Raw genomic sequence first — 65,443 nt, forward strand, 5'->3', positions numbered from 1 at the left:
GGCCCTAAAAAAGCCAAAAACAAAACAAAACAAAACAAAACAAAACGGAGGCCAAAGAGGAATTAACTGAGCTGTTCAGGATCCCAGAATGAGTTAGCATCAGAGCAGGGACAGGAATTCAGCTCTTGCGGAGTTCAGACTAGTTCTCACACTCCTAGGACAGTACTTTGGAGCCACCAGCCAACGAGATTCTTTGAGCCACACTAGGTGAATTAGTTTCCTATTGCTGCTGTAACAGATCACCACAAACTTAGTGGCTTAAAACAACCCTTTTTTTTTTTTTTTTTGCTTTTTAGGGCCACACCTGCGGCACATGGAGGTTCCCAGGCTAGGGGTTGAATGGGAGCTATAGCCACTGGCCTACACCACAGCCACAGCCACGTGGGATGCCAGCCATGTCTGTGACTCACACCACAGCTCACAGCAACGCCAGATCCTTAACTCACCGAGCGAGGCCAGGGATGGAACCCACATCTTCTTGGATCCTAGTCGGGTTCCTTAACGGCTGAGCCAGAAAGGGAACTCCTGATAACACGTATTCTTTTATCTTATAGTCCTGGAGGTCAGAACTTCAAAGCGGGTCTCACTGGCTACAATCAAGACATGGGCTGCTCTGGATTCCTTTCTGAAAGCTCGAGGGGAAGAATCTATGTTCTTACCTTTTCCAGCCGCTTGAGGTGCCCCATATTTCGTGGCTCATGGCCCTCCTCCATCTTCAAAGCCAGCAAAGGCTGGTCCAGTCTTTCTCACACTGCATCGCCCTGACACTCCCTCTCGGCTTCCCTCTGGTGATCAGGATCACGCTGGGCTCACCCAGATCACTCAGGATACCTCCCATCTCAAGCAGCTGATCCGAAACTTTGGTTCTCTTTGCCATGCGATCCAACATATCCCCAGGTTCCAGGGATTAGGAAGTGGCCAATTTGGTGGTGGTGGTGGGGAAAGACATTATTCTGCCTACCACACTTGGTGGGCAATTGAGAATGAAGTGACCAGACTTCCCAGGGTTCCCAGAACTTTCCGGGCTTACCCAGCCATCCCAGGTAATTACAGATAGCACCCCCTTTCACTCTCAGGAGGATTCTGGTTTGAAGGATGAATTGCAGGGTTAGCCCGGTTACAGCCTCTTAGAGCAGGAAGTCCGAGCTGCCGCTTCTAGGAGGAAACACAGACACAAGGAAGAGAAGGCACTCGCCCTCCGTGTTAATGATAGAGCTGAGATTAGAATCCAGATGTGTCACCAGGAGGAGGAGGAGAGGGCCAGCTTGGTGCCCCATTCAGATTGCAATCTTGCCTTCGAGTCAAGAAAGCTTCCAGGAGGAAGCGGGGGACAGTCCCCAGGGATGACAGTAATGAACATGACGATGACAATGAATTAAATACTTCCGATGTTCCCGGTACTGCTCGGCAGTGCTGAATGTTCTGTGTGGGTCATCTCCTTTGATCTTCATGGACGTCTTGGGTCACTTTACAGACAGGGAACTGAGAGGTAGTTCAGTGACCCGCCACGAGGTCCTGGAGCTAAGTTTCAAATGCCTCTCTTTCTTATGATAAACCTGATGAATGTCTTTTTCGACTTAGAGGGCTACTGGGCTTGGGGAACGAGGAGAACGGGGAGCTTTACTCTGGAGAGATGGAGCGTGGCGCGGGGGGGGGGGGGCTGGTGGTGTATTGAGCCTGGGAATCTGCAAGGGGGAGAACACGAGGATGAGGGGGCTCAAACAGTTCTGTTTCGTTGCCCTGAAGATTAAAGTTAGGATCATGGCAGGAGGCGTTTATCTATTTTGTTTAAAAGGTTTCCTTATTTTTCCACATCTGCTCCATGTAGAGCATGTGGAAAATACCAAAAGCAAAAAGAAGATAATAGCAAGCGAGATCATTGCACATGCTCAAAGAACGACACTTAAGATTTTGGCAAATTTCCCTATGGGTTTTTTTTAAGCTGTATTTTCACACATGAAAAAGTGTAAGAAAAATATTGTCAGCCTGCACGTGCCCACATTCACCCATGCCTCCGGCTTGAGAAATAAGCTCCTAGGTACATAATCGAAGTCGGGTGCACCTGTTTCCCATTGTATTCCTTCCCTCCCTCCCCTCCAGGAGGTCCTTCCAGCATTTTCTCTATGCTTACTTACTGCTTTTACTTAGTTGACATCACTGTGCTTTTACAGTTTTGTACGGGAAGAGCTCAGGAGAAACTTCCGAAACCCTTCCTCAGTCAGCGGTTCCATTTTTCTTTTTTTTTTTCTTTTTCTTGTGGAAAATAAAAAGTGGCTTTGGGCTGGCTCCGCCTCCGCACTTCCAGCTCTTGGTAACCAGTGACGTCACGCCACCCTTGGTGGTTCCTGCCCCAGGTGTGCAGCTGAGGTTCTGCCAGGCCCCGCCCCCGCCCCACCTGTCTGACCTCCGTGCTCTTCTTCTCCTTCTGGGTCTCGACCCTCCGGCTCCTCCCCTCTCAGCCTCACCGCCTTCTCCCATCAGCCGCTTCCCTCCTTGTCGTCCCATCCCAGCTCCCGTCGCGGGCACCTCGGCTGCTGGGACGCTCAGCCAGGCCACACCCCTGCCCACATGGACAGAGCGGCTCTGCTTCCTGCCCAAGCCCCTCCCCAAAGTCCATCTCTAAGGCCCCTTCCCAAAGTCCATCCCTAAAGCCCCTTCCCAAAGTCCACCCCCAAGCCCCTCCGCAAAGTCCATCCCTAAGGCCTCTCCGCAAAGCCGAGGTCTGGAATTCCTCCATTCCGACTAACTCCTTGGTTGTCGGGACTGGAAGGTAGAAGCAAACTCGGAGACCACCCAGCACCCCCTTGGCCCCCGTTTTACAGCTGAGGAAATAGGCTGAGAGGGGAGAACTGATCTGCTCAGCCTCACTCCGAAGAGCGGAGGACGGAGGAGAACCAGACTCCGGTTCCGGTTGCCCCTTGTTCCAGGGCCCTGGAGCCCCTTCCCCTGGGCAGCAGCCCCCGGGGCTGGCCCGCCCCCAAAGCCTGCTTCCAGAGCAGCAGTGCGTTGTGTGTTGGTCACTGCCACTGTCCCGTCGGCCTGGGGAAGAGGGTCCGAGCCGGCGAGGTCTCAGATCATCCGAAGCCCCGCCTCTCTGGCGAAAGGAAGTGGAGTTCAGGATGTGCTTTGCCAGGGAAACACACACAATTTGTGGCGTTCAGTCACCGGATTCCCACTGTCTGCCCGAACCAGCGTTGGGATGGGGAGAAAAAAACCGGCCCCAGAGAGACCTGGCCTCTCCTCTTACCTTCACGTGTCCTTTCTTTCTTGTTTTCTGAGACACAGATGGTGTTGCTGGGGATGAGCAGGCCTGCTCGGGTGCAGCGAGGGGGGAGACCAGTCTGCCTGATGGCTCTGAGGTCAATTTGATCTTGACCCAAAAGGCTCCTGTTGGACTTAGGGAGTCAGGACACAGGATGCAGGCCTCGCCCCATCATTTACTACTTGTGTGACCTTGGGACAAGCCACTAAACTTCTCTGAGCCTTCATGTCCTCATCTGTAAGAAGGGACAACAGTAGCATTTAATGTGCAGGTTAAAAAGATGGTGCAACACGAGTTCCCAGCGAAGAGCCTGGCACACACATTCGCCCACGGTTAAGTGGCACCTTGTGACGCCTCCAGAGATCCTGGGCTCACCCTGGGTGCTGCCACCAAGATCCTGAGCTGCACCCAATTCCTTAGACCTTGCTAAGCACGCCCCACTGAGGGCTTGACCCCATGGAGGTCAAGGCAAGAGACGTTTGTTCTAACTTGTCAAACGCAGGGCCCTCCGTCTTTCTGAGGAGCAGCTGCGTGCACGCGCAGGAGCTGTGATTCTTCCTGGTGAGGGTCAGATGTGCCAGGATCTGAGCAGGTGTCCCAGGAGGGAACACCTGAAGACGCGGCGCTGGGAGGTAGTGGGAGAACGCCACACGTTCCGCAGGGGCGATCACTCAGGATGCTGCTCTGGACGCGCCTCCTGCTGCATCCAGACTCCTCTCAACAAGAACCACAGGCGGCCAGGGACACTGCAGACCACAGCCTCAGAGGCAGCTCCTCCTGGGCAGAGCCTGGCTTCACCGCCCCTAACAATATGACGTTAGGACAACCTCCCCACGGGCCTCCCCGAATCCTATGCTCTGATCTGCAGTCAGAGGAAATGCCAGCCTCCTGATGGGGTTGGTCTAGTCCATGAAACATCGTGTATAACGCATCCTGGCAGAGCTGGCGAGAATAGATGCTGCCCCAAAATGATGGTGATTCTGTTCTGTGTGAATCCCAACCTTCCACACAGACTGTGAGCCCTGGGAGGGTCTTTCCTTGTCCTGGGGTCTTTTTCTCTTGCGCCCCCTCAGACCCCAATGGTGCCAGGCATCCAGGGTTTTTTTCCTGTACCCATTAACCCAACGACTGAAGAATCTGCTAACCTGAGGGGCGGAAGTAGGCGAGGGTTTGCCATGTGGTGTTTTCACACGGGTGAGTTCATAAAAGATGAATCACGTGTAACTGGAGGCTGAGGCTCCGTGTGGTTTCCAATTTGTGATCTCATTGTATTCGCACAACCCCCGCCCCCTGCCAACATCGTGTCTTGTGGGAGGGTATGGAGAAACTGGGATGGGTCGCCCCCATTTCCAGATGGGAAAATTGAGCTTGGGAGAGGCGAAGTGATTTATCTGGGCCACTGGCAGTTAATGCCATGGCTGGGGCTTCTCCTCGCCAGAAGGCTTTCGCAGGACTCCAGCAGTAAGTCTGGGCTGCACAGGTTGCAAGGAACGGAGACCCGCTGATTATTGTGGGGATGGTGAGGGAGCCCAGGAATTCTTTCCGGCTGCACCTGTGGCCTGTGGAAGTTCCTGGGGCCAGGGATCGAACCTGCTCCACAGCAGCCATCTGAGCCACTGCAGTGACACCACCGGATCTTTAACCCCTGCATGACAAGGAAATTCCCAGGAATGGCCTTTTTGATGTTGGTATCTACATTGCAGCTTTGTTGGCCGGGGAGCATCTCCAGCGCCCTCCAAAGGCCGAGCCTCAGCTCCCTCCTTAGCCTCTCCTGGCCCCACGACCGGGCCTCCTTCTCTTTTCTGCCTGGTCTCTGGGCCTCCCATTTAAACCCCCTAAAAGACAGAATCTGTTAGCTAGACAAGCATTTTGGTGGCAAGGAGCACAGGCTCCCTGAAGCCATCTTAGGAATCCTTTTCTGGGTGGGGGTGGTGGTAGGGGGAATGCATGGGCTAGAGCCAGGCAACACTCGGACACCCAGGCAGACCTCTGCCGGCTCCATCCTCCTCCACGCTCCCTGCCGCTACCCTAGCCAGCCTAGTCCAGACCCTGAGAGGGTGCATCCACACAGGCCGAGCTACTGACCATGGGTGGTTGATTGCCTCACCGGTGACCCCTCCCAGACTCGACCTCAGGGCCCAGGGAATCTGTGAGCAGATGCTCCCCCCACTTCTGGATGGATCGCCGACCTTCCCTTGGCAGAACGTGCCCAGAAACGCTTCCTCCAAAGGGCGTGGAGCAGCTGTTTCACCAGAAGAAAATGTTGGATAAGCGGGCTATGAGCATCCCTCGGTGCCTTCAGAGTGGCTCTGCCTCCACGGATGCTGGGGCACTTCTCAGGGCCAGGGTCCCCAGGCCAGGGCACCTCACAGAGCACTAGGCTCTCTGAGGTCCAGCCTAGAGATGGTTTTGTTTTTTTGTCTTTTTAGGGCTGCACCTGCAGCATATGGAGGTTCCCAGGCTAGGGGTCTAATCGGAGCTGTAACTGCCAGCCTGCACCACAGCCACAGCAATACCAGATCTGAGCCGCATCTGTGACCTACACCACAGATCATGGCAACGCAGGAACCTTAACCCACTGATCAAGGCCAGGGATTGAACCTGCATCCTCATGGATGCTAGTCAGGTTCGTTAACCACTGAGCCACGATGGAAACTCCCTGTTCCCTCGCCCCCCCATCTGCAGTGTGGCTAGGTTAGAAGAGGCATACAACTCAAATCAGCAATTTCTGTTTCCGGAGTGGCCATTTTCACCAGCAGGGGCTATGTAGGTGGCAGGCTCACTGAGGCAGGGGACACAGCTCTATTGCACATGGATCTCTGAGTGTGAACAGAGTTTAACAACCACTGACTCCCTGGGTTCACAGTCAGAGCCCTGTCAGCCCACCAGGTGTGTGATAGCAGGGGACTCAAGGCAAGTGTTGTGATGTTCTGGAAAGTTCCAGGTGGCAGGTGGGGAGGTGTTGCTGTGATGAGGTGCCTCTGCGGGTGTGAATGTGCAGGCCCCAGACAGGCCCACCTGGAATGAGCCCACTGCAAAGCAGAATTCACTGTGGCATCAAAAGCAGAAGGAGTGGAAGCAGCCCCCCACCCCAGATGAGCCTGGGGCTCTAGAGGCCCCAAGGGGGTAGTGGCCAGGGGCGGAGAGGGGCCCAGCACGGTCAGGCCTTCTCATTGCTGACCGCCACTAATTAGCCCTTCCTGCTTGGACCCTAAGGGGGGCCTGAGTGAGAGGCAGGAAGTTACAGCTCTGGCTGTACCTGCTCATTCCAGGAAAGGGCGTTTGCACCTGATCTGATGGATTCATGGGCGGCTTAGGGACAGTGGGGAGAAGCTAGCTGGTAGGCAGCGGCCAGGCTTTGCCATGACTCTGCAAGGGCTGGGATCTACCCACGTGTCCAGGAGATGCCACTGAGTCCAACCAGGAGAGAGGCACTGAGGACGTCCACTGAGACATCTGGTGTTTCTGGCCCTGGGACGTCCCGGTGCCCTCACAGCTTGTCCCAGCATCCCTAGAACAGGGACACCCAGAACAGGAGGCTTCCAGAAGCAAGTGGAATCAGGCTGTTCCTGCTGATTTAGACAGAACCCGAAGTCTCCTGAGCCGACACGGGGAGACGCCGGTCCCACCTGTACAGGATGGCCTCGGGACAAGTTATTAACCATCCTGAGCCTCAGTTTCCTTACCTGTCACCTGGGAAACATGATATGTACGGTCTTCTGAGTTCACGTGAACACACCTTGAACACAGGAGAGCACTGTGCACGCCTGAGCAGACCCAGCCATTAGGCCGTGACGGACTCAGCAGAAGCAGGGGCCTGCCCATCCAGCTCACCTTCGTGACCCCAGCATCTGGCATGCGACAGGTGCTCCATAAATCTTTTCTAAAGAAACCAACAATGGGAAAGGAGTGTCTTGAGACTCATTAATAGTGATGGTCATGCCATCGGCCAACAGAAGGGGAGGGAGGCCAAAGGGCCTGCTGGAAAGGGCAACAGGCCAGCAGACGCAGTCCTGCCACGGCTTGCGGGGGAACCTGGGCCAAGTCGTTCCAACGTGGGCCTCAGTTTCCTCATTTGTTCAGCAAAGGGGCTGGACAAGAGGAGAGCTCAGGCTGCTTCTCAGCTCTGAAGGCCCGAGGACCCTCATTCGGATCCATGACCCCCCCTCTCCCGGCCCTGCGCCCCCATGTGTTCTTTTTTCATCTTGGTATTTTTTTTACTCTGATTGGGCTGTTTTCTTTTGCAGGAGTTTAAACACTGCTTTGGTCTCTGTACACATGGTCCCAACCCCTCCTCCCTGACCCCCACCCCGACTCCGGGAGCCCCCTGCGGGCAGCGCTGCCTCCTCCAAGCCCCTTAGAGGCAAGACTCTTCTGCCAGCTCACACGCCTCCCTTCCCCTCATCGCTCCCTTGGGTGGGACCCAGGGCTGTGGCCGCCCTCAGGACGGGTGCGGGGGGTGGGGAGCAGAGTGACACGCTTGCTGACAGACCGAGGCGGCGCACTGAGGGGAGCGGGCCAGCAGCCGCAAAGGTGCAGCCTGTGCCAGGTGGGCCTTGCCAACTGGAGCTATTTTTAGAAGCCGTGTTTGCAAATTTTGTGTTAATGGTGTCTCTGTCCAAGTTCTGGCTCCCAGGGCTCCCGGAGGGAGAGAGTCTTCGAGACAGGCTTCAGCCCTCTCCTTCTTCTTCTCATCAGTGCGCTGCTCACAGGTGCCTGGGCTCAGCCAGGTCTGGGCTCCCCTGCCCCACCCCACCCCAGCCAACCATCTGCAGATTAAGGGCCAGTGGGTGGTGGACGTGGGAGGAAGGAGATGGAGAGGCGGCCAGCTCAGGTTCTTAGAGGCCCAGTCTCAGAGGGGCAGGTCCCCCGCCAAAGGACCCTCCATCAGGGCTCATGTCACTGGATGGAAACTCAGGTGCCCGGTCTGTCACCCCCACCCCCGCCCAGGTGGTGAACTCAGGCCTCCACCAGGCTCTGTATCTCCCTGCTGGTGCCCTGCCAGCAATTCCCTGAGCCTCTTCCGCCCCAGGCTGAGCTCTGATTCCAAGGCACCAGACAAAATGCCACTCCATCCACGTGTCTTCCCAGGGTCAGTTCATGAAGGGAGGGGACGGGGGGGGGGGCAGAGAGGTGGGCCCGCCCTTCGGTCCCATCCTCAGGGCCCCTAATCAGGCAGTGAAGGCAATGACCTTGTCCACCTCATTACCACGGTGGTTGGAGGGGAGAGCGTGGCCCGCGGGGAGCTGCCCCAGCCAGGGAGGGGGTGGGACATGACCAAAGGAGAAGGGGTGGGTGCAGAGAAGGTACTCCCTGCTTAGGGCTGACAGTTGAAGGAGGAGTGGCAGGCGGATCAAGCTCTCATCACAGGAGGCCCTGGTGTAAACGCCAGACACCAGCCTCAGCATCAGGGATGCTGCCTCCTGAGGGGCCAGGGGATCCTTCCAGACACAGGGGCTCCCAAGGCGGGAGGCGCCCAGCTTTCCCTGGTCCCCACCCACCCGTACAGACCGCACCCCTGCGGGCACACGCACTACCCCACCCCACCGCCCAGTACAACCCAGGTGGGAAGGTGCCTCCCCTGCAGGGCAGCAGCACTGATCCACAGCCAGGGGATCCTTGAGGCCAGGCCTGGAAGGGACCTCAGATAAACCACACTACGCTGGGGAGCTCACTCTGAGAGGCAGCTTAGCAGGGAGGGGGCAGGTTCTGACCAGGAACATTCTTCCCACCGAAACCCACCTTTCGTGACTCCCTGTTGGCTCTCCATCTGCGGGGAGGCAGCCTCCTGCAGCTCCTGGAGTTCACCGTCTTGGATTCCAGGCCTGACTCTTTGCTCTAGAACTCTGTGACCCTGGGCCAGGCCCTCGACCTCCCCGGGCTCTATCTGTGAAATGGGGCCATTCCGAGAGGGAAGCAATAAAGCCACGTGGGCAAAGCTCAGGGCCTGGGGTACAGGAAGCGCCCCAGAGCCTTCATTCTTAGGGACACCACGAGGGTACCATCCGCGCCAAGCCATCCACGGGGACACTGAGGCCCGCAGCGGGAAGGGCCCGGCCGGGCGGGGGCGGGGGCGGGCGGTCGTGGCCTCAGGGGCCCTCTCCCGGCTCCGGCCCCCCTCGCCGCCAGGGCAGCGCTCGGCGGCGGCCGCGCTTTACGAGCAAAAACAAACACGTCCCACAAGCGGCCCCTGTGCGGCGCGGCCCCGCGCCCGCCAGCGCCGCCGCCGCCGCCGGGTCAAAGCCGGCTTTGTGCCCGCCCCGCCGCCCCCGCGGCCCCGGCGGTTTTAATTAGTGTCTGGGTCTGCGCCGCGAGATGCGAATCAAAGCCCCGTTCTTCCCGCGTCCCCGCCCCCCGCCGGCCCCGGGCTCCGCGAACCCCTGCCGGCCGCCGCGGGAAGTGGAGCCTTCCCGGGCGCCGGCCCGAGTTCGAATCTCGCCTTGGACGGCGGAGGCCCCGGGGGCGGGGGCCCGGCGCTCGGAGCCCCAGGCTGCTCCGTGATAAAAGCCTTCGCCTGGGCGGCCGGCCCTTCCCGGGCTGCTGGGAGGGTGTCCCCAGGGAAAGACAAGGGCGACCCCCGGGCCAGGAGGCAGCGGCTGGGGTAAGTTGAGGTGCTCCCCAGGGGAAGAGCCCGAGCCGAGGGAACAGGGTCGCTGGTGTGTCCCCTCCCCCACAGGTGGGCCGGGGATCCAGACCTTTATCTTTGTGCAAAGGGTTTGAGCTGAGGCGTTAGGTCAGACGGGGTCTGCCGAGCTGTAGACGAGGTCCTGGAGGGTTGGGGCGGGAGGCCGCGCTTGCAAGGAGGTCTGGTACCCGCAGGGACAGACACCAGAGGAATGGGGAGCAGGGCACCTTGAGAGGGAAGGCCGGTCGTGGGCAGCGGTCTACTCCCTTGGGTTTTGACCCTTCAGCCCTTGAGGGTTTCTTAAGGGGTTAGCCCGGACCTTCCAGTCCACCTGGGATGCTTCTTTAAACTGCCAAAGCGGGAGTTCCCGTCGTGGCGCAGCAGAAACGACTCCGACTAGGAACTATGAGGTTGCAAGTTCGATCCCTGGCCTGGCTCAGAGGGTTAAGGATCCGGCAGTTGCCATGAGCTGTGGTGTAGGTCGCAGATGCAGCTCAGATCCCACGTGGCTGTGGCTGTGGGGTAGGCTGGCAGCTGTAGCTCCCATTCGCCTCCATATGCCGCAGGTGCGGCCCTAAAAGCAATCATCAATCAGTCAATCAATAAAATGCCAAAGCCTGGCCCTACTCACACCCGCTGAATCAGTTCCAATTGCCTTGGGTCCCCAAATCCACATTTCACACAATCGCTGTGTTGATTCTGGTGCTTGAGTGTGGGGTGTGCAGAGGATGAGGGAGCCATATGGTCTTTAGGGGAAAAAAGTAAGCATTTTGCTCCCCATTCCCCCAGCACCGTGACTGAAGGGGGACATTCGGCTCCCCCACAGAGCCGCACTTCCCCTCATAGAGCATCATGGCCGTCAAAGGACATCAGTGTTCTTGCCCCTAAAATGGGCACAGCCTCACGCATCCACCCTCCCTTTTGGGGCTTCGGGAGAACCAAAGGGGCCCTTTAGTGGGAAGGGCTATTAGGGGCAAGAAAACTCTAAACAATCCCCTTTCCCACACCCTGCCATTAGCCCCTCGAGGCATGTTTGTGCATGGCTGCCGGGGCGGCTCGGTACCCTTCTGTGAATCCCAACAGCGATTCCCAACTGCCTTCAAGATAGAATTCTGAGTCCTCAGCCTAATGTTCTAAACTGGGTCTTGGCCATCTCCAGCCTCCTTTCTCACAGGCCCTCATCTTGGTCTGAAACAACCCCCATCCCCACTCCCTCCGAACACCTGTGCTCTCCCGCTGCCTTGCCTTTGTCTCCGCTGGACACGCACTTCCTCCTCCTCCTTCTCCCACCGCCCCCATGATCAAAGAGCCACATTCTGTCGTTTTCTTTGTAACCCTTTGGAAGGGCCACCTCCCACATTCCTCCCTTCCTCCTCTGTTCCTGCGCCGCCCCAGCACCCTCTAGTCCTCTATTAAAGCACCAGCTCATCTACCCTGCTTTAGATCTTGGATTTGGGAGTCTGATTCTCTTAGTTTGTTGCCATGACTCTACCACTGTGCGACCTTGGGCAAGTCTCTTAACCTCTCTGAGCTTCTGTTTCCTCCTTGTGATTATTGAAGGGACTCGGTGACATGAGGAAATGGGAAAGTACCTGGGGCGTCACTGCTGTGTCATGGTTGAGACTGCACGCTCTGAAGTAGAGTGCATGGATTTGAAACCGCATTCCACCTCCACTGATGGGCAGTATGACTTTTTTTAGTACAATTCCTAAAGAAAAAAAAAATGCCCTCTTTGCTCCAATTTCCCCAACTATACAATTTGGATAATATTAGTGTGGCAGCAAACCCCAGGATGGCCCCTATGATTTTTGCACCCTGTATAATCCCTCTCTTTGTGAAGAGAACTTGTGATTTGCTTCTGGCCAGTGGAGAATGGCAGAGGTGAAGGGATTTTGCCGATGTGATAAAGGTCCCAAATCAGTTGATTTTTGGGTGAGTCAAAAGGAAGATTATCCTGCCTGGGCCTGATGTCATTACATAAAATATCCTAAGATAGGAGCCAGACCCTCCCTGGATCGGAGATGCTCTTCCTGACTTTTGAGAAGTAAGTTGTTTGGTTGTGGGCGGGCCGTGGAAGATGGCCTGGCACTGAGTCGCCCCTGGCTGACAGCCAGCAGGAACACAGGGACCTCAGTCCTCCAGCCACAAGGACCTGAGTTTTGCCAGTACCTTGAGATGCTTAGTAGTGAACCTTTCCCCAGTCGAGTCTCTGATGAGTCCACAGAGCACAGAACCCACCTAAGCTGTGTTCAGGCTTCTGACCTATATAAACTGTGAGATAATAAATGTATTTTTAAGAATAATTGATGTGCAGTATTATGTTAGTTTCGGGGTACACCATAGTGATCCAACAGTCAAATACATCACAAAATGGTCACGATGACAAGTCCAGTAACCATCTGCCACCATACAAAATTACTGCAGTGTTATTGACTATATTGCGTATGCTGTAGATTATGGAGTATTATTGACTATATTGCGTGTGCTACAACTTATTTATAACTGGAAGGTTGTATCTCTTGATCCCTCTCACCTAATTTTCATCTATTTTGCCCAACACCCTGCCCGTAATAAATGTATTTTAAGCTGCTGGGTTCATGGTGGTTTGTTACTCAGCCTAGGAAACTGATACAAATAGTATCCACTTTATAGGCTCTGATAAAGATTAAATGAGGTCACTAAGGTAAAGCCTGAGCCAGGTGCCAGGTTCGTGGGAGATGCTCAGTAAATGGGTGTGATTAGCTGCCATTGTTGTGTTGAGACTATAGCACTTTACAATGTTAAGTTTTTACTTTTATTTTTTATTATTATTTTTTTTGTCTTTTTGCCATTTCTTGGGCCGCTCCTGCGGCGTATGGAGTTTCCCAGGCTAGGGGTCTAATCGGAGCTGTAGCCACCGGCCTACACCAGAGCCACAGCAATGCGGGATCCGAGCTGCATCTGCAACCTACACCACAGCTCACGGCAACGCCAGATCGTTAACCCACTGAGCAAGGGCAAGGATCGAACCCGCAACCTCATGGTTCCTAGTCGGATTCATTAACCACTGCACCAGGAGGGGAACTCCGAATGTTAAGTTTTTAATCATCAGCTTATCGGTGTGTTTAAAAAAAAAAAAAAAAAAAAAAAAAAGGAGGAACATTTGCAAACAGGAAAGCTGTGTTTGAGCAAACTTGCTATGAGACCTTCGCCTTGCTGGGTTATGTTGTTAGGATGCTGTTTAGGCTGCATGTGCAGAAACCTGACCGATGGTGGCTGGCTTAGGTTGGAATTTCTAGAAGCAGAACTTGAGAGTACCGTCATGTAAACGTGATGTATTAGGAATTATTTCCAAGACAATCCAGAAGTAGGAAAGTCCAGAAGCGGGACCAGGAGAACCAGTGTGAGATCAAGCCAAGTCCCACAAGGGGAATTTTGGCTCCATCCTGCAGAGAAGCTCTAGCAATAGAACAGATCACTCCTCAGAGCTGCGCAGGTCAGGGCAGGGCGGCTGGAGGACTGACCCCTTCATACTCCTCTGTCACTGGGTAAGGGGCCCTGCAAGTGGGGGGGGTGTACATTTCCAGGCCATTCTGCCTTTCCACACTCACAGGCAAAGTGGGCTCCGGCAGCCCGAGGGCAGTCTTTCGTCCAGGGGAAGCTGGCTGTTGGGAGTTTGAAGCACCCTGGGAGCCAGCGTGTATGAGCGAGTCATTGGCAGTGCTGCTAACAGGGGCCTAAGCTATAAGGACATCTGTTGTTTTCTTAACAAAAAGATGCAGATGATCCCCAGCTTGGCGCAGTGAGGGTCACTGATGTCATTGTGGATTCAGTTCCCTACAGCCTTCTTCAGTATTGCTGGCTTTCCTAAACCCTGGCCTCATGGTCACAAGATAGCTGCTGCAGCTCCATGTCTCATGTCTGTAACTAATGGCATTTGAAACAGGAAGCAAAGGGAGGGCAGCAGCAAAAAGAGACTTTCTTCTCATGTGACTCCCTACCATGTGGAGGAAGATCTCCCCACGTACTCCCCCGCCGGACCCCACCAGTGGTGGGGTCATGTGCCCAGCCCCAGACCAGTGCTGGCAAAGCAGAGTTGGGTTGCCAAGGCTGACTTAGGTCAGTGCTGGTTCACTCCGGATGTGGAGCACCCATCCAAGTGGGGTTCTTTTAGCAAAGAGAACATCACATTCCCTTATTTGCAAAAGGGGAATATTGAGACCTGCCTCTGAGATTCATGGCGAGGATGAAGTGAGCTGATTTGAGCTGCTGTGTGTATTCACGTTGTTTCTTCTGTGGCACTGTGAGCTCATGTGGGTAGAGGCCATGCCTAACTCGCCCTCTCTCCCCTTGATTCTACCCTCTAAATGGTGCTCTAAATGGTCAGCTCTCCCATCTCTGGTGCCACACCCTCGTCCCAACTGCCACCCTCTGTCTCACCATAGCCGTGATGAATTCCTCATGGATGGCTTTGCTTCCATGCTTGGCTCCCTCCAAAGCTTTTTCTCCTATAGAAGCTTGAGGAATCTTTGTAAAACACAAATCTGATTGAGTCACCCCCTTGCTGAAAACAATTCCAGGCTCGGAAAAAAAAAAAAAAGAAAGAAAAGAAATAGGGGTGATATTCAGAATACTTAGTGATTTGAAATGGGCTCTGAGCAATCCGAATAGGCACCAGCCTTGACAGCCATGCCATGGTGTCCCCCCAAGCACCATCCCTGTCCTGAGGGTCCTGGAAGAGCTGGCCTCTGCTCACCTATCTAGGCTTTTCTCTGGAGACGGGTCCCCCTGCCCCTGCTGCCTACGTCACTCGCCTCCACTGTCCAGTCCGACTCTCTTGCCAGGCTGGTCTGCTTGAATCTCCCAGGTGTGCCACTCTCACTTGTCCCCAGGCCTCTGAACATGCTGTTTCTGAGGCTGGAATGTGATCTCCCCACTTTCTCTGGCTACATCCATCCTTCAAGTTTCTCTTGAGGGTCCCCCCAAGATGCTTGTGAGCGTGGAAGGCAGAAAAGCCTGGCAATTTACACCCACCCACTTTTACATAGATATAAAAATATATATCCTCACACCACTGTGCTCACAGCCCCCTCATGGTTTCTTCTATCAAAGTGCTTGTCACTGTCAGTTGACCCCCCCCCTTTTTTTTGTCTTTTTGCCATTTCTTGGGCCACACCCGCGGCATTCGGAGGTTCGCCCGGGCTAGGGGTCCAATCAGAGCTGTAGCCACCGGCCTACGCCAGAGCCACAGCAACGCTGGATCTGAGTCGTGTCTGCCACCTACACTACAGCTCACAGCAACAGCGGATCCTTAACCCGCTGAGTAAGGCGAGGGATGGAACCCGCATCCTCGTGGTTCCTAGTCAGATTCATTTCTGCTGAGCCACAACAGGAACTCCAGTTGTCATTTTTCTATCTCTCTCTCCCTCGCCAGACTGGGGTCTTTTTGAGGGTACAGAGGGGCAGAGAGGATGGTTACACCCCTGGTGCTGGTAGTAATGGGTGGGGACAGTGGTGGGGACAGTGGTGGTGGAGGGCAGGATGACCCTTGGACCCAGGCAAGGGGGCTCCCCATCCTGGACCACACCCCCTATAGCTGCACTCTGACCCCCTTTCAGCTGCACCCCTGCATATAACACAGAGTCTGCGGGATCCAAAGGATATGAGCCCCCCCCCTTTAGCCCAGGAAACCAGGATCCTAGAATTCTCTGCTCAAACAGCTTGCATCTTCTTCCAGAAATGTTCAGTCCTCTTCCCAGGTCTGCTCTCTAAGCCTGATGGGTCTTCTGTCCAGGGACAGGGGAGAGTCGAGAGAGAGTTGGAGGGGATTTGAAATATTTTTATTGACATACGGTTGATGTGCAATATTCTGTTTCTTTCAGGTGTTCCACATAAGGATCTAACATGTGCAGACATTATGACATGGTTACCCTGGTAAGTCTAGCAACCGTTTGTCCCCATGTAAAGTTATCATGATATGGTTGACTGTCTTCCTGATGCTGCATATTACATCCCTGTGGCTTATTTCTTATATAACCAGAGGTTTGTTCCTCTTTATCCCCTACACCTATTTTGCCTGTCCTCCCCCAGCTTCCCTCGCTTCTGGCAACCACCTACTTGTTCCCTGTATCTATGAGTCTGTTTTTTGTTTTGTTTGTTTTATTTTTTAGAATCCACATATAAGGGAGATCATGCCGTATTTGTCTCTCTCTGTCTGACTTATTTCACGTAGTGTAATACACTCTAGGTCCATCCCTGTCGCAAATGGCAAGTTTCATTCTTTTTCATGGCTGAGTAATATTTCATTGAGTATGTGTATCTTATTTATTCTGTTGATGGACACTTGGTTTCTTCCACATCTTGACTGTTCAAAATAATGCTGCAGTGAACATTGATATGCATATATCTTTTCTAATTAGTATTTTTATTTTCTTTGGATAAATGCCCAGGAGTAGAATTAGTGGTTCATATGGTAGTTCTAGTTTTAATTTTTTGAGGAATCTCCATAATGTTTTGCATGGTGGCTGCATGAATTTACAATCCTACCATCAGTGTACAAGGGTTCCCTTTTCTCCACATCCTCACCCACACTCGTTCTTCGTTGTCTTTTTGATGGTAGCCCTTGTGACAGATGTGCGGTGATATATTGTGGTTTTGATTTGCGTTTCTCTGACCGTTCATGCTGTTGAAGTGTGTGTCTGTGGGCCATCTGTATGTGTTCTGTGGAAAAAATGACTATTCCCAGTTCCTCTGCCCATTTTTTAATTGGGTTGTTTGTTTTTTTGATGTGAAGATGCATGAGATCTTTGTATATTTTGGATATTAACACCTTATCTGATATATCGTTTGCAGATATCTTCTTCCATTTATTTATGCTGCCTTTTCATTTTGTTGACAGATTCCTTTGCTCTGCCACAAGCTTTTGAGTTTGACATAGTCCCATTTGTTTATTTTTGCTTTTGTTCCCCTCAACCAGGGAGACATATCCAAAAAAAAAAAAAAAAAAAAAACGCATTGCTAAGACTGATGTAAAAGAGCATACTGCCTGTGTTTTCTACGAGTTTTGTGATTTGGGGTCTTACATTTAAGTCTTTAAACCATTTTGAATTTATTCTTGTATATGGTGTGAAAAGTAGTGTGGTTTGACTCTGTAGTGTGTAGCTGGCCAGCTTTCCCAACACCATTTATTGAAGAGGCTGTCTTTTTTTTTTTTTTTTTTTTTTTTTTTTTTTTTTTTTTTGGTCTTTTTGTTTTTTTAGGGCCTCACCTGCGGCATATGGAGATTCCCAGGCTAGGGGTCTAATCAGAGCTACAGCTGCCGGCCTACACCACAGCCACAAGCCAGATCGACCGCTCACCACAGCTCACAGCAATGCTGGATCCTTAACCCACTGAGCGAGGCCCAGGATTGAGCCCACAACCTCATGGTTCTAGTTGGATTTGTTTCCACTGTGCCACGACGGGAACTCCTGAAGAGGCTGTCATTTCCCCATTGTGTATTTTTGCCTCCTTTGTTGTGGATTAATTGCCCATATAAGTGTGTGTTCATTTTTCAGCTCTCTAGTCTCTTCCATTGATCTGTGTGTTTGTTTTTGGGCCAGCACCATACCTTTGTGATTATCGTAGCTTTGCAGTATAGTTTGAAATCAGGAAGCATGATACTGCTAGACTGGTTCTTCTTTCTCAAGATTGTTTTAGCTTTTGGGGGTCTTTTGCGTTGCCATACAGACTTTAGAGTTTCTGTAAAACAAGTATTATTTCATGCTGGCAAACGCTGTGGCTTCAGAACTTGGACGGGACACGTGGTAATGCTGAGTCTCTGCTCCATAAGGACTGGAGTCTCAGCTGGGAAGACTGGTAACCGGGGATTGGAATCAACTGGAGGGCTCTTTATCTGTATGTCTGATGGTTGATGCTGGTAGTTGGTTGGGAGGTCAGTTGGGGCTCCACACACTGGAGCATCTGTGTGGGGTCTCTCCTTGTGCCCCGGATTTCTTCACAGCATGGTGGCCTCAGACCAGTTGGACTTCTTATTTCAAGCAAGTATCTTAGGAGCAAGCAGAACAGAAGCCCCACGGCCTTTTCTGGCCTAGTCTTGAAAGTCACCCGGCATAATCTATTGGTTGCAAATGAATCACAGCCCACCAGACTTAAGGCAGGAGACATGGGCCTACTTCTCAATAAGAGGAGTATAAAAGTAGTTGTGGGAGTTCCTGTTGTAGTTCAGTGGTAATGAACCTGATAGTATCCATGAAGACGCGAGTTCAGTCCCTGGCCTCGCTCAGTGGATTAAGCATTCAGCAGTGCCGTGAGCTGTGGCGTAGGTTTCGGATGCAGCTTGGATCTGGGTTGCTGTGACTGTGGCAGAGGCCGGCCAGCAGCTGTAGCTCCGATTGGACCCCTAGCCAGGGAACTTCCATATGCCACAGGTGTGGCCCTGAAAAAAAAAAGCAAAAAGCAAAGTAGCTGTGGACATGTTTTAAAACCACAAAGACAGGCAGACGAGGGTTCCATACCTAGTTTGTGTGTGTGTGAGGCCCCTGGAAGTTCAGGACGCAGCTGGAATGAGAAGAGAGTTGGGCCAAGAACTGGAAGCCAGGGGTTGGTCTCCCTGTTTTCCATGTCCTGGCAAAGAATTCGGAGAAGTCAGAAAATTTTAAATTTGAACTTGGACTTCCAGGTCATTAAGAAAGTATGTTTGTCAAGGTAGGAAGGTAGAACGTATCTATTCAATCATTAGTTTGATTTACAACGTTTAAATATTTAGGATGTGATAAGTAGACTCCATCTGTATTCCTAGCTGGGCCCCGAAAACATGGGCGGGGAGCAGTAGTGGGGGTGGCAGTGGTGGTGATGGTGGTGAAAACAGCAGTGGGATCATTCAGGGGCTCAGCATTTATTGAGCACCTGCCCTGGGTCAGCAGTCAACCCCATCACACTCCACCATCGTCTTTAGCCTCGTTGCCTCCTTCCTTTCCTCGTTGCCTTCTTCAGTAAGTGTGTGTTACTGGGGCCATGCTAGAGGCTGGGAATGCAAAGCTGACCCCCTTCCGGTCTCTGGCTCGAGAAGCTTACTGTCCAGTGGGAGAAAGTCTCAGTAACAGATCATTTCAGTACAAAAGGATGAATTCAATTACAGAAGAGCATCCAAAGCTGAGGCAACAGGGGGGACCAGGGAGGGCTATCTCAGGCGCACTTGAGGTCTAAGCTAGACTACTCTAGGCAGAGAATAGGGAAACGCATAAGAGAATAGTCTAAGCTGGGAGAATAGGGAAAATAGAGAATAGGGAAAAGCATGTTCAAAAGTGGGAACAGCATGTTTAAGGTGTGGAAAAGAGGAAACTGATCTAAGAAATGGTCCGAAGGTATAGTATTGGCAGCCTGGGCACAGGGATCCCTTTTGCGCTGTCCCTTCTCTTATTTAGGGGGACTGCTCCCCCAATCCAATCATACGATTCTAGTACCTCCTTCCTCATCACCCAAGATGGACCAGTCTGCATCCTTCCCTAGAACTGTTCTATTGGAATTGGAAGGGAAGAGCCTTTGTATCCTATCTGATCGAGAGCTCTGAAGGCGCTGAGCAGGGCACACTGTGTTGTCTGCACCTCGAAAGGGTTCTTTGGGTAGAAAGTGTTGCTGTTCAGGGGCAACATCCTGATGGGGTCAGGACACGTGACCCATGTTCATCCCAGCTTGATCAGGTGGGGCAGCAAACTGGACCCTGGGATGCTGTTGGGAGGAAAGGTGGGGGATTTACCGCCGTGGAGGCAGCAGGAGCCATCTGAAGGGCCAGGAGACGGAGTTTCGATGTTATTCGGAGGGCAGAGGGATGCTGGGGCTTAATGGAGGGGAGGCGGTAAGATTTGAGTTTTTGAAAGATCATTATAGGTTGATAGGCAAGACTTGCTAAGTGGAGAGGAGGGGCTGGCGGCAGCTGGCGAGAGGACAGATCTCAGCTTCATCCAGACATCATGGGGCAGAGGGAGGGGGCAGACTTTGGAGTCAGACCCTGTGGGTTCCAGTCACAGCCCCAACTCTTCCTTGAAGTTGACTCTGGGCAAGTTATGTGGGCTCTGTTTCGTGCTGGAGACAGATCGAGGTGGGGAGAGACATGAGATGTGTCTCATGTGGTCATTCAAACAGCCTTGAGCTGCAGGCCAGAGAGCCAGGTCCTAGTTCTCCTTACAGAGGTCTGAGAGAACCCTTGTGTGCAGAAACCCCGTCTGACCTCGGCCAACCTCCTAAGGCGCTTCCTGTGCTTCTTCTGTGAACTGATGCTGCAGGAGGAGAAGGCAGACAGTGGGAGTCTTCCAGGGACCAGGGCGAAGGGAAGGAGGGTGGCTGGGCCTGCCCTTGAGAGAGATACCATTGTGCCCGGTGGGGCCCCAGCCTTCCCTCACCCCCAGGCCAGCCCCAAACCACAGGCCACGTCCTGTTTCTCAGAAATACTGCCATTTCCCAGAGTCCAGGGTTCGTGGGGGGACAGGAGGGAGGTGGCTTCACCGCTGCTGGAGCAGGAGGAGGAGGAAGAGGAGGAGGAAGAGGAGGGGGAGGAGAAGGAGGGAGCCTCTCCTGGAAACCTGGAAGCCAGACTTGGCCTCACGATAGGACGATCAAGTTTGGGAGCCAGGAAGCTACCTGGGCAGGTAAGGTGGCGCAGAGGCTGTGCCCGTCCCAGCCCAGGACCTGAGCCCGCCAGCGCTCTGGGCTCCATCAGGGCCCAGAATCCCAGACCTCAGCTGGAATCCGCCCCTCTGTTTAGCAGTGTGTGACCCTGATGAGGTCACTTCCTTTCGTCGAGCCTTAGTGTCCTCAGCTCCGTGATGTGGTTGACCGTCCCCACCTCGTGGGTTGTCCTCGAGATCAGGGAGACAATGGACTTGACCGTGCGTGTGAGAGGGGATGTCTCTGCTTCATCCAGAGCCTGGACTGTGACACCAAACAGGAGAGTGGATCCCACGGGACACCCTGCTCAGTTTTGGGGGGCTCATCACAGACAGAGCTGGGCAGCCCCAGGAGACGACTCCCCCCGTCCCCCCACTCATGGGGAGACCAGCCAACCAATTAGTGGCCAAGGAACAGAGGGTTTTGACTTGCCCCAAACCTTCTCTCCCTCCATCCTCACTCCTGTTTCTTCTCCTTTTGCCTCTCCTGTGAGACCTCATCACCCAAGACTTGCTTAAATCTCTCCTGCTGGAGAAACCGCCTTTGTCCAGCTCATGTCCACTCCAGCCCCTGCCCGCCTCTCGCCTCTCCTGTACCCCCCAGGTTCTTCAAAGGCTCATATGCTCCTCAGCCCCCATATCCCGCTCCTGCCCTGCTGCTGCCCTGACATGGCCCAAGGCCATGGTCATCGGAGGCCCCCTTCCCCCACGGAGGATGCTTTCCAGGCTTCATGTGTTGGATGCTCAGTTGGTCACTCTCCTGGCTTCTTGCTCACCTCCACGTGGTTTCTCTGCTGATGCCCCAAGGTTCTATCTCTTTTCACCCTACAGTCTCTCCCAGGCCAACGTCTCCAGGCTTTAGTACCACCTGCAGGCCAACAGCTCCCCAATCCCCTCCTCTGGCCCAGCCTTCTCTCCAGACCATAATATTATACCCAAAGGGCTGGGGTCCTCCCCTGAGACTCGGCTCAGCTGAAACTCCTGGGCTCACCTCTCAGATACTACACGAGGCACCAGCTGCCCTGGGACGGCCCCCTTCTTCAGCTTGCGGGTGTTATCAGCTCCGCCTCCCCTCCCATCCCCGCCCCCCTCTCCTGCGCAGGCGCTGTCATCCCTTCCCCACATCCCACAAGCGCCCCCTACCTGGTCTCCGCCTCGCCCCTCCGCACGCCCCCCTTCACCCAGCAGCCAGGGCCAGCTTTTAAACCACAGATCTGACCAAACTACCGGACGCCTTCCAGGGCTCTCCGCTGCCCTCAGGATGATGCCAAAGCCTCTTGGCCCGGTACCAGCCTCACCTCCCTCTGCTCTTTGCCTCACATTTTATTATCCAGCAACAGGGAGCTGTCTGTGGTTTTCCCTGTAAGAAGATGCTGTTTTCCATCTTCCATGCGGCTGTCTCCTCCTGTGCCACCTCCCCTCCAACGCTTTCTTCTAACTCCTGCTCATCCTTCAGAGCCAGCTGAGGGTTCTCCACGGGGGCAGGGGCTGCGCTCCCCCAGCCCTGCTGTCACAGCTCGTGCACTCATGGTGTTGGGACGCCTCAAGACTTTGGCTCCCTAAGGACAGGCAGGGGCATCTCGGCTCCTCACACCGTGTCCGTCATCTAGTGGAGCCCAGTGGAGCCCGGAAGGTGTTTTGCGAACAGATACGGGGAAGGAGAAGACAGCTCTGAGTCCCATAGATCCCTGGGAGAGCTGCTTCGAGATTCCCGAGGCAAGCCTTGTGTTGACACACTCAGAAAAGTCTAGGCCAAAGTCAGGAGGTGCTGCAGTGCGGAATGTGCCTTACGGTGGGGAAAGATCTGGGCTGAACTTCGCAGACCTCACAAGTCCATCAGAGAAACCAGGAAGGGGATTGGCCCACAACCCCAGGAAAGGAATAAGGGGAGGTCATTCCCTGATGGCCAGCCCCGCCTCCTGTGGAGGTGATGGGGGGGGCTGGGCAGGGGGGGGGGGGGGGGGCAGGGGGGGGGGCTGGCAGGGGGGGGGGGGGCTGGGCAGGGGTGGGGGGTTGGGGTGGCAGGGAAGCTCCACTGAGGAGGAGGGCTGGGCTGAAGGATGACCCGTTACACATGGGTGTGGCTGATTCCTGTGCTTTGAGCATCCCGACGTCCAAGTGAACCATGCTGAGCAAGCTGGAATGATGAGTCTGGGAGGGAGAGGCGGAGGCCAGGAGGGGCTGGAGGTCTTTTGACACGGAGGATGAGGAGGAGAGTCTTAAACCAGGCCCCTGGGAGACTCTTAAACCAGGCCCCTGAGAGCTGGCAGGGGGAGTCTGGGGAGGGCGCTGCCAATGCCCACTCAGCGAAGGGGGCATTGGGAGACCGCTTCGTCAACTTTCCAGACCTCAGACGCCCGGGGACCAGACTAGGGCTCAGAGCAGGGCCCTCTAAGTGGCTGCAGGTGGCAGAATCCAGCCAACAGGCCACGTGACACCATCTCTCCATGGTGTGCCACCAGCCTTGGCACTCAGATTGCCGAGGGGACTGTGGGATGACGGAGGCCGACGTACTGGGGAGAGCGCACGGGTGCGAGAGTCGGTAGGTCTGAGTTCTGGCCCTGGCTTCATCACGCCTCACGGCGAGGCTGTGGGAAGACACTGGCCGATTCTGAACCTCTGTTTTCTCCTCTAAAATGGGGGGAATGCCCACACCATTCACCTTAAGTAGACTCGTGGGGCATTAAAATGCCTTTGCAATGGCAGGGAATTGTACATGTGGGCAGGATAAATTATTGTTGTTGTCTCTACTTGTGACTGTTAGGCCTTCTTCCCGGGCAGGGCAGAAGGCCTAACAAGGTTGGCAGGGGTTGGCAATCTGACTGCCGAGTCTTGGAAATCCTCTGAGGTGAGAATATTTGGGTTTATAACATTGGTCACGGTGGAACGCGGAGGAGTGTTAGCTTGGAGCGAGAGCCCTGGCATCCAGTTCCCAACCGGCTACCACCCTGCTCTGTGGCTTCAGGCAAATTACTGCTCCTCCCCAAACTCAGCGTCTTCATTGCAAAGTGGAGCCGACAGTCACAAGGCTCCCTGGAATATCTGCAGGGATTCGAGGCTCCCCACGCCCCCTCTGCTGGCTCCCGAGACCGTCCCCTGGCTGGGCTCAGTGCCATAGAGCCATGGCACGGGGGCTGCCCACAAAGGCAAGAGGCGCTGTGGCTGGAGGCGGGGGACAGCAGCAGCCCAGGGCGGGGGAGAGGCCACGACGGCAGATGAGGGCCTGGGTCAGAGGCCGGGGACCCAGCCCCGGCTCTGGTCCCACCTCAGCACAAGGACAGGGGCCAGGCTCTGTCCCCTGCTGCCTCCGTTTCCAGCCCTGAAGGTGGGAGTGACCAGGCCCGCCTCGCAGTCCCTGTGAGAACACGTGGAGGCCGGATGCGGACTCAGCAGGCAGAGTCGAGGGGTAATGCAACTACACTTATTTATTAATATATAACAACAAAAATGACAAAGCTCATATCTGCAGCTGTTCAGGTCTTTGTTATAAGGTCTTGGTCTCTTTGTCTGGACTGGCCGTGACCTTCAGCTCCGGGGTCTGGGCTAGGAAGACGTTCCAGTGACCTGTATGCACAAAAGAGGAAGAGGTGTGTGCATGTAGGGGGGTGTATGTGCTGTGTGTGTGTGTGTGTACACTTGGGCACAACAGAGGAGAGTGACTGGCGTGGGGAAAACTTGGGACAAGGTTTGTGCAGCCCGGGTTTGCAGCCGCAGGGAGGAAAGAGGTGAGGACCCCAACATACCCCCACATCCCAGAAGGTTCTGGCACGGACCCCACCTTCGTCCAGCCAGCGTTTGGGGGCTGGGCTGGCTTCCTGACACCTGGCGGTGACCCTCCCGCCTGTGACTCCCTCTCCCCACCTGCAGACACCTGCGTGCTGCTTTCTCAGTGTGGCACGGAGCACAGGGAGGGCGTTGGAAGGAGCGTGGTTAGAGGTTTCAGTGGGAGAGGTTCCAGCAGGAAGGGATAGGCAGCACCAGGATTTAGGGGCTCGGACCTCCCCCTTCCACAGCCCTGCCCCCCTCGCCCCCAAGACCGAGTCCAGCTGGCTCTGCTTCACCTCCCCGCTCCCAGGCTCCCGAGCGCCTGAGTTGGGAAATCTCTGGCCCAGACGCCCACTGGATTCCTGTGCCGGGAACTGACGTCCGTGCCGACAGCCCCCCTCCCGGCACCAGCGGCCTGGAACTCCCAGGAGGCCCCAGCCTCTAGCCCCGCTCTCTTCCCAGGCCCCCGTCCTCAGCCCGGGGTCCCACCTTCGTGGGTGCCAGTGAGCAGCCGGAAGTTCTGTGCCTCCTTCTGGAAGTCTTGCTTCCTGACTTTCTTGATCTGAATCAAGTGGAAGATTCCTGAGGGCAGAGACGAGGGTGTGAGCAGGAGAGGCGGGGGTGGGGGGGTATGGTCCGCGAACCGGGGGCCTTAGGCCTGGGACAGACCCGGCCCCCTCCCTCCCTCCCCTCCCCCACTCCGATCAGCTACCAAAGCCTGTGGACTCAAATTGCCACGTATTTTGAACCTGCCCGCCCCTCCCCACTGGCACCCTCCCCCTGGGGACCCCATCACGTCTTGCCTGGGTCCCTACACCAACCTCCTGACCCCTTTAGCTCCCTCTCATCTGTGATCCCGACTCCACGTGGGCCTTTGAGAACAGGCACGTGACCCTTCATTCTCCTTCTGTGACCCTGCTCCTGACACCACCCTGCTCTCACGCCAGTCACTTGTCCACAGCAAGAAGGGGAAGGAGGTACAGCAGGATGAAGGATGGAAGAAAAGCCGGGCCCGTAGGGATGGGGCAAGCTTTTCTCTGGATGTGTGATAAAAATCAGTAGTGATTTGCTTCAGACACCAAAGCACAGCAGGTGTCAGGATCGCAGGCGCCCCCCTTCAGCGCAAGGCTCAGTTCACCCCACGGCTCTGAGTGGCCTTGCCTGTGCTCTGGCCCTAACCAGCCCCTGAGGACTGTATGCCCCACCCCCCACCAGAACACCATCGGCTCTGGCCACCAGGTCAGCCCGACTCGTGCTCCCTGTCTCAGCTGGGAGGTCTTCCCAAATACTTAGAATGTCCTCCAGAGGGTCCCTGTTTCTGTTTTCTATGTTTTGTGCTGTCATTGCGTCTGTTCTTGCCTCCCCATCAGACCGGCACACGTGGAGGGCTTCCTTTCCGGTGTCCCTGAGCCTGGCCCCCACTGGACACGCTGAATGAAGGAATGAGTGAATCCCTGGGTGAATGGGGGGGGGGTGAATGAGCAACTATGTGCACCCGGTCTAGGCCAGGCCCTGACGGGGATGAGGTATTAGCTGGATCTCCTGATGTCTGCATCCCTGGGGAGCTGGCCAGGGGCACCGCACATGACCCTGAGGCCCTGAATACATGGGCTGTGAGGTCGCACCAGCTGTTACCACGGGGTCCGTGGCCAGAAAGAACAGAAGGGACAGCAAGGCCTCAGCTCGGCCAGCACTGCACTTAAGAAAAGCAAGAACTGGGCTTCCTTATGGGAATCTGAGTGGGATCCCACCGAGGGGAACAGACAGCACAGGTCCTGGCACGGAGGTCCAGACAGCTGGGGATGCCCAGCACTGCTTGCAGGCCCCCGGCCCCGATGCCAAGGACCAGAATAGGAGAGGGACGCACTCCATCACACACAGGAGAGGGCGACAGGCCCTTGTGCCCCAGGCCGGCCACTGCACAAATCCCTACATACAACCTGGAGAGGTGACGGGGGTAAGGGCAGTTCCCCACGTGGTGGCCAAAAAGCACGATGGAAAGTTCTGGGTTCTTGGGCCTGGAATCCAGAGCTTGTCTGAGGCTCATGGTTGTGCCTCTTGCTCTTTGAAAGGTGTGCCAGGCCTGAGTGGTTGGGCTCTGTGTGTCCTGGGCAGAGGGGACAGGGGTGGGTGAGGTCCAAGAGACAGGACAGGCTCGGCATACGGCAAAGAGCCCTCCCTGGCAGGAGTTGTTCCCAGAATGGTCAGTGAACCGTCTGGACGACTGCAGGTGGGGTGGGGGGTGCCGTCGGGCTAGAGACCGCCGGGGAGGCTGCGGGGGGCTTCCTTCCTGGGCACGGGTAGGAATCGAGACCCACATGGTCACTTCTACTCTGAAATTCTAGAATCGATAAAGCCCTTTATCCTACGCCGACTCTCTGCCCAGAGTCTGGGGCCGGGGGTGGCCCCATCGTGGGGCGGCCTCGCTTAGCCCAGCTTCCCGCAGCCACCTGCTCACCGTCTCCAGGCCAGTTCTCTTCCGCTCCCGGGCCCCAGGTGCTCTGTCCACTTGTCTGGGGTGAGGAAACAAAGGTTTCCCACTGACAGTTGGACCTTGGAGAGTTTTTGACTCCCGCAGTCCGAGATACAGAGATAACGGGGAGGCTGATGAAGCATTTCAGCCACTTCGGGGCTCAGGAGGCGGTGGGTGGGGAGGCATTTGCTAGTGACAGGATGGCAGGGCCTGGCTTTGTCAGGTGGAAGGGCCCTCCCCATCTGGTCCCTTTTGCTGGGCCCGTGGTGATGAGATTTGGCCTTGAGCTGTGACGCCTCCCTCTCCGCCGTCCCGGACCTTCCTCAGGCCCCTTCCTTAAAAACAGGTCACCTTTGTGGAGGCGGCTCTGGGGCCAGTGAGACCTGGGTTTGAATCATTGCTTCACTGCTTACACTGTGTGACTTTTGAGCAAGTCATTTTACCTCTCGGACTCAGTTTGTTTATCTGCAAAATGGGGCATCCACACATACCCCCCCGCCCCGGGTTCCTACGTGGGTGAGTGGAAGCACACGATACACAGCGCCTGCTACACACCAGTCACAGGGCACCAGGCATATAAGCTCCGGCTCTAGAGCCAGAGCTGGAGGCTGTCGCCCCAGCCTTGCCCTTCTAAATCCTGCCCAGCCCAGGCCCGTCCTCCACCAAGCCCTCCCTAATGAGCTCCTGCTGCGTCCAGGGCACAGAGCCCTGCGGCCCCAAGGCCAGAGGCTGAGCCTGTTGCTCTCTGTGCCCCTAGGGAAGGAGCAGGCAGCAGGAACATGCAGCCCCACCTGAGCAGGGACTGACAGAGTCTCAAGGCTCAAAATAATCATGAGAGTTTCTGAACCTCCTCCTTGGCCACGGGCAGAATCCCTCGCAGCAGGAAGCCCTAAGGGTGAGAAGGCGCTCCTCTCATTGACTGAAACCTGCTTCTCTGCATTTCTAGCTGACGATGAGGTGGGTGAGAACAAGGCTCATATTTTTAGCACCTGCTGGAGGGGCGGTCCCTACATTCCTGAATTTCATCCTCCAAAACCCATCTGCCCGCCCCACACCCCCTTAACAGAAGAGAAATCTGAGGCCCAGAGAAGTCAAGTGATTGCCCAGGGGTCACATAGCGAAGAAATGGCAGAGCCGGGATTCAAACCCGGGTCTGTCTGATGCCAAAGTCCCTGCTTGTTGTTCTGACCCTTGCGGTCACTCAGAACACAACCGCTCCCTGTGCCGGGGGCAGCCCTGCAGAGCCAGGAAGCCAGCGGTCCTGTCCCCCTGAGTCTCCTCTTCTCCAAGCTGAACAGCTCCGCTGTCTTCGTCCATTCCTCCTACGACAGGGGGCAGAGCAGAGCCGGGAAAGAGCCGCATCTGACGTCACAAGACCTGGGCTCTAGCCCCCGTCCTCCACTTACTGGCTGTGTGGCCTTGGGCCAGGCACTTCACCTCTCTGAGCCTCAGTTTCCTCATCTGTAAAATGGGGATAATAATACCTAACTCTCAGGATCGTTGAGGATCAAATGAGATCATGAATGCGAAAGCCCTCTGTAAGCTCCAGAGTGCTTCCCACATTGGCTGTTACTAGCATTTCAGCATTTTAATTATCATCCCCGCTTCCACTGCCCCCCCCATGCCCACCCACCTCCCCTCCCCGCTGCCAGCCAAACACCTCGGTAGAGAAAAGTGACCTTCGAACGAATTCCCATTTAAAGGGCTTAATGTGTTTTACTCTCCCTGGGGGACTTTCTGTTTTACAAGAAAACCCTCAGCCATCCCCTCATCGGTGAAAACTCTGACCTTCTGTTGGTGGCAGGAGCAGCCTGTTGGATAGGGTGCGTTTCTCATAGGAGGTGAAACATATTCGGATGTGGACTTACCTTGGAGGGATAGAGTCCACCATCTAGAAAAGGCTGAGTAAGACTCGCCTTGAGGCCTTGGGGACCCCGCGAGGGCCCTCCTGCCTGAAAAGACCTCTCCTCCCAGGCTGCTGAAATTCTGCCAGTAGGCAGGCAGCTCTTTCCTTTCTCAGGGCTGGGGTTGCGCCGACCGGCTCCTCGCAAAGTGTAACAACCCCTCTCCCCCAGGAGAGGGAGCCCTTCAAGGCCCTGGCATCTCAGAGTGGGGGAGCTGATGAGAGCTGTCAGAATCACCTCCCTCTCTCTCTCGGAGTCTGGGACTCAAAGCTGGAAGGTGGCCCGAGGCAGGTCTTCCTGGGCCAGAGACCCTTCAGCGAAAATCCCCTAATGCCTTAGGGGCCTGGGGCAGAGGAAGGGGCACAGGCCGGAGTGAGAGTGGGCCACTGCTCACCTTTTACCAGCTTCCAGAGGTAGATCTCCACCTGCTCGGAGGCTTCACGCTCCAGGGCAAAGCGACGCAGGTTGTCCGGGCTCGGGGACACCGACGTGTGGACGAGGACTCGGCCTGGCGCCTTCGGACACCTGGTGGTGCTGACCTCACTGGGGCCAGGGTCGGCCTTGTCCTCTGGGAGAGACAGGGAGCTGGTGAATGCTCTGTCTCCCCACCCCTGGTAGGCCAGGAAGGGGGGCCACTGGTCTGACATCCCCCTCACATCTCTAGGGTCCTGGGGAAGGTTCTGTTGTCCCTGGGAAGAGGAGGAGGTCTCTGGGGAAGAGAGAGGGGGGCCTCTCCCCCATTCACCTCCCATTGATATTAGCATGTCAGGAAAACGTCTTACCTTCCACCTCCTCCAGGCAGCCCACCTGGAACAGCTTAGCCCACCCTATTTCCTCCTGCGCAGAGCTCGTCAAACCCTTCTTGCTTATGCCTCTCACTCATGCCCTCAATCCCACGCTGCCTTGCATTGTCCTGTAATCGTTTCGCTTGGGTACGTTTTTTCTTTATAAAATAAACCCATAGGGGAGTTCCCGTTGTGGCACAGCAGAAGTGAATCTGACCAGGATCCATGAGGATGTAGGTTCGATCCCTGGCCTCGCTCATTGGGTTAGGGATCCAGCATTACCGTGAGCTGTGGCGGGGTTTGCAGACTTGGCTCGGATCTGATGTTGCTGTGGCTATGGTGTAGGCCAGCGGCTACAGCTCTGATTCGACCCCTAGCCTGGGAACCTCCATATGCCACGGGCACGGCCCTAAAAAGCGAAAGCTAAAACTAAAAAATAAAAATAAAACAAACCCACAGGGTAAAGGGCAGGGATCAGGGCCTCCAAGTCTTTTGAGTCACTGGCACCGACAAACACAGACTCTCAGTGAACACCCATGAAAGGTGTGGGGTGTTGCTGATGCAGTGCTGATGACTGATGACGGGTGTGAGACGGGAGAGGTGGTGGCGAGCGTGACTAGTGGTGGTGGTCGGGATGCTCGGGTGGGCATGGGGGTGGCGATGATGAGGGGATGATCATAAGGTTTGGGTACCAAACCGGATCCGATCCTAAAGCCCCGACATGCTGGAATTCCAAGGACATTGCCCAGAACTTTCCATGTGCCAATATCCCCTGACTGTTTTCCAGGGACTGAAGGACCAAGTCCCAACGCATCTCCCGCCTTCTAGACTCTCAGTGGTTGGGAAGCCCTTTGAGACGGCCGGTTAAGGGCCGCAAGGCTACCGTCCCATGATCTGCAAGGGGCAGTGGAGTGGGGTCTGGGGATGGAAGCCAAGAGCAGGTGCGTTTGTAAGGGAGCCCAGCGGCGAGCCGCAGCCATTCCCAGAGAGAACTCAGACTGAACCCCCGTCCCGTCACGCCTCCTCCCTAACCCCGTCCCTACTGTGTATGACTATAAGTAATCGTTATTCTTTCTGTCTGGGTTTCGGCTCGCAATTCATAAAGCATTTTCATCAGCCCTATGTGTAGGGCTCAGAAAGGTAAATAACCTATCTTGGCCTAAAACAGGCACTCAGGCAGGTGAATCAGGAAGCGGGCTCATGCAAACGCCCGGCTCCTGACCCTGAATCCTGGGGCAGATGGTGACTGCGTGATCTTAACCACGCAGCTCTCTCATCTGCAGGATGACTGAGCTCTGAGAATTATTTATTTTTGTCTTTTGTCTTTTTTTTGTTGTTGTTGTTGTTGCTATTTCTTGGGCCGCTCCTGTGGCATATGGAGGTTCCCAGGCTAGGGGCTGAATCGGAGCTGTAGCCACCGGCCTACGCCAGAGCCACAGCAACGCGGGATCCGAGCCACGTCTGCAACCTACACCACAGCTCACGGCAACGCCGGATCGTTAACCCACTGAGCAAGGGCAGGGACCGAACCCGCAACCTCATGGTTCCTCGTCGGATTCATTAACCACTGCGCCATGACGGGAACTCCCTGAGCTCTGAGAATTAAATGCACCGTGTGGAACCAGAGCACAGAACAGCCCTGGGCACCTCGGAGGCACTCGGTTTGTGTTGCCTTCCTCTTTTTCTTCTCCGTCCCCTCCTTTCAGTCTGGCCACAACCCTGCCGTCCTTCTGGGCTCAAGGGGATGGGCCCAGCCCCTCAGAGCAGCTACTGTTGATAGTCACAGGCTGTTCTTCTCAATGAGATGCTCTGATGTTTTCTTCTGCACATGTTGATCCTAGAGCCACATGACATCGTTGAAAGAATTCAGCCGGCAAGTCTGGAAGCCTGACTTCCTAAAAGCTTCTCAAAGCTCAGCCCACCCTCTTTCTTCCCAACCATAGTTTTTAAAACTTTTTTTTTTTTTTTTTTGCTTTTTAGGGCCGTACTCGTGGCACATGGAGGTTCCCAGGCTAGGGGTCCAATCGGAGCTGTAGCCACTGGCCTACACCACAGCCACAGCCATGCAGGATCTGAGCCGCGTCTGTGACCTACACCACAGCTCACAGCAATTCCGGATCCTTAACCCACTGAGCGAGGCCAGGGATCAAACCCTCAACCTCAGGGTTCCTAGTCGGATTGGTTTCCGCTGAGCCACGATGGGAACTCTGCTTTTAAAGCCTTCTCGCTAATGCCCTTGAACCCACGCTGTCCTGCCTTGCCTGTAACCGCTCTCTTGGGTGTATTTTCTCCCTAAAATAGACCCATAAGGTCAAGGGAAGGGATCAGGCCCCCCGGTCTTTGGGGTCACTCACACCAGCAAGCACAGGCTCTCAATAAACACACACGGAATGGGAGGTTTCAGAGGGGTCGAGGTGATAATGGCAGCAATGATGAATGTGACACGGGAGAGGTTCTAGAAGCCTGAGCTGTAGTTCCAGCTCCCCTGCTCCTTTGCTGTGTGACTTCGGAAAAGTCCCCTCCCCTCTCTGGCTCTCAGCTTTCCCATGTGTTGATAAGGACTGAAGGAAGATGACAGGGGTCAAGGGCATTGTCTGTGGAAGAAGACAGACCAGGGTTCAAATCCCATCTCTGTCACTTACAGCTTCAGGACCTGGGACAAGGTATTTATTTTCCTATCCTGTGAAATGGACACAAAGATGCCTGTCCTGTCCACTGTGGTGAAGATTACTCAGACTCACGCAAAATACCTTCCTGGCCATTCCTCTTCAAAGTCCTAACAACCTAGATTTCGTGACTTCCCAGAACCCAGGACATTATTTGACTCTGCAAGTGTCTGAGAGCCTCCGAATCTGTAGCCTTAGGTGGTTCCATGAGTCTAATGTTTTACCAGTTGGGCATTTCCCGTTGCTGCGCTTCTCACGTCCTGTGCATCTGAAAACCCTCATCCTGTGAAACCCTCTGAGTCTGTGCCCCGACCCTGTGAGACATGTCCCAAGTGCCTGCGCCCTGGGGAGAGAGACCCAGGGCTGACTCCACCAGCGCCTTCCCGCCCCCAGGCGTTCCTTGTACCTGGACAAATCTTGCAGCACTTCCCAGCCACTTTCTCGGGGCGATGGCAGGGGTACTCGGTGGGGCAGGTCACACGCTGGCAGTCCTGGCGGCCGTCCTGACAGGTGCACAGGATGCAGGGCAGGGGTCCGAAGGAGCGGAAGGCTGGGTGCCACACCTCCCCATGGGAGTATGTCTTCCCGCCGTGCACACAGGCTGGGCCAGGGAGGGCGGGAAGGGAGGAGGCTGAGTGCCTTGGACTCGGGCCAGAGTCCAGTAATGGGGGGGCGGTTAAGACCTCGGGGCACCCCTGTGCCACCTGTCTAGCCCTCCACACAGCCTGCAAAGTGGAGTCAGGGAATAACCCAGCCCCCTGTCCCTGGCACCCCACATCTCAGCACTCAGGGCCCAGTAAGTTCTTGCTGAAGATGGAGCGTCTTCACCTGCCCTTCACGGGCACCTCTGATGGGGCAGGTGGGGGATGGCCTGACGTAGGAGACTCATGATCAAGGGCTGTCACCACCTGGCCATGCCAGCTCTGGCAGGTCCCTTCCCCTTTCTCAGCCTGGTGTCCAGTCTGTACAGAGGGGCTGGACGGAGGCATCTGCAGCTCCTCCCGCTGCCCCAGTTAGGGGTGCCCTGCTCTGAGGCCTCCTTCCTTCCCCTCTGCTGCCATAATCGTCTGCTTGGCCCCCTTCTCTGCTCCATCCCGATGGTCCCTGCAGCCCAGCTCCACAACCTCCTTCTTGCATCAAAAATTCCCCCAGCACATCCCGAGAGTGTAATTGACACACGTGTCTGTCTCCCCCGTGAGCCTATGAGCCCCTTGAGGACAGGGGCCGTGTCCATCTCCCTGTCCTGCGCCCCTAAATTCCCAGCAAAGACATGACAGGTGCTCCAAAAAAAATACCATTACGTGACCTGTAGTCCTGGTTCCAGGACTGCTGTCTCTGACTCAATACTCTGAACCTCGGTGTCCTCACCTGTCAAGTGGGGGTTTAGACCTGCCGTTCCGCGGGTCTACACGAGTTGGGGTTGGGGAACCTCTGGGTGGGGGTGCAGGGATGATGGGAGACGGGAGCAGTCAGGGCCCCACTTCCCACCTCCGGGGTCGGCGGAGGTTCCAATCCCCACCTTTCTTATGCTTCTCCTTCAGGACAATCTTGACCGTTGTGCTGCCGGCCTCCTTTGGCCGGAAGTGGCGAGGGATGAAGCCCAGAGGGGCGCTGGGGCCAGTGGGGGTTGGGGTGCCCAGGCCCGTCTTCCTCCCGCCGTCCCCGGAACACGGATCCTGGGAGTGTCTCTGCAAAGGGCGGGAAGGACGGAGACCGCTGACGGGCCGCTGCCCGTGGAGGGGCAGCTGGACAGAGGCTGCAGCCAGAGGCCAGGCAAGCGGGGACACAGGGTCTGGGTGGAAAGACGGACTGAATGGCGTCAAAGATGTTCCCAGACCATGGATCTTTGAACATTCTCAGAGGATGGCAGTTTGGAAATCCAGGCTCCACTGCCGGCAGGGCCAGAGCCACGGGGCTCAGGGGGTCAGGAGGGGCTGGCATCTTGATCTGGGGGTGTAAGTGATCGGGGGCCTGGAGAACTTAATAGTTAAGAAATGGAAGGTGAGAATGTCGTGAGGATGAGAGCCAGGAAATTCTTCTTTGTCTGAGAAGATTTAGGTGATGGAACGGGGATGAGCTTTGAAGATCCCTCCCGGCTCCAGAATCCCACAGGGCAGGTGGACCAGAGCAGGGCCTGGCCAGCGATGATGGGCGGGGGGGCCCCCTTTCCTGAGCCCCTGGAGTCCAACATCCCGAGACCCCGCCCTTGCCGATCAGGTCTTGGGAGGGCGGGCGGTGAGAGCAAAGGCTGGGTGCGAGGGCAGCCCTGCCCAGAAATTGGAGATTTGGGGGCTCAGGCTGTGGGAGAGGAGTGGGTGGGCCGAGGGCGAGGGGCAGAGCTTATCACCCACCCGCTGACCCTGAGTCACTCATGTTCCTTCTGCAGCCCCTTCCTGGCCGCAGGTCTCTAAGTCAGTCCTTTGCTGGCTGGACAGGAGCTCCCAGACTGAAAACTGTGTCCCAGGCCCCAGCACAGGCACCTAGACGGCTCCCAGGAAATGCTTGTCACGTGGAAAAGAGGCAAAAAGCCTGGAAGCAGTGCCGGGACCCCATATGGTGCCTTGGCCGCGTTATCCAGCAAGTCAGTAGGTAGCTGTTCAGGGCCTGGAACTGAGCCTGTGGGTTTCACTTGGCTGCCTCTTGCGGGGGAGGATGGGCGGGAAGGGGGGTGACATGGTCGAAGTCCCACGAGAGAAGGTGCAGCCTGGGAAGCGGGGATGGGCGGGCAGAGGAGACGGGGGCGCCTCAGTTCAGAGACGCAGCCCGGATGGCGGCCTGGGGTGTGAATCAGTGTGTGAGCTCCCTCTCCCACCTCTTTCCTCTCCACCCAGAGAGAGAGCCGGGCAGCTTAGCCTGCCTCCACTCTAGACCAAGACTGAGAGGGGCCAAGTCAGAGGCGGCAGTAGAGATAACCAGACACCTGGCACCTCAGGAGCTGGCTGCAGGAGGTTGGCTCCAGTCAGGGCCACTGTCTCGGGGGATGCTCCCTGCTGGTGTCCTGAATAAGGACAGATATAGATTCTGGCTGGAACAGTCTGAGAGTCTCCCAGGAGGGGAATCAGGACGCTCGGGCCCTGCTCCAGCCCTGTGTGGCGCGTTTCCTCAGACCCCTCCTGCCCCAGCAGCCAAGGTGGGAGCCGAGATGGAAGCCCAAGGACGGGGCCTGGAGCGTGGTGCGGGCTGATGAGGCCAGCCCAGGGGACAAGCGAGGAATGAGGACAGTAACTGGTGGCGCCTGCGCCACGGCCGGGGAGATTTAGGCCCTGAAACCAGCCCCCTCCCCGCCTCTCCCCACCCTCCCTGTAAAGCTGTGCACTTACCGCCCCAGGGTGAGGCTCCGTGGTGTCTTCTTCCGAGGATTTCTCACCTGACCCGTCTGGAAAGCCCAGAGGAAATTCGGGTCGCCTCTGGCTCTCAGCCTTGCCAGCCAGAGCCCCGCATGCCCCGCCTCTGGGTCCCTGCACGCCTCTGGCTCTGGGTCCCTGCACACCCCCGCCTCTAAGCTCTGCCCTTTCAAGGCCTAGTGCTACTTCTGCAGCTCGTTCACACCAGGCGGACCCTTTGCCCGGTGGGGACTTACCCCCACGTCTCATTACAGCCTCTCCTCACCCTGGCATTGATAAGACCCTGCCATTGAGCCACTGCCTCAGTCCCCACACTGGCCTCCTGGTCGCCCTGAAGCCTGAGCTGCTCATGGGCCAGAGCCTCTTGCTCAGGGCTCGTCCTGAATGGCCCAAGGGCTCCGAGCCCCACCCCCACCCCCCGCCTGCTTGGCAGCCTCTCTGCCCAGCCACACCTGAAGCAACAGACTTGGTCTACACTCTGCAGCCCCAGCACTGCTCTCCAGCCCTCCGCCCCTCCAGCTGCAACAGCCGAGGAGTCCTCCATCCCCCCCCGCCGGGCACACCAGCACACGAAACCCTCTGAGCCTCTCGGCCCCCTACAGCCCGGAGTGCAGTTCTCCCCCGCTCACCCTTGCCTCACATGTAGTCTGGCTGCCACCGAGCATTCCGGGTCCAAGGACCCAGAACACTGGAATTAGACATCACCAAGGCCAAGTGCTCAGTGCACACACGGCACAGCCGAGGCCCAGAGACGGGACGGATTCTGCAGGAATTAGCTGGAAGAACAGGACTAAACTGGGATCGCCCGGCTCCTTGTCCAAGGCCAACATCTGGGGAAGCTTCTACAGGGGAGTGTTCCCCTCCCCGAGTCCTTCCTCCTCCAGGAAGCATTCCTGGACTACAGGGAGCGGTCAGACCATCTGTGCACTTCATTCTGCCCAAGCTGCTTGCCCTGCACTAGCCTCTCTCTGTTCTATGCAGAAATGCTGCCTGGTTCTGCTTGACACAGGGGCTCTGGCAGGTGAACCCAGGCCTGTGCCCAGCTCCACCATGAAGAAGACGGGAGGAGACAGGGTCCTTGCCTGTGCAGATCCCCTCTCCTGGGCCTCATCTGAGCCTCTCAGTCTCATCTGATTGCAGGGGCTTTGTGCCCTTGTCGCAGGCCCTGCAGCAGCTGCCCCTCCTCAGGGCTCCAGCCGACTTTGCTCAGACTCTACCTGCCAGCAGCACCCTCCCTCCCTGTCTCTGCCCACTCCTTACCCTGCTCCCTGGCCAGCCTGGCAGCACAGGGGAGCAGGAAGGAATTACCCTCCTTGGGGTGACACTTTGACCAGGGGGAGTTGGTGGGTGGCAGACAAATTCTTCCTCTTCCTCTGTCACCTCCAGACTTTTCTTTGTCTTTTAGGGCCACCCCTGCAGCATATGGAGGTTCCCAGGCCACAGGTGGAATCCGAGCTACAGCCACCAGCCTACACCGCAGCCACAGCCACAGGAACATGGGATCTGAGCTGTGTCTGTGACCTACACCACAGCTCACAGTAACGCCAGATCCTTAACCTGCTGAGCGAGGCCAGGGATCGAACCCAGTCCTCACCAATACTAGTCCAGTTCGCTAACCACTGAGCCACACAGGGAACTCCACCTCCAGAGTTTTCTGAGAAGCAGAAGACCACTCAGAGTGCTGGGTCACCCTCGATGTTAAGCAAAGGCCGGCCCCCCACACCTCCTTATGTCACTCTCCCTCCCCGCCTCCTGCTCTCTGAGGTCACAATACAAAATCATGTGCATTCTCCTCTGGCACATACCCAGCTCTGGTGGGGGCGGGGAGGGGGGCGCAGCTAAGGAAGGAGGGTTTTGTGGTACCCCAACATTCCCCACCAACAGTCCATGGCTAGGTCCCTGAGGAGGGGTGGGTGGGCACCGCCAGACCAGGGACAGACTCACCTTTGCAGACCTGGCAGCAGGAGGCGGGCAGTGGGAGGGGGGCGGGGCAGCCTGGTTCCGGGCAGGTCATGAGGCCGCAGTAGATCTGGCCCTCCTGGCAGACAGAGGGGGCGGAGCTGGGACAGGAGCTCTGATGAGGACAAGCCTTGGGGGTGGGAGACACCCCCACCCCATCATCGCTGGGGGCAAATGGCCTTGAGCTCTCCTCCGAGGTGGGGAGCCAGGGGGGGAACCAGCACTCCAGGCCCTGGGGTAAGAGTCAGTCATCCTTCAGCTTCTAAAGCTTTTTCTTTCTTTCTTTTTAGGGCCGCACCCGTGGCATATGGAGGTTCCCAGGTTAAGGGGTCCAATCAGAGCTACAGAGGCCAGCCTACACCACAGCCACAGCCATGTAGGATCTGAGCCATGTCTGTGACCTACACCACAGCTCACGGCAATGCTGGATCCTTAACCCACTGAGGGAGGCCAGGGATCAAACCCACAACCTCATGGTTCCTAGTCAGGTTTGTTCTGCTGCGCCATGACGGGAACTCCTCTGAAGCTCTTTTTTAGACCCAGTCTCTCCCTAGGCTCTCCCAGCAACCCAGGGAGGTGGGATTCTCCCGTCCTGCGATGGGGAGGGACTGTCGAGGGGCCTGGACCCTCTGGAGTCAGAGACCCAGCCGGGCAGAATGGACTAGAGCCCAGGCCTCAGGCTTTTCCAGCTGCCATCAATGTCCTTCTCCCCTGTCCTGGAACAGCAGAGGGAGGGGGTGCGTGGGGAGCCTCTGGGGCTCACCGTCCTCGTATTGGAAACCCTAGGTCCTCAGCTTCAGGACCCAGCCTGGACAGGCGAGACTGCGGGGGAGGGGCCTTCCGGGAGGCAGGAGGCCCGATGATCTTGGGTGAGTCACCTCTCTTCTCTGGGCCTCCCTTTCCTCCTCTGTGAAATGGGGACAGTCCCATCGGGGTGGCGGGGATCGAGTGAGGACATGGTGGTGAAAACCCTTGTCGAAGTCACAGAGTCACAAAGGGTGCCCGGAGGGAGCGATGTTCCTTTGAGTCCTTTGGCTCTTCCTCTTGCAGGGGGTCTCAGAATAAGGATTCTGATCCTTCAGACCAGTCCCATGTGAACAGGGCTGAGGAGAAAGGAGACCCAAGGATCCAGGGAGAGGGGACGCAGGATCGTCCCCTTCCTCCCCCGGCCCCCTGCCCATCCGGGTGCTCATCCCTTCATAAGAAGCCACACCATGCAGGTAAGGACACGGGGGGTTTGGGATCATGTGACGCTGGGTCTGAATTCTGGCTTTGCTGTGTGACCTTAGGCAAATCACTCAATCACTCTGAGCCGCGGGTTTCTTATCTAAAAATGTGACTAGTGATAGGCTTCTCATAGGGCCACGGGGATGCTCTATTTAAACAGGTGTTTTCTAGTGGCTCCCTCACTGCGAGAGGCCCAGGCCCTACAAAAATAATCATTCTTGGGGTTGATTTCTAAGTGATCACCCCTTGGTATTGTTAAGCTGTTTTGCTCCGCAGCCCAGACACCTTAAGTTCAGACTCTCAGAGTGATGGGCTCCTCTCGCTGAACAGATGAGAGGCGGGCTGAGAGAGGTGACTCCGAAGTTCACACAGGGAGCCGTGGCAGAGCTGGCGCCGAAACGTGGGTGTCCGGCCCCGAGGGTAAGCCTCGTACCCTCTCATCACTGCTGAATCCGATTATTCGTTTAAACGGGGAAGACCCTGAAAATCACTTGGTCAGACTCCCTACGCCCTCGAGGAACTGAGGCCCAGAGAAGTGTGATGATCAGGTGGGAGGGAAATCAGGACAGCAGGAGTTTCTCCCGCCAACACCCACAAGCGCTAAGCCCAAGGGCGAGGATGACATGCCGAAGGCCACCTGCAGACATGCGGCAGGGCCCTGCCTAGAATCCCCCGGGGAGCGGGGGAAGACCTTCCAGCACTGGCCGTGCTTGGCCTCAGCCTCTGTCCCCTGAGAACACCTCTGGATCAGCCCCGCCTGTCCTCAGGTCCAACCCTGACAACAGCAGGGGGAGTTGAAGCAGCTTCCGACTCAGTTGCATTTGCTACAAAGAGTCAGGCCCTGTCTCTGTGCCCCAGGAGAGATGCCTGATCATTCACTCACTCACTCATTCATTCAACAATCATTACAGCCATCTATGTGCCAGGCCCTGAGCTGGGGGCAGCAGAGGACACCGAAATGAACTGAGAATCTCCCCGCCACTCAAGGCGTACAGACTCTACCGGGGGAAACAGATACGGCAAGTGTCAGTGTGAGGGGACAGGCAGCCCAGGAGGGTCCAGAAGCCCAGGGGAATGCAGGACGCTCCGAATCCCAGAGCCCATTCCCGCTCGCTGTTCTTTGACCGGGAGGAATCCCAACCCACCCCCACCCCTGGCCACACTGCCAGCCTGTGCTAAAGGCAGTAGAAGGTCTTACGGTGCAGCTGCAGAGGACGCACTGGTTGGGCAGGCGGGAAGGGAGCAGCTCATGGGCACTGAAGATCTCGCCTTGTTGGTACATGGTCCCGTTGTGCTGGCAGGACCTTGGGGGCGCCCGAAGCCCAGAAGGGGTGTGAGGCTCTGCAGGTGGAGGAGAAGAGAATGAGGTGTCCCGTGGATCTAAGAGCTTTGCCAGAATTAACCGGGCTGCTTTCCTGAAAATGATGGATATTATCCCATGTTATTTAAACTGAGCTCTGGCCTCAGCCTTCCCAGCCAGACCCCCTATCAGGGAACCAAGAGGTCTCACTGACACCTACATCTGACCATGTCACACACACACACACACACACCCCCACCCCGGCCCCAGGCCTTTCAGCCCATCGGTGGCTGAGCTGGCCCTGACTGGATCAAGAAAGCAAAGCCAGAAGTCTCAGCTCCGCCGAATCCCACTCGGTAGGGACCTGCATTAGTTCATTCAACATTCAGTGAGCGTCTGTGGAGCACCTTGGAGGGCCAGGCAGTGTCCTAGGCACTGGGGATACAGTGCACAAAACAGGGTTCCAGGTGGAGACACATGCTGGTGGAGTCCGCTGGCATGATGTGAACTGTCCTTGTGCTTGGTGTGAACTCCTGTCACTCCTGGGCCACCAGAGCCCCCTCCCCATCACCTGCCAGGTGGCCAGTCCTCACCCTGTGAGCCTCTGGTCCAGGGGGAACCCACTCATTCTGTCAGGACACCTTGGCTAAGCACCTGCCCTGCATCAGGCCCCACACTTCATGTTGGGATGGAGTGCGGACTAGACCCAGCCCCTCCCATCAGGAAAGTGACAATCTAACTGGTTAGAGAGGCCGTGACAAGCTGTGACACTGGTATGGTCTGGGCCAGGGCAATGGATGCATAGAAGCTGTGGCAGCACAGAGCATGTACCCCTAACTCGGCTGGGGTGAGGGGACCAGCAAAAGCTTCTGGAAGAGTCTGATGGCTGAGCTGAGTCTTGAGGGAGATGCAGACCAGGCTGGCAAAGGGGCAGGGCCCAGAAAGAGAGATGGAGTGAGGAGCGTTGGGGGTGGGGCTGGGCCAAGGCGCAGTCAGCAGGGAGCGGAAAGGACGCCTGGGGTCAGCCCAGTGGGGAGGAAGCCTGATGTCCCCTCACTGGGTAGGATGGAGGGCACAGACCCTGATGCCCTAGGGAACCCAGAGCCAGGGAACTCGATGACCCAGGCTGGAGCCCTGTCACCTCCCCCCCCGGGGTCCCCCTTGGAAAGCAAGCCCCTCTCCATACAAGCCTGCACAGGTCCCCGGTGTGCCCGGAGAGCCATGGTTCCGGCGTCTGGAGCCTCTGTCCCTTATCACCCTCGCGATGCTTCTCATCGTGGATTCTCCTCTAGACATCTCCCGCCCTCTCTGTTGGCCTGCCCCTTGTCTGCTACTTACTTCTGCCCGTTTCTTCTCAGACCACCTCCCCGCTCCTCTCTTACCTCTGCTTCCTAGAATCCCAGTCTCAGTAGAACCTTGAAACCATGGACATTTAGCGTCGGGACACACAGAGTCCCTGAGCCGCAGCGCCGGCAGGAATCTCAGCGGACAGGCGCTCTGGCGCCCTCAGCAGTGATCCTGGGCTCACCCTGCAGGCCTCCCAGCCTCCTGGGGCACCTCCACTTACGCAGGCCACATCCCCTCCCCGGAGAGATGGGACCCGGGTGTGCCACCCACAGGCCGAGCACGCCGTTCCCTTCAGCTTTTTTCCTTCCTTTTCTTTTTTCTTTCCTTCCTTCCTCCCTCCCTCCTTCCCTTCCTTCCTTCCTTTTTTTATTTTTTTTATTTTGTCTTTTTAGGGCTGCACCTGTGGCATACAGAGGTTCCTGGGCTAGGGATCCAATCGGAGCTGTCACCGCCAGCCTGCACCACGGCCACAGCAATGCCAGATCCGAGCTGCCTCTGCGACCTACACCCTAGCTCATGGCAACACCGGATCCTTAACCCGCTGAGCGAGGTCAGGGATCAAACCTGTGTCCTCATGGATACTCGTTGGTTCTTTACTGCTGAGCCACCACCGGAACCCCCTCCTTCAGCTGTTTCCCGCGTCCCCCACCCCTCCCCCTGGCAGGCACAGCTTCTTAAGAATGAGCAGTTTGTTGCAACCCCCAGCCTTCCGTGGATTGTGTTTCTCCCTGAACACCTTGCGATCTCAACCGCTCTGGTGGCTAGAGCCCGCCCCCCCATGCCAGGGCCACCTCCCGCTGGAGGCCTGTGTCAGGAGTGGGAGAAGGAAGGGTCAGGGGGCACGTGGGAGGCTGGCACAAGGGCAGGAGCGAGGCTACTTACCCACACACCGGGGACAGCACTGCTGCGGCTCCGTCACAGGCTGGGAGCAGTGGACAGGCGGGCAGTGGAGGCGGTAGCAACTTACGTGGGCACTCTGAAGGGGACAGAGGGGTCAGTCTTTCCTCCCACTGTCCCCTCCCCAGGTCCCTCCCAACCACAAGGCACTGCACTCGTTTTAAGCCTGCAATGGGATAAAAAGTGTTAAACTCCGCGTGTCTGGCCTCTCCCCTCCTGTGCCCACTCGTGTGGCTCACTCGTTTGTGTCCTTCCCCCACCATGGAGGAGGGCACAGGGTGCCTGGATTCGCACAGGTGTGTGTCCCTTCCGGGGCTTTGAGACATGCGAGTAAAAGACTTGAGTTATTTGGACGTCGATCTTAACTCGGGGGTTTTGTTCTTTTACCTCTGGACCTGAGCCTCATGGCTGCGGCGTGTGACACATGAGGACAGGGGACAGGGACGGGGGCACAGCTAGAAACAGGGTGTGGAGAAGACTCGGGGCTTTGTGATGTTCTCCCTAAGTCTCTCGGAGGTTTGGGGGACCCCGCGCAAAGCCTTGGAATTGGCCCCAGAGAAGGAGGGGCCTGAAATGCCTCGGCTTTTTCAAGTGCAGCGAATGAGAGAAGCATTGACAGAGAGGCGAGGGGACGCAGAGCAGCTGGACAGAAAGGCCACCGCTGGGGGTTTTCCAGCCCGTTGGGCAGCTTGTCGGCCTGTCCCCCACGCCCCATGCCTTCCTCTCCTCCCTGTGTTGTGACAAATCATTACGTCTGTCTCTGCTATTGAACCGTGAATCCCCAAGAACAAGAGCAGGCCTCCCTGTACGCATCTCTGAATTGTCAGTCCAGGGCCTTGTTCCGGGCGAGCACCTGCTCAAGTGGGAAGGAACCCGTGAGTCAATGAACGAGGCCAGGACGGGAGGGAGAGACGGTCTCTGTTAGACAGACGGAGCCGGTTCTCTTTAAACTCTGGTGTAGGCGAGTGTGTTTCCAGCCCCCTGGCCCACCTGAGGCCCTGACAGCACTTCTCCCAAGGCAGCTTCCTGCCCCAGCGAGAACCCTGGACCAGGCGCTCGTTCCTCTGGGGTCCCTGCTTCCCCAGATGGCCAGAGGGGATCGCAAGGACTAATTAGAGCTAAGGGGCCTCCTAGAATCCACAGAATTGGTCGGAGCTCCAAAAGGGGCCTCCTAGAGGCCTGCTATACAGGGGCGCTTCATAAATGTCCAGAGGGTGAACTGAGCCCCTGAAACGAGAAACGAGGGTGGAGTGTGGGGAACTGTGTGGTCTGAAGAGTTAGAATCTCTCTCTTGATTCTGGCCTTGAAGGAACCAAGGGATGGAGATGACGAGAGACAGGCATTGGGGACTAAGGTGTAGACAGCGGGGGTGCAAAAGGGCAGGGGGGAGAGGGAGGCCTTGCCGCCAGAGGTGGCTCTCAGGAGTCCTAACCACCACTCACTGAGTGGCTACTAGCTAGGGACTTTATGTTGTATAGAAATGGGATTATCTCAGGAGTTCCCGTCGTAGTGCAGTGGAAACGAATCTGACTAGGAACCATGAGGTTGCGGGTTCGATCCCTGGCCTTGCCCAGTGGGTTGGGGATCCGGCATTGCCGTGAGCTGTGATGTAGGTCGCCAACTCAGCTCGGATCCTGCACTGCTATGTCTGTGATGTTGGCCAGCAACTGTCGCTCGAATTCGACTCCTAGCCTGGGAACTTCCATATGCTGTAGGCATGGCCCTAAAAAGCAAAAAAAGAAAGGAAAAAGAAATGTGTTATCTCACTTTATCCTCTCAACAACCGTAGAGGCAGGTGTTATTATCCACAGTTTCAAAAAGGAGCTTCTGAGAGGTTACACTGCCCAAGATCGCACAACAAGCCAGCACTGTCTAGGGTCCGTGCCCTCGCCAAGATGCTCAGCCGCCTCTGGTGGGTGGCACAGGGCTCATTCATTCACTTAGCATGACTACCGGGTGCCATGTCTTCTTCTGAGCACTCATGACATGGCAGGAAGCCAGAGACAAGGGTTCTGCTCTCACCGAGCTGCCTTCCTAGCAGAGGGGGGGAGACAGACTATGAAAAATAAACAAGTAGGAACAAGATCATGTCAGATGTTAAATTTATAATAGGAATAAACCCAGGCAACGGGATTGCGTTAACGAGGTTGGACTATTTTAGAAACAGCTGTAGAGAGAGCCTCATAAGGACGTAACTTTATGTTATGAACTGAAAGATGAGAAGGAGCCATTCCTGGGAGGAGGTGGGGGAAGCACATTCCGGGTGGAGGAACAACAAGTCGGAATGAGCTTGACGCGTTGGCGCAGGTAGGAAGTGGAGTGAGAGCACGAGGCAGAGGGCAGGTCCCATAGGGCCCATGGCAGGCGATGGGAATTTTACTGTAGGTGCAAAGGAAAGCTATCGGAGGGTTTTAAGAGGCTTTAAGAAGGACATGATTCGTTTTATTCAGAAATGATCGTTTGGCTGCTGTGGGGGGTGGATTAGCTGCAGACCCAGGGAGACCCTGTGGGATGCTCGCACCGCAGCCCAGGTGAGAGCGGGAGGCGGCTTAGATCAGGGGAGCAGTGATGACGGAGAGAAGGAAGGGATTCGGGGTGTGTCTCCGGGGGTTGGCTGAGGACACCGTGTATGTGTGAATCCCGGGGAGGGAGAAGTGAATTAGCTCCCCTGGGTTACAGAGCTTGGGCTTTGTCAACTGGACCGCATGATATGTCTGGAATTTTCTGTTATGGTTGCCCTCCTGTTTTTTGGCTCTATTTCATAAAGTTCTTTTTGAAAAGCCTGATTGGCCTCAGATGTGCTAAGGAAAACCAGGGGGATGCAGAGATGGGGGCTCGTGCCCCCGCTGGCGTCAGCTTCCACCTGGGTCCAATGTGGTAGAAGCAGTGGGGACTCAGAGGGAAGGACCCCGGGAGGAGTGAGACCCCGGTTCAGAGTCAGGAGAGAGGCCGGCCCGTCTCCACCTCCTGTATTTCCTCAGAAGCAGCTCTCTGCTCCTGCCCCGAGGAGTGTTTTAATAAGAGAGGCTCCCCCAGGCCTTCCGCATTCTGCTCTTGGCTTTGTGCAGGAAAAGACAGGAGCTAAGGGGATGGCTCCAGCTGGGAGCCAGTTTCCCTCCCTGGAGCTAGTGCCTCCTCCTCTGGGAGCTAGTACCCCCTCCCCTGGGAGCGGGTACTAGTTCCCGTTCCCTGGAGCTAGTACCCTCTCCTGGGAGCTAGTATTAGTGCCCCCCAGGAGCTAGACCCCCCCTGGGAGACAGTACCCCCTCCCTGCACCTCGTACTAGTACCTCCTCCCTGGGCTAGTACCCCTCCCCTGGATCTAGTACTAGTACCTTTCCCCTGGAGCTAGTACCCCTCCCCTGGAGCTGGTACTCTTTCCCCTGGAGCTTGTACTGGCACCCCTCTCCTGGGAGCTAGTATTAGTGCCCCCCGGGAGCTAGTACTAGTACCCTCTCCCCTGGGAGCTAGAACCCCCTCTCCAGGGAGCTAGAGCCCCCTCCCCCTAGCACCAGCACTGGACAGAGAGAGAGCTGGGTCCCCAGCAGCTGAGCCAGGGCCAGGGAGGTTCAGACCTCCTGAATCAATCCCTCCTTCCCCATCCTCCAACCCATACCTGGCCTGGGAATTCTGGACCACATGGGGGCCTCATCTGTTTTACCCAGTTGATGGTATAAGGCCCTGTGGAGGGTGCTGGGCGGGGGTGGGCTGGGAGGAAACAGAGCTGAGCAGAAAGATCTGGCCTCAGCCCGAGTACGTTCCAGCCTCTGCAAGGCCTGGAATTGGCATGAGTGAACACCCAGGAAGACTTGCTCCCAAGGCTCATCTGTGAGGGGCAGTAGCTGACAGACACAGAACCATGTCACCTGGCCAAGAAGGATGAGACAGGGACGGAGACACAAATGTGGCTTCCCAGAAGAAGAAAATACTTCCAAGTGAGGAATCCAGTAAGACTACTGGTGGAGGTGGGATTTGGGCCAAGCGGCAAAGAATAAATATTTGGACCAGTGGTGCTGGGAGAATGCAGGGTGGCCAGAGAGGTGGCTGGAGGAAAGAAGGATGGGAGGTCAGGTCAGGAGGGCGCTGCATGGGTGCCAGGAGGCTGACACCAGCAGGAAAGAAAGCCGCATGAGAGATGCAAGGCCCGGATCCTCATCCCAGCCCAGCCACTGACTCACCGTGTGATTAGCTCTGGGAGGCACGCAGCGGGCACCTGCGCCCATGTATGAGATACTCGGTAGTGAAGTGCTGTGGCCCTGAGCCTGACAGAGCATGGTTTTAAGGGGCCTGGTTCCAGGGGCCCCTTGGCCCCTAGAGTCAGCCTGGCCTCCCTCCCACTGGGGTGCCTTCTCTGGAGGACTCTTGGACACACCCGTCGCAGGTAGTCAGGCAGCCAGAGGAACCTACCTCGGAGCAGGTACAGCGCAGGCAGTACATCAGGCCCTGGGGCTCCAGGTAGGGGTGCCAGCTCTCGCCAGGGGAGTATCTCTTCCCGTGGAAAAGGCAGAACATGTCTGGGCCTGGCAAACCAACCAGTGCTTTGTCAGTCCCAGGAGGCTCCAGCCCAAGGTCCCTGCCTCATCCCTTCTTTCTGGCTCTAGGAAGGATGTCATCTGGACCATGCAGACGAAAGGGAATCCATGGGACATACTCTCCTAGTCAGCGGTCCAGAATGTCTGAGTTTGAATACCAGCTTGACCACGCACTTGCTGTGTGACCTTGGGCATGTCGCTGTCCCTCTCTGAACTTCTCTCACAGAGTGTTTAAGGACTCAAGAAGTAGAAATGCTTTTCAGATCTTAATTGTGGCATAAATGTTAGTTATTATGATTAGATGAATAATCTGAGGCCCAGAGAAGCTAAACCACACCTCTAAGGACACACAGCAAGTCAGTCATCAAGCAGAGATGACAGCCCAAGTCCCCTGACTCACAGCGCAGTGTTCCTTCCGCCCTCATAATCACACGCGCTTCCTTTTCCTTTGTCCCATTTTGCTCATTTATTTACTGTGTCTATGCATCCTCCCCTCTCTTGCCCTCTGCTGCTCCCCTGCCTACACACACACACACACACACACACACACACACACACACACGGCCCTGTGACCTGCCTTTTGAAAAAAAGCGACGAGCAGCTTTCTCACTTTCATACTGTGCTGCGTCCCTGTCACTCAGTGAGCTCTGATGGAAAGTGCTGGAATTGGGAACACAAAGAGCTGCCTAGTGAAAGGTTGCCAGAAAGCTGACTTTTCAATAGCCTTAAAAATAGTCGTTGGTTCTATGCACATCGATTGCTTGTCTGCGTTATCAGTTGTCAATGCGCAGATGAACGCGTCTAAGAACAACTGAAAGAGTCTGTGGCTCAGATACCTCCCCTGCCATTTGGCTTTCCTGAAACCTCCACCCTCTCCTCCCTCAGCCAGTCAGTCTGCCCATCTTTCCAGCTCTCTCTGGGATACTCCTCACCTCTCACCAGCTCTGCGTCTAGCCCTGGGTCAGGGATTCGGGTCAGGCAGGTGGCTCCCTGCCCTGTCCCTCTGCCGCTGGCTCTGAACCTGCCAACTTCCTCCTGGTGATTTTTACAAGGTACCTGGTGATTTTTACAACCCAGAAGAGGTACTATCATTCCCACCAAAAAAACTCTCCATTATCCAAAGAATAACCTAGGCTCTTTTAGGGGGGACTCTGGGAGGCTCAGCACAAGCTAAATGTCCATGAAGCCTTGTTGAATTCGATGAGATTGAAATTTGGAGAAAGGAACCAACATTTATTGATGACATTCACTTTGCATAAATTACTTGTCTTATTAACACCAATGTTTTGAGAATTAAATTGGATAGCACTTGGAAAGTGCTTACTTAGCCCAGTGCCCGACACTGGGCGGGAAGCTATTATGATGATAATGGCAGTAACAATGACCTTGCGAGAGGACCAGCATCATCTGGTCCAGACTCTAGAGGATAAGGGCAGTTTTGCAGGCATCATTCACTGGCATTGTTACCATAATTATGCGAAAACTAGATGAGAAACCTGAGGATCCCAGAGACCAAGTGACTTGCCTGAGGCCACCCATCTATTGATTTGAACCCAGGACCCCAGGCTCCCAAGTTGAGATACCTTCAGTTCACCTGCCCCGCTACAACTTTTTGCCCAAACCCAGGCTCTAGAGTCTTCTCTCAGTCCACTGGCCACCATCCCCTTTTCCCTATTTTTTTCCTCTTCCCTGTTGATCTCAAATCTAGAGGTTGCCTTTTTTTTTTTTTTTTTTTGCTTTTTAGGGCCACACCTGCAGCAAATGCAGGTTTCCAGGCTAGGGGTCCAATCGGAGCTACAGCTGCCAGCCTACACCACAGCCACGGCAATGCCAGATCCAAGCCGAGTCTGCGACCTACACACAGCTCATGGCAATGCTGGATCCTTAACCCACTGAGCGAGGCCAGGGATCGAACCCACAACCTCATGGTTCTTAGTTGAATTGTTTCCGCTGTGCCACGATGGGAGCGCCTAGAAGTTGCCTTTCATGCCTCCTCTGGCCCACTTTCTAGAGTCTCACACTTTCTGAATCATTCTCTTAGACGTTTAAACTCACAGAATGGCAGAGCAGCGAGAGCAGCACAGGAGCTGGGGCAGCTGACCCACGAGGCAGGAATTCCCTGTCTGTGTTGTGGGTGGGCGGCAGCCCCTTGGCACACACCTCTGGGGGACAAGAGCTAAGGGCCATTCCCGGGCTTTAGAAAGTTTCTTTTGTGAGAAGCTGAAACCAGCCTCCCCCTGGCTCCCTGCTCTGCTTCTGCTCTGCCTCTTGGACCTCGAAATACGGAGCTCCAAGGCCACGGTCATGATGCCCTCATGTCTGTGCTTCGACAGCCGCTGGGGACCGTGCTCAGTTCTCTCCTCAGCCCCTCCCCAGCCCCAAAGTAGAGGGGGGATCAGACAGCGGATCCCATTCCCAGCAAGGCCCCGGCTGGCCCGTATCAAATGAGCTGTGTTTATCTCTCAGCCTCCGCTGGCAGAGAGGGCGGGACACAGGCCCAGCTGGGGTGCCTGTCAGAGCCAGCCCAACTCTCCAAGGACTGAATAATGTCTTTCTTCCCCAGTGCCCTCCCCCGACCAGGGAAGGGAGCCATTGCCACACTGCTGTGGCCTTAGGTCTCAGCCTCGTGGCTGAAGAAACCCGTCCCACCTTCCTGCAGCTTCGTAGCTCGGCCCCTGTGCCAGCTGGCACCCCTGCCCCTCCCCGCCTGCTCAGAGCTGAAGACAGAAGGTCCACACGCGGACCTGGCAATGGCTGGGAATGTGGGGGGCCTGGCAAGCCATCCCTCAACTCCAGGAGTCACACCCCCCAAGCCCAGCATGCCCCCCAAGGTGAGAGGCACAAGGAAAGGTGCCATTGCTCGGAGCGCTCTCTTCTTCTCGGGAGGTGAGTGCCCCGGGGCCAGGCCAAACCAGGCAGCAGGAGGACCTGCCAAGACCGCAGGCTGCCTCCATCCCCGCGGTCCTGGCACTCGCCCCCGTCCTTGCTCACGTGGCTGGTGGAAGGAACTCTAGCTCCTTATGCTACAAATTCACTGTACGAGGTGGAGGAAGTCTCTTCCCTTCTCTGAGCCTCAATTTCCCATCTACAAAATACGGGGCAGGGGTGAATTTTGATCTTCAAAGATTTTTTGTAGAGATGGTTTATGAATCCTTGATTTCACCAGTCTGTGACTCCAAGGTTCTAGGTTTCCAAGATTCAAGATTTGAGAATTCCAGGCTTCTAGGAGCCTATAATTCATTAGAATATGAAGCTTCTAGAATTACACAATGTTATGGTTCTAAGATTTGACCCTTTCAAGTTTCCATGATTTAGGATGTGCTGAAGGTCCCAGACGCCTTAGGCTCTTTTTTCTTTTTTGTCTTTTCGAGGGATTCCAGCTTTTTTACGTTTCCCCTTTTACACAAAACAAAGTAGAAGAAAACAAAACAAAATAGAAGAAATAGGATTGAAACGGCAAACGTAGTTAACTGGTAGAACACACAAAACAAAAAAAAATCCAGATAGGAAGACAAGCTTATTTCCAATGAGGAAACATGTAAATTAAGGTAGTTTGTAGTTTTCATACACCACATTAAAAAAGAAAAGTCACACATATGTGGCATGGGTGCCACTGTTTAGGGCAGTACTGAAGGGGAGAACACACCACTTATTTAGGGACAGATACACCCCAAAGTCCAGGGTTCAAAGTCCGGGGTCCTGGGTTCAATCCATAGATGGGTGGCCTCAGGCAAGTCACTTGCTCTCTGGGATCCTCAGGTCTTAGAGCATCAGTGCAATAAATTCACAAACTATGTTAATCAGAGTTTGAGAAATGCTCTCAAATTCTTAGGGCTCCAAGGAGCTCCATGGTGGGCTGGGCTGGGGTGCAGGCAGCCAGGGTGGCCGATCCTAAGTGACACAGAGAAGGAGGCCACGTTTGTTTCTCATGTCCCCTCCGTTCCCGGCCACTGCCTATGTCTCTGGGGCCTCCCATTCGGCCCTGGCCTTATCCTGCCCTGCTTCTTCTCTCCACCCACCACCATGGCTTATCCACCCATCATCTCTCTCTCTGTCCAGGTCAGGGGCCAACGGTGCCTTCTCTCAGGGAACTTTAGGAGGTAAATGTCCCAGGCAGGGATGTCTAACCCAGGAAAAGAAGTCGGTGGAGGAAGTTTTTGCTTGAGGACAACTGGCCCTGTTCCCGGCTTTAAGGAGGCAGAGAAGAGCTAAAATGGGACAGATCTCAGATCGCTCACAACCTCCCCCTTGGTGGATGTGTCCAAATAGTTTCCAAACCTGGCTTTGGAGTCAGATAGACCAGGGGTCCACTTGGATTTGCCTTTCGTCTGCCGCCTGCATTTAGACAAGCTATTTAAACACTCCAGGCCTCAGTTTCCTTATCTGTTCAGTGGGATTAGTCATAATCTCTACCTTTGGGGTTCCTGCAGAATTAGATCGAATAGTATCTGTAAGATGCCTCATGCCTGCCATATATTAGATACTGAATCAAATGGTAGGTTCAAAACGAACAGGCCAAGAGCAGATCGGAGTGCCAACCCCAATCTTGCCTAACAGTCTGTTTCTCACGGAACTCCTTTGACTCCCAGAACTCTGTGGGCAGCCCCCAGGCACCTCTTAGGGCAAAAACATCATGGTACCTGCCATTAAGGTCCAATCTCCCAGGCCTCAGAGTTCCCGTTGTGGCTAGTATCCATGAGGATGCGGGCTGGATCCCTGGCCTCACTCAGCAGGTTGGTGGGGATCCGGCGTTGCGTGAGCTGTGGTGTAGGTCACAGACGTGGCTCAGATCTGCCATTGCTGTGGCTGTGATATAGGCAGCTGTAGCTCCGATGAGCCCCCTAACCTGGGAACTTCCATATGCCGCGGGTATGGCCCAAAAAGCAAAAAATAAAAATAATAAAATAAAATAAGAAGACATAAATAAATCTCCCAGGTCTCAACATTACCAACCCTGTTTTGTGTGGTTCCCCAGGCCCACTCACAAGCCAGATTCCCTCAACGCCCCCTCTGCCTACACACATCTCGGGCTGGGGGACAGAGATGGAAGCGGTCAGAAAGGCTGGAGGAGAGAATGGGAGGGCAGGGGTGAGGGGCCAGAGATCAGGGCAGAGAAAGAGGCATTGGCTCCTAAAGGGCCCTGAGAGCCCACGGGCAAAGGGGGGCCACAGAAAGGCTTTAAACTGGGGTATGCCTGTGGTCAGGTTTGCATTTTATTGTTTTGTTTATTTTATTTTATCTTTTTAGGGTTGCACCCTTGCCATATGGAAGTTCCCAGGCTAGGAGCAGAATCAGAGCTACAGCTGCTGGCCTACACCACAGCCATAGCAACGCCAGATTCTTGGCATATGAAGGTTCCCAGGCTAGGGGTCCATTTGGAGCTACAGCTGCCGGCCTACACCACAGCCACAGCAATGTCAGATCCAAGCCGAGCCTGCGACCTACACCACAGCTCACGGCAATGCTGGATCTTTAACCCATGGAGTGAGGCCAGGGATCGAACCGCATCCTCATGGATGCTAGTCAGATTCGCTTCCACTGAGCCACAATGGGAACTTCGTAGATCTGCATTTTAAAATCACTGCTGTGGCCACGGGAATGGAGAATGGATTGGAGAGGAAGCCTGGAGGTGGAGAGATTAGGGAAGGCTGTTACGGTCGTTTGTTTTGAGATAGTGCTAGCTAGCCTCAGCTAAGGTGGAAGCTCTGCTGGTGGATAAAAGTACAGACCTGGGGCACACGTGGCAGGTACGGTGGGTAGGCTTTCAGGTGGACTGGATGTGGGCTGTGAGGATGAAAGGCCGTCAAGGATGGATTGAGGTTTTGGGCCTGAGTAACAGGTGTTTGTAGGGTTCTGGGCACAATAGGCAGCAAACATTATTATTATTAGTTTTGACCTATTGTTATCATGAGCGACATTAGTTCCTGCTATTCGTTCATTGAGCGTTTTGTATATCAAGTCCTACATGTCCACGGGCCTGATAAGACACAGTCCCTACCCTCCAGGAGCTTACAGCCTAATAATGAAGAAGGCAGACATAACACCTACAGCAGACAAGTGACAAGGGGTCTTCAGGGAAGGCTTCCCTGAGAAGCTGCCTGAGCTGGATCTTGAAGGAGTTAAGGTAGAGACGGGGGAGTTCCCGTCACGGCACAGCGGAAACGAATCTGACTAGGAACCATGAGGTTGCGGGTTTGATCCCTGGCCTCGCTCCGTGGGTTAAGGATCCGGCATTGCCGTGAGCTGTGGTGTAGGTTGCAGGTGCGCCTCGGATCCGGTGTTGCTGTGGCTGTGGTGCAGGCTGGCAGCTGTCGCTCTGATTCGACCCCTAGCCTGGGAACCTTCATATGCCTTGGGTGCAGTCCTAAAAAAAAAAGAGAGAGAGAGAGAAAAAAAAACGTAGAGATGGGCAGAGCAGGAGCTGCATCCAAAGGGAAGGGGAGGGGTGACCGTGGTCACCCAGGCCACTGAGGGTACCTGGAGCATGCTGGGTGCTGGCACCTCTTCCTGCAGGAAGCACCCACTTGGAGAGGTCATAGCCAAAGCTCTATGCCTAGCTTGATACTGACTTAAAGTGATTGGGCTTTGCTAAATTCAGGGGAGCAATCATTTATCAGACAGACTCTGGTACCTGCTACAATCTTACCATATCACCCCAGCCTGTCACACGCAGGCTCCCACCTGGTTTTCCAGCAACTCCCTGCACCAACCCTTTGTTCAGCCTCATCTCCTCTTGCTCAATTTCTCGCCTCCGCCCCCACCTACACGGATGCTCCCTCATGCTTCTGCGCCTTTGCACCTGCTCTTCCTCCGCTTGGAAGGTGGTTGCCTATCTCCAGTGTTTGCCCAACCCACCCCTCGTCCCTCCAAAGCCTGTTTAGATGCCACCCTGTGAAACCACTCCGACCTTCCAGGCCAGGGCCAGTCCTTCCCTGGCCTCCCACAGAACTGAGTTCAGCCTTCTGTCCCAACTGTCATCACCCGGGCTTAGAAGTACTTATTGAATGGCTTCCTCTTCCTTAGGAAACTGTGAGCTCCTTGAAAGCAAGGACTGGATCCATTCATTCTTGCATCTCCAGTGCTCTGTGCAGAGCCTACAAAGAGTTGGCACTTGATCAATGAATGCATGATGAAAGCATGGAGTTCAAGGCGGGTCTGGAAGAGGAGGCGATTGACTCAGGTAAGGACCCTCTTGCTTCACTGCGGGGTAGGAGAGCCAAGTTCCTCTCTGCACTTTGACCTTGCCACCTAACAGGAATTAGCTTTTGACTTCCCCTTTTCAGCTCCCTTCCTCTGACCTCCCAAACTGCCCACCAAACTGAACACTGTGTAGCAAAAGGCCAAGAGCCTGGGCAGGTATGTGGATGAGTGATTCCGTGATTTTCACGGGGAAGTGAAAAAAAAAATCCCCAACTCTCCCATCCCAGGGCATCTCACAGTCTGCTTGAAACCCGCATGCTATGATAAAGGTCTCTTGGGGTCAGTTGGGGGGGTAGTATGGCTGGGGATTCTTCCAATAGGAGGCAGAAAAGACACACAGAAAGACGCTTCGGGGCTGCAGGAGGGGCAGGAGAAGGCCATGAAAGTGGCACTAGGCGGAGCTCAGACTGGAACTGTGGCTGGCCTGTCCCCAGCCTGTGAGAACTCGGGACACCCGAGCGAGCCGGCCTGTGCGGGAATGTGAGAAGGTTTATATCCTTTCCCTCGCGCCCACACAGTCATACTTTATTTATTTACGATTCCCCTTTCACACAAACAAACTGACTCCCCTCCGAGACATAAGCTCTGCTCTGGGCACCAGCACTCAATGGGGGAGGCCTCCCAAAGGAATCAGAAGTAAAAACCTCGGCTTCTCAGTGGCTGAGCTCTGCAACCCAGGGAAAGGGCCCTCACGTCTCTGAACCTGAATTCTTAGGGGGCACATGACAGATGTTCAGGGGAAAATAAGGACCTCAAAGGAAAGAGCCATCAAACCAAGAAAGGCAGCTCTGTGGCCTGGCGAGGGTCAGGGGGGCAGAGAAGAGACGGTTTATATTCCATTCTGCCTTGGACATGTACGCTTTAAAGAGTCACAGAATCTTAGAAAGTTAGGGACTTAATGATAATGTCTAATCTGCTATTTTATACATGTGGACACTGAACACTGAATCTCAGAGAGGGATTGGGACTTCAGACCTGGGTAGGGGGCGCTGTTTATAGGAACACCCATCCCCTAAGGGTCAGAACCAGAATAAATGGCTTTAAATTGCAAACGAAAGGATTCAGGCGAGACACAAGGAAGAATCCTGACTGCGAGAATGGGTCACAGAGGCAGCGTGTGGAACAGCCTCCTCTGGGGATGGGCTCTCGCCCAGAGGCAGGGGGATGCCAGCAGTGATCTCTGCATTGCACCTCCCAGCGGCACTGCTTGCACACCAGTCCTTTTCTTTGGGAGTCCAGAGAATTCGAGGTCCTTCTCCCAGAGCCTGGCGCCATGGCCAGCGGCTGGGGGAACTTGAGAGGCCCGTCCTGGAACAGGTGCAACAGCTGGAGCAACTGCACAGCTGCTGCCAGGCTCCTGCTCAGCAGCGGACAAGCCAGTGAGTGAGACAGAGACCTCTACTGGTGGGAGAGAGGAGGTGCAGAACCTCCTAGACAGACCCAGAGAGAGGCCTGACTGGAGCCAGATGTCAGGCCTTCCCTCAGGTGCCCCCTTCACCCCCGTGTACATCTGTACAGGTGGATCGGGATGCGACTAAGCTGAACAGCAGGGAAAGCTCCCCACCGGCAGGTCTCCCTCCGTGCCCACTGTCCCAGGCCCTCTAGGCCCGTTCTGTTAATTTCTGTCTGAGGGTCTGTCTGTCTATCCACTCCTCCCTGGCAGGGCAGGAATACCCGGCTGCAGATCCACTCTCCTGCAAGTCCCTTTGCAAAGGTCCGCGTGGACTCTGGACTAAGTACCAGCATCTTTGGATCTTAGAGGCTTAGAATCGTGGGATATCAAGCTGGAAAGGTTCTCAGTGATAATCTCTTTGACTCCAACCATCTTGCCTTACAGCTGGGAACTCAGGGGCAGAGAAAGGTGACCTGCCTTAGAATTGGTGACAGAGCCAGGGCTGGGGCCCTGACCTTCCTGTTCCACATTTTCCCTCATTGTTCCACGGAGCCCTCTTCCCGTGCCATCTCTGCTTCTGGGGTCTGGGATTTTGTCACCTGGGTACCTGGGAACGAAAACTCTGATTCCCATATTGTACATAACCCTGGGAAGTAGGAAGGGCCAATGTGTGTACCTGGTAGCTGACTCTCTCCTGAAGTCAGGATTGGATGGCGAGAAAGACCAGAAAGCGGAAGCCTGCTGGTCACCTTAAAGTGGGGGACAGTGTGTGATAATTAGTAAGGAAAGAGTCCAAAGAAGAGGCGCTTCCACAGGAGAAAGATGCCCTGGAGAGACGGGTTCTCGGGCGCAAGGGCTGGGTACCCAAAGCAACTGACATGCATACATGCAGCTCAGCCTGGGACTGGGGTCAGTACTGGGCAGTGACCAGGCCAGAGACCTGGCTAAGGGCTCTACCCAGGAGTGGACTCGAGGTTCGGTCTATGGTAACACTGGGGGATTAGGGCTCAGCCTGTGGCTGGAGTTAAGACTCAGTTTGGGCTGGGATCAAGGCTCCATCTGTGGCTGGAAGTACCGCCAAGGACAGAATAACCTTTGTGTGAATAACTTTGTACTTCAAGTGAGGAGCAAGCTGCCACACATGTTCACAGGCCCTTGGCATTCTGCAGGACGGCGCCACCTCAAGAGTCAGATGCCATGTGGGTTTGAGAATTTCCAACCACTGGCCCCACTTCTGAAAGCACCAAAGATGTCACTAGGAGATTTCTTACCTACAAACGGGCCTGAGACCTGACAAACTAAATTTACTCAGCTAGGATGAGGCCCTTCGTAGGAGACTTAAGATTTTGGTGACTAATGATAGCATTGTTTCCAGATGCATAGACGGTCAGCGCTACCCAAAATGAGGCTCAGAGAAGGAAAGTGACGTGTCCTAATTCCCATAACTCTGAAGGGACAAGTCAGGGCCTCGGATCCAGGTCTCCCTTCTTCTCTTTAATACATTTGCTATGAGACCTTGGGCAAGTCACTCTCCCTTTCTGGGCTTCAGGTTAACTGTAAGGTTTGGAACACTGAGGGGTAGGAGCAGATGCTTTTCAAAGGTCCTTCCAGCTCTGACATCCCAGAGTCTTCCCCCACCTCTGACTAGCAGCCCACCTCACCTTCACAATTCTGCTCTGAGGTTTTTCTTGCATGTCACTGGGGAACTAGGCTCCAGACAAGGGGACAGGGAATACTGGCAGCGCCTAGTGAGAAATATGGCCCGAAGGCTGGTGGAGGCGCAGAGGAGGGGAGAAGAGAGTGGACCAGGCTGTGGGGAGTGTTTGCTGGAAGAGGTATGACCTAAGCGAGGCTGCAGAGGGCTGACAGGCAAGCCAGAGTGGTGCGGGCAGGACATGAGCAATCTGCAGAAAGATGTGATTCTTGATCATCTTTCTAAGATGCACCCAGGGCAGTGATACCTGGAGGAAAGCCTCGGGGCTTGAGAGCACCGCGCCAAGTGGAAGGGAGGCAGGCATGGAAGGTATCCTGTGCTGAGTCTCTTTTAAGAAACAACAGGAAGGTGTTAGGAGGAAACCTCCAGGGCTCCAGGAGGGGGAGGAGACATCGAATGAGTAGTAGGCATTGTGCTGGGCATGCTGGCACAGTTACCTCCCTTAATCCTCCCAAGAAACCTTCGGGCTCCGAGTGAGCATGTGTCTTAGACAGATGCAGAAACTGAGGCTCAGAGAAGTTGTCACTTATGAAAAATCACACAGCTGCTCATGGGCAGAGCCAAGCTTGAACCAACACTGGGCTCTTTTCAGGGCTTGTGACTAAGGACTTCTGTGAGTCTCAGGCTGCCGGCTGCCCAGAGATGACCGGGCACGCAGCCTGCCCTCATGAGCGGAGACAAGCATAAAACAAAATCCAGCACTGCCGGCTCCAGAAAGTCATGTGCAAATGAAGGCAGAGACGGGGAAGCTAAGCTGTGCAGAAGAAAGAGCTCTAGGCTGGGTAGCTGGGGTCTTGATCCCAGGCTGCACCCCGTGTAACCCGGAGCGGATCACCGCCCCTCCCGGGCTTCAGTTTCTTTATCAGGTATGTCAGGGTTTGACCTAAGCCCCTTCCTTCTTTTAAGGAGACTCTCTGGCTTTGTTTTCCATCCTCAGAGCATTCCAAGAACTCGGCAGAGGATGGCGAGGAGGTCCACCAGCCTGTTGTGGAAACAGTGAGGAAACTGAGGTCCGAGGGATTTTATAAATGATTTGAGATGATACTGTATCCAAGTGGAAAAGCATGAATTAGGGAAGGTGTTTTTCAAGAATCTATCATGGACCAGCTAGTTGTGGGTGCTGGTTGCTTTCCACATTTTCTCAAATTCAATCCTCACCACAGTCCCGGGATTTTTCACTCCCATTTTATAGACTGGGAAACTGAGGCTCAGAGATGTGCCCACCACGCCTACCTCCTCTCAGCTGGTATGCAATAGATCTGGGATACTGAAGACCCTGGTCTAGCTGGCTGTGCCCTGCTGCCTCCCAGAGTCTCACAGCTCCAAACCGGGGTTCCTTCCAGATGCTGTGGGGCAGGGGGGGGGGGAACCATAGGATCTGGAATTGCCGCGTTCTGGCTGTGGATGTCTCATTGGCTTGGTAAACTAAACTTGAGCAAGTTTCTTCTCTCAGTCTAAGTTTTCTCCTCTGTAAAATGCACATGATAATACCCACCTCATGGGAGTGTCTTGAGCATCATAAGAGAAAAGAATAGAAAGGTTATCCTAGTTGCCTCTTTCTTTGCACCGCTCTGTTAAATGCAGTAGCCTCTTCATCTTCGTCACACCTTTGCAACCAAACATACCAGACTCTCTACTAGAAATAAGCGTCCCCCCGCCCCGGCTCCTGCCGCCGCCCTCAAAGCACAGCTCCCTGCCCTCTCTCCCACTGTTCTCAGCCCCCTCATCCTCAGGCCCCCCGGCAGCAGCCCCTTGGCTCTGAGTCTTGCCCAGTTCCCCCCAGTCTCCCAGACTCATCAGCTCATGCTGGTCCGCAGAGGAGTCTCCACCCTCCGGGCAGGTGCTCCCCGGACGGCTGTCAGAACAGCCTGGGATCCCAAGTCCCGGCACTTTCCCGCACAGCCCCGGGGGCTCGCATCCTCTCCCGCCCGCCCGGCACACCCATCCCACGACTTACGGGCTCGTGCGTGGGAGTCCAAGGGGAACCAGAGCAGCGCGAGTCCCAGCAAGGAGGAGAGGAGCCTCACCTCGGGAACCATCCTCCCTCTTCCCGGGGCCAGGCCTCCAGGCGCTGAGCCGGGAGAAAGTGCGATGAGGGGGACACTGAGGCACGGGGGCACAGCGCAAGGCACGGACCCGGCAGGGGCAACCGCTGCAGTGGAAGCAGCGTCCAGAAGAAGGTGGCGAGGGAGGTCCGCGGTGGGACTAAGAGGAAGGTGGGACGGGAACGGAGCGGGAGAGATGGAGAGATGGAGGAAGGTGGCCGAGAGGCAAGAGCGAGGAGAGCAACGCAGAAGGTGAGAGGGCGGGGAGGAGCAGAAAGACGCGAGAGGACCGGGCTCTGCGGAGCGCGCCGCGTGGGGCGAGGCGCGCGGGGCCGGCGGGCTGCTCGGGGCGCGCGGGCTAGAAGCGGCCGGCGCCCCCTGCTCGCTGGGCTCGGGCTCGGGCCCTGGGGTCCTGGGGCCCGGCGAGGCGGCGGTACCCGCGGCGGCGACGGCGCGGCGGCCGCGGGGGAGGCTGCGCGCGGGCCGGCTGTGCTCGCCAAGGGCGCCAGGCGCCGCGCTCGGGCGCATTTGTACTTTGCCGCGGGAAGCAGGCAGCCCCAGCCTGGCGCTGGCCTGGCGCTGGCGCCTCCTCTGGGGCACCGCGGGCTCGGTGGATTGGCCACCCGAGAAACAGGCCCACTCTCCCCCTCCTCTCTCGTGCCGGTCTCTGGGACCGACGCTCCAGGCGCGGCGCCGAGAGGAGGCGAGGGGGCTGGGGAGGGGGAAGGAGCCACCCGGGCCACGGATTTTAACCCCTGACTCCCCGCGGCGCCCAGAAGGCAGGAGGATGGAGCCCAGTTAAGCGTCTGATGGAACTTTCGGGGGTGCGGGCGGGGGGGTCGGGGCGGGGGGCGGGGAGAAGGATGAGATGTCGCTGAGAGCTCCGCGGGTGTGTGCCCCAAACCCCGCCTCTGGATGGAATCGGGACACTTGCTCGTCTTAATTCTGTTTGTGGTCTTGGCCACGCCACCTCAGAGTCTGTTTCCCAGATCCCAATACTAAAATGAGGGTCTTAGTGTGTTTTACTATTTTAAATGTCTTCCCAGAACTTGGGAACATGAAATGAGATAATGAACATCAAAGCACTCAGATCTCGAAAAGAAGGGGGGTGGTAATTCCAGGCGCCTGGAATGCTCTTCCCAGTTACCCCCCAAACCCACAGGCGCCATGCCCAAGCTGAAATCCAGCCCAGCTGGATCCTTGGTCCCCCCCCCCGGGGGGGGCCTTCCTCTGCTTCCCCCCCCCTCACTCTCAAAGCAGGACGCAGCCTTTCCTTTGCCTCTGCGGTCAGGCCCTTACCTCTCTGACAGTGTTGGTCATACTTAGTCTGTTAGGTAACTGCTTTTTGCCAAAGTGTAGTCTTTCTTACCAGAAGGTGAGCTCCCAGAGGGCAGAGCCCTGGAGCTTCCCACCCCAGCCCAGGGTTGGTGCGCCCTACCTTGTGCTGAATGAGAGCATGACTTCATAGGACCTAAGACAAGAGCAAGAGCTCTGTCTAGACAAGAAACCCTCAGATTCTGAACTCAAAAGCCCAGAGCTCTCACTGGCTCACTCTCCAGCTTGCTTGGGTATCTTGGGCAAGTTTATCCATCCCCACTTTGGACCTCGACGTCCTGCCCGGCTTCTCTTGCAGAGCTGCTGGAAACTCCAGGGACTGTTGGAGGGGAGATGAGTGGGAAGAGGTGAGGTGAGATGTGGAATCACATTCCACTCCGGGAGGAATCGCAGTGCCAGGCCGCAATGCTTCTGACTGGCTGTCTATAAAGAGAACTTCCTGGGCTCAGGCTGGGCTCCCACCCACTGTGCTGCCAGGGCATCCCCTTCCAGAACAGAGAGGCCTGGGAGGAACCAGGGATCCCAGAAGCAGAGCTTAACCGGGGCTCTCAGAGTCAGAGATAAACCTGATCTGCCCCCAGGTGCCTTCAGGCCTAATTTCTCCCACTCCAACCTGGCCGGCCACTTCCTCTCCCTTGAGTATCCTTTATTTTAATGGGTAATGAGAGCTCCATAGGTCATCTTGCTTCCCTTTTTGCCTAGGCTTTCAGGGAACTCAGAGTTAAATTAGAGTTTTTTAATTGCAGAAATTACCTCATCTGAAGGCTCTGGAGCAGAGGTTTTTTCCTTTCTCCATCTTTGTCTAAAGTCTGTTATACACATAGATTCATGTCTTAGGTATAAGAGGGCGATTAAGATTGGCATCCTTGGAGTTCCTGCTGTGGCACAGCAGGTTAAGGATCTGGCATGGTCACTGCTGAGGCGAAGCTTGCAGCTGCAGTTCAGATTCAGTCCCTGGCCCAGGAACTTCCATATGCCATGGGTGTAGCAAAAAAAAAAAAAAACCAAAAGACTGGCACCCCCTTCATCCTATCCATTCTCTCTCAGGAAGGGTCTCTACCATGAGACAAAAAAGGTTCTCAGTCCTTCTCCCCATCTTTGTTGTCGTCAGACTTCAGGCCGTCACCATCCCCTCCTAGACTTTCCTAACAGCCTCTTAACCAGCCTCCCACCCCTAGCGGGAGCTCCTCTAGTCCATTCTCCTCACACCTGCTGTAAGAATTATGTAGATTGTTTCTACTGACAAATCTGATCCCATTGCTTTCCCACTTAAAATGCATTATTGGAAATAAAAAATAACATGAAATGCGATGTGATCTCCTGCATTGGATTCTGGCCCAGTAAAAGGACATTTGTGGAGGGAGTTTCCTGGTGGTACAGTGGGTTAAGGATCTGGCATTGCTGCAGCTGTAGTACAGATCACAACTGCAGTTCAGATTCAATCCCTGGTGTGGGAACTTCTGCACGCTGTAGGTGCAGCCAAAACAAAACAAAATTAGTGGAAAAACTGGTGAATAAAGTCTGTATTTTAGTTTTAGTTAATAGGAAGGTACCAATATTAGTTTCTTTTTATTTTTCGGCTGCACCTGTGGCACGTGGGAAGTTCCCAGGTCAGGGATCGAGCCCACCCTACAGTTGCAGTCTGCACAATAGCTATGGCAATGCCAGCTCCTTAACCCGCTGCACCACAAGGGAACGGACCAACGTGGATTTCTTAGTCTTGACACATGTGCTGTGGCCAAGTGAGATGACAGCAGTGAGGGAAACAGGGAGAGATATATGGTTCTTACATAAATACTCTGTACTCTCTTTGCCATCTTTCTGACAACCTAAACTCCTTCCAAAATAAAAGTTTATTAAATAAATAAGAGAATAAAACACAATTGGCTCCCCATCACTTACAGATCAAAATTCAAGATTGTTAGCTTTGGATTCAAGATCAGTAAGATCCTTGATGCTTTGGCTCCTGCTCTCTGTTGCGCCCATCGTGTGTTTTCACCAGCCAGGCACCTCCCCACATTGGCCATGCGTTTTCATAGCTGCATAGCTGTGTGCGTGTTCTCCTTCTGCCTGGACTGTCTTTCTTCTCCTGCATCGAGTGAATTCTGTTTTACTTTTCAAAAATCGGCTCTGAGTCACTTCTCTCCCTGAGGCCTTCCCTGGGTCCCTCAAGCGAAGTGAATCTTTAGCAGCACTTTTTTTTTTTCTTGTCTTTTTAGGGCCACCCCCACAGCATATGGAGGTTCCTGGGCTAGGGGTCCAATCAGAGCTGTAGCCACCGGCCTACACCACAGCCACAGCAATGGCAGATTCAAGCCAAGTCTGCAACCTACACCGCAGCTCAGGTCAACACCAGATCCTTAACCTACTGAGCGAGGCCAGGGATCCAACAGGCATCCTCATGGATGCTCGTCAGATTTGCTTCCGCTGGTAGCATTTCCTGTTGTAGCTATTGCACTGTAAATACGTGCATTTCTATCCACGCTCTGAGGGCAGGGGTCTTTTTCTCTCATTGATACCTGTTTTCTCAGCTCTTAGTAAAGTCTGCAGCACACAAAGATACTGATAGATTCTTGTTTCCTGAATGAGGGAGGACCTCAGTGATGTGAAGAGTTCTTATTCTTTCATGGGAGAGCCTTTGGCATCCCTCTTGCCCTCCCTCTGCTTTAATCAGTGATTGACATAAGGAACAAGCCCTTGAGGAGAGTTCTGTGTCTTCTGTAGAAATGCTAGGGAGGATGGTTGTCCATATGTCATCTCATGTCCTTTTAGCAGGGCAGTTTGATACATTCTTCCAAAATCGAGTCAGGACACAAAAAATGGATCTACCCATAGCAATTTGTTGCACCAAGTTTGCCTGGCACCTGCTTGCTTCCCTTCTTAGGGAACTTGTTCACAGCCTTCCAAGGTGGCCCACCACACTGTTGGGCAGCTCTGTTAGAAAATTCTTAAAAAAAAAAAAAAGGAAAAAGGGAGTTCCCATCGTAGCTCAGTGGTTAACGAATCTGACTAGGAACGATGAGGTTGTGGGTTTGATTCCTGGCCTCGCTCAGTGGGTTAAGGATCCGGCATTGCCGTGAGCTGTGGTGTAGGTCGCAGATGCCGCTGGATCCCGAGTTGCTGTGGCTGTGGCTGCGGCCGGCAGCTATAGCTCCGATTAGACCCCTAGCTTGGCAACCTCCATATGCTGTGGGTGTGGCCTTAAAAAGACAAAAAAAAAAAAAAACAACAAAAAAGAAAATTCTTCCAGCTGAAATCTGATTCTCTGAGATTCCCCACATTGCTCCTAGCTCTGCCCTCAGGACAAGCCAAGCCCTTTGATCTTTTGAGAGCTCTACAGAGACGAGGCAGAGAACCCTTCTTCTGTACTCTCATCCTTACTACTTCTGGCCCCAGGAACCCCTCATGCCACATTAAACTTTCTCTCTCTTCAAATACTCTTGGTATTCTTTTCTTTCTTTTTTTTTTTTTTTTTTTTTTTTTTTTAAGGGCCGCACCTGCGGCACATGGAGGTTCTCAGGCTAGGGGTCAAATCGGAGCTGCAGCTGCTGGCCTCCACCACAGCCACAGCCAACGCCAGATCTGGGCCGCATCTGCACATCTGCAACCTACACCACAGCTCACGGCAACACCAGATCTTTAACCCACTGAGCGAGGCCAGGGATTGAACCTGCAACCTCGTGGTTCCTAGTTAGATTCATTTCCGCTGAGAACTCCACGATGGGAACTCCAAACACGCTTAGTATTCTTTTGCCACCCCCCCTCCCCAATGCCTCTGCACATTAAGTTTTTTGTAATACCTTCCCTCTACCTACTCTATCTGTCTGGCTTATTTTTCCGGGATCAAGGTAAATGTCACTCACTTGACAGTTATTGAGAGCCAGGCCTGTCCCAGGCGCTGTGCTGGGTGCTAGGGACACCACGGAGAATCAGACAGACGCGGATGCCTCTAGTCCAGGTTCTCACTGAAGTCTCTCTAACAGCTTTCTTTCCTTCATGCTTCTCCATCATCGCTCTGTTATAGCCCTTATCACATTAAATCATCCCGAGGTTTATGTCACCTCCTCCAAAGTGAGAACACGCACTGTTACCTATCTAATGTCTTCCCTCGCCCTCAGCACACAGCTTGTACATAGTAGTAGCTAAATAAAAGGCCTGTTAATATTAAATTCTTGTTCTTTCAAGTAGTACTCTTGGGACTTGTTATTTGTGACTAATGGGCCTTCTTCTGGGCTGCAGGCTGCTTGATTCTGTAAAACTTGCTTAACTAAGAATCATAGAGTTCAGTGTCAAGGAAAGCCTTCCTTAATTCTGTGAGATTCTAAAAGCAGTTCTGCCCCATTTAAGAAGACTAGATATGGGAGTTCCCGTCGTGGCTCAGTGGTTAACAAATCCGACTAGGAACCATGAGGTTGCAGGTTCGATCCCTGGCATCGCTCAGTGGGTTAAGGACCCGGCGTTGCCGTGAGCTGTGGTGTAGGTTGCAGGCAAGGCTGGTATCCCGCGTTGCTGTGGCTCTGGCGTAGGCAGGTGGCTACAGCTCTGATTCGACCCCTAGCCTGGGAACCTCCATATGCCGAGGGTGTGGCCCTAGAAAGGACAAAAAAAAAAAAAAAAAAAAGAAGAAGAAGAAGACTAGATGCTACAGTAGTGGTGTGCTGACAAGTGTTTAACAACCAGCTCTTCAGGGGAAAAAAGCCCTGGTTTGTAGCATTTGCCAGTTTCCCTGGTGTGAATACTCCCATCATAGCCAATCTCAGGCTGTCAAAGGCATTCGCTGGATGTGGAGTTGAGATGCACAGTAGGGCACCATCATGCAGCATCTCCATCATACAGACAATAGAATGGTAAACAACTTCAAGAGCATTGAGAGTTCCTGCCATGGCTCAGCAGCAACAAATCTGACTAGTATCCACAAGGACACAGGTTCAATCCCTGGCCTCACTCAGTGGGGTTGCTGTGAGCTGTGGTGTAGGTCACAGACTCGTTGCTGTGGCTGCGGTGTAGGCTGGCAGCTACAGCTCCAAT

At 55.0% G+C, this 65,443-nt stretch overlaps 1 protein-coding gene across 2 annotated transcripts; it reads right to left on the reverse strand.

Moving 5' to 3' along the window:
- On the reverse strand, positions 23,944-59,780 carry CHRDL2 (chordin like 2). Of its 2 annotated transcripts, XM_003482562.4 has the most exons (12): positions 58,993-59,780; positions 46,604-46,716; positions 42,183-42,276; positions 39,852-39,994; positions 37,412-37,505; positions 35,444-35,499; positions 33,643-33,811; positions 32,530-32,724; positions 29,067-29,240; positions 28,175-28,229; positions 24,785-24,877; positions 23,944-24,094 (listed from the first exon to the last, which is right to left on the reverse strand). In XM_003482562.4, exons 1-12 carry the CDS (start codon positions 59,606-59,608, stop codon positions 24,004-24,006), a joined length of 1,893 nt encoding a protein of 630 aa, XP_003482610.2. In that variant the 5' UTR covers positions 59,609-59,780; the 3' UTR covers positions 23,944-24,003. The 2 variants fall into 2 exon arrangements, with proteins under 2 accessions (XP_003482610.2, XP_005667181.2); XM_005667124.3 differs by lacking the exon at positions 28,175-28,229 and having other exon boundaries at positions 58,993-59,779.

The sequence above is a fragment of the Sus scrofa genome, chromosome 9 (genome assembly GCF_000003025.6).
Source record: "Sus scrofa isolate TJ Tabasco breed Duroc chromosome 9, Sscrofa11.1, whole genome shotgun sequence".
Lineage (NCBI taxonomy): Eukaryota > Metazoa > Chordata > Mammalia > Artiodactyla > Suidae > Sus > Sus scrofa.

Excerpts from the sequence above, each read along its gene's own strand:
- CHRDL2 (XM_003482562.4), bottom strand. The coding sequence starts at position 59,608 with ATGCGCCCGAGCGCGGCGCCTGGCGCCCTTGGCGAGCACAGCCGGCCC. Across the intron at positions 42,277-46,603 it reads TGCGCTGTACCTGCTCCGAG|AGTGCCCACGTAAGTTGCTA; the intron begins GTAGGTTCCTCT and ends TGTCCCCTTCAG. Across the intron at positions 24,878-28,174 it reads GGCCCAAGGCCACACAGCCA|GAATCTTCCACTTGATTCAG; the intron begins GTAAGTGGAGGA and ends CTCTGCCCTCAG.